General features: G+C 43.2%; 1 protein-coding gene across 1 annotated transcript; it reads right to left on the reverse strand.

Moving 5' to 3' along the window:
- Window positions 1-989: 989 nt before the first annotated feature.
- Window positions 990-39,653, reverse strand: LOC117528783 (pheromone-processing carboxypeptidase KEX1). The gene is made up of 6 exons (XM_034191408.1): window positions 38,818-39,653; window positions 27,479-27,627; window positions 16,602-16,670; window positions 16,054-16,105; window positions 1,411-1,447; window positions 990-1,317 (listed from the first exon to the last, which is right to left on the reverse strand). Exons 1-6 carry the CDS (start codon window positions 39,227-39,229, stop codon window positions 1,281-1,283), a joined length of 756 nt encoding a protein of 251 aa, XP_034047299.1. The 5' UTR covers window positions 39,230-39,653; the 3' UTR covers window positions 990-1,280.
- Between the last annotated feature and the right edge of the window lie 32,436 nt (window positions 39,654-72,089).

Genomic DNA, 72,089 nt, shown 5'->3' on the forward strand with positions numbered 1-72,089 from the left:
ACCCATCCCTTGAGCCTGCCGTGCTTATCACACAAATGGCCCCTGAGAGACACTACAGAACTCTTGTCAATGGCTTACAAGACCTCCAAGTGACCCTTGATCCATGCCATGATGAAAAGACATTCTGTTAGATGAAAGGGGCCTTTTGAGCATCACAGCCCTGTCATTCTTGTAGACAGAAGGACAAATCATTCAGTCCAGACCTTGTTTTTTTTTACATCCTGTTCCTGTGTAATTAACGCTGTGTTTATGTTTGAACAGATGCATTCTTTAACACTGTATGTATAACTGCCCCCTGCCCTGATGGGGATAAAAGCTGGGTAAAGCCACACTTTACACTGTTACAGTCAGAACACTCTGGTTGAAATAGCATCCAAAGCTTTGTATTAAAAGGCTGCTGTTTGACAAACACTCAAAGTCCTGACTCGTCCTTCCACAGACAAGCCTGAAAATCCTTCAGCCTCCACACGTAATGATCTGATCACACATGATTACATGCACTACAGTGATGCAATAGTCAGTGGACCCTGTTCATAGGTTGGATGTCATTCAAAATCCAGCAAGGAAACACGGCAGGTATTTAAAAGACAGCCAACCACAGTGCCCGCTCTGCAACACAATTGTCAATTTCTGGAGGCCCAGGTTGTCAGGAATTCTGCATGTCACAGGGATAGTATTAGGGGAGCAAATGTGGTTGAAGCTAAACGGTACGCTGTGGAACTTTTCTGGCTGCTGACACACCGCCTCATGACAGATTTTCAGCTGAACACAGACTGGACTGTCATCACAATTCCCAAATCTCAATTAAATCAGTGTTGCGTTTTTTGTTTTTTTTTCTGATTGACAGAAATGTTGTTCATTACAGTGATATATAAAAATGTTCTGTGAGGCTCTTTTTTATCATCTTTCTGTGCATAATGAGCTCAGTGTAGATATGCTTCTTTATACTCCATATGCTGAGTGTAGTGAGATTTTGAAAATTAAAAACCAATGGAAACATCCCCTCATTTTTTATTATGTTCATAATGTTATAGAACACAACACAAATGCCCTCAAATACACAAATTTCATTAAAAACACGTCTTGTACCTTAATAATACACAAGTATATTAAATTATTCTTCTAGCATTTGTATTCACTCATTGGTGAACAAACATGTTTGATGGTTTGAACAACAACAAAAAGACAACAATACTGAAAATAATCTGTGACTTTTCATCAGCAGACAGTACTGAAGGTGAAACATTTGTGTGGCCACATGGCAGCGATATTTTTTGGGCTTAGTCCTCATCATCATCAAAGACATCGGCTACAGTCCTGCAGATGGAAACGGAGGTTAAACACCATTAACAAAGGAGAAAGTTCCATTAACAAAGGTGAAGGTTCCAGGTCAACAAAAACACAACTTACTTATAGACTGAACCAGTGAATTCATCCAGAAAACCACCTGCAGAGGGAAACACACACGCACGCACGCACACACACACATACACACACTGTGAGCCTAGGTCAACAACAACAAAAACAACAAACAGCAAAACAATAACTACAACAAAACAACAAAGCAACAGCAACTACAAACAACTACAACAAAACAACAACACAGCAAAACAGCAACTATAAGAAAACAACAACAAAATAAAACCATCAACCATAATAAAACAACATCACAATAACCATAACAAAACAACACAACAAAACAGCAAATATAAGAAAAACAACAAAACAGCAATTATAACAAAAACTACAACTACATAATTATAAAGAAACTACAATAACAACAACAATGACAACAAAAACAACAACAGCAACTACAAACAACAACAAAACAATAACTATAACAAAACAACAACTATAACAAAAACTACAACAACAGCAGCCACTATTACGCAGACTCAGAGTTTTTGGTGTGGACCAGAGAATTATACCAAGCTGTCTTGGAGAGCTTGGTATCTCAATGTGGTTTGGTAACCTCACTGTGCAGTTAAAAACCAAACTCAGTCATCTGACCTTCATTGCCATGAAGGTGATGGGACGGAAGCAGAACCAGGGCCTGCAGTCTTTGTATGACCAGTCTGTTCTCAGGCACGCTCAGAGGATATTGACTGACTCCTCACATATCCTCTATTAAGAATGTGAACTCTTGCCTTCCGATAGGTGGTATAGAGTTCTGAAATTTAAGATGAACATTTTTTAAAAGTCATTTGTGCCGACGTCTGTCAGTCTTCTGAATAAGATTGCATAAGGTGGCAGAACTGTGTGATGGCTCCATGGTATTTTTTGCTAAAATATGGGGGGGGGGGTCATATTGGGTAATATGTTGGGTCATATTTATATTCATATTTATGGGTGTTTATATTGGATGGGATATTGTTTTTATTTTTTTTATTGATTTTATTGTTTTTATTGTGTTTTTTATTGTTTTTATCGGGCATTGTATGCAATATATGAGTCCAAGATGAATTTACCTTTTTGGGATAATAAAGTATATCATATCCTATCGCATTGTATTATGAACCAGATATTCACACTCACCAGACAAAAGCAACACTTATTGAGTGTTGTTAGAAGGAAGGCTGATGTAACACAGTGGTAAACATACCACTGTCCCAGCTTTTTTGAAACATGCTGCAGGCATCCATTTCAAAATGAGCAAATATTTGCACAAAAACAATAAAGATTATCAGTTTGAACATTAAATGTCTTGTCTTTGTGGTGTATTCAATTGAATATAGGTTGAAGAGGATTTGCAAATCATTGTATTCTGTTTTTATTTACATTTTACACAACGTCCCAACTTCATTGGAATTGCGGTTGTAAACACCGTATATAACGGATTTTGTATAACAGAGTTTTGCTCACATCGTACAAAACGTCCCGCCCCATTGCAGTGTATTTCCATTAAAAAAACCCTTGCATGTACCAGATAGAGCAGTTTGGACGTGCCCAGTAACAGAGGTATGAAATTAAGTTCAGTACTGACACTCACCGATTTGAGGAAATTAGGCACCATATTTCCGTGATTAAAAGCCCCATCATTTCACACATATCCCTGGGTGTGACTAACCAAAGACAAATGCTTTAGATCAGAGCCCTCTGCATGTCTGTGAGCCCTGCATGGCTGCTGGAGACCACAAGACTGTGATTTGTCAATTTTCCACCTTTACTCCTTCCTCTCCTGTCATATTTTAATAGTTTTTACAGCACTGATTACATTTCCATCATGAGTTAAATATGTTTGGCAGAAAAGTCTGCAAATATGACCAACTTTACTGCACAGAGTCAGGAAAAGACACTCAAATGACACGCAATTCAGGGAGGGACATTGTACCGTTGGTTTGGAGGCTGATGATTGTATAAAGTGGAGCTTGTTGAGAGACAAATTAATCAATAAAAAGTAGCTGTTACTGTGGTAAATTGCAATAAGACACCCACAACGTGACAAAGAACTTTAAAAAGGTCATGCACACGTTGACGTCATTGCATGGCCACAGAGTTGCAGAGATGTAGAAGCATAAATCAAGCTTTAGGATTTTAAAGTACCACTCTGCAAGAGACTTAGAAAAAAGAGTGATTCAACCAAATGTAATCTTTTAAATCACATAATGTCTGACACTTATATAAGGCAGGCATTTATTTTTCAGATGAACTTTTGACCTGATCATTAAATGAGGCAGGTCCATATTCAAGGTCAGAGGTTTAATCAAGGAAATATGTAAGCCTAATTAGTGACGGGGATTCCCCGTAGAACTCCTGACTGTAACTCATCTGCTGCCTACACATAATGGATTTTGTCCATTTTATACATATAGCGGATTTTGATTATAACCAACATTTGCTGGTCTGCCTACGCTGGTCATGGTATGTTACTATCCTTTTTACCCTTTTAAATTCATTTTATTAGAAAACAGAGCGGCCTCAACTTATCTAAAGTCTGGGTCTTTTAGTGAAGCTTAGGGCTAGTGGCCAGTGATCACCTCATTATTTCTGTTTTTCTTCTTCCTTAATGCTGACAAATTATTCTGTATTTGTTGTCTTTCTGATGCCTGATTCTGTTTTTTCTCTCTGTTTGAGGTGTGGCTCCATCCAGAGATGGGAGTGGTGTCTACTTCTGCAACCCTCCTGTCCTGTGCACTGGCAAAATTTCCTGTATATTTGTTTTGAAAATTGTTTTGTTATGTGTGTCGGTAGCACACTCACTCAGTGCAGTGTCTTTTTTTGGACTGTGTTTAAAAAATGTGATATCTTTTATGGATGCTGTGAATTGAAAACCCACACTTTAAAGGGACCAAGTGTGGGAGGGCTGGAGGTTTGGACCAAACCCATGCCTAAATGTGCACTGATGTCACATTACATGGCACTAAATAGATCATCTGTGGCTTGACATGACTCATATGTGGCGACATGAGCCACTCAAGGCTGGATGGGGCTCAAATGGCAGGTCGGTCGTGGCTCACTAGAGGCTGATCCCGGGCACATGTGAGTTACAGAGAGGCACGTGGAGGTGCCTTAGTAGCGGATACATGACAGCTTAAAATGTGGATCATTCTTCAAATAATCACTGACACACCCATGCCTGGCTCATTATTCATGGCTTATTATTCGGTGGGACTGAGGCTTAAGTTACATTAAATTGTGTGTATGTTGTCATCATTAAGTTTCATAGAGAAATTTGTGACATTCATGAGATTCAAGTTAATGATGATGAAAGGTGATATCATGCACAGCAAGGTACAATTTAATTGAAAAACGCAGGCATGCACCAGCCCGTTTGGATTGTAATTAAAGTGCAGCTTAGCCAGCTGCGACTACGTAGTAAGTAAAGTGTGATTCTGCTACCTGAACTGAGTACCACGTGAACTGCGACAATAAGGGCTCCAGTGAGCGGGTCGTGATCGAATATATAAGACTGACTGTGTGTGTGAGTTCACGCACATGCGCTTTCAGAAAAAGGGCCCCAGTGACCTCCTCCTTGATGCCCCCCAGTCACCATAGCAACTTTGGTGTTGACTGCTTAATCACTGTGGCTGTGCCTAGCAAACGCACACATGGTCAGCTTTATATTTATATTTTTGGTAAAACTACCAATTTTTGCACAGACACTGCTTGATATATACGAGTATAATAGACATCATGAGGACAACTGGACACCACACTGTTCCAGAATACCTTCAAAATGCTCTGTCTTCATTGCTATATATCATAAAGACACAACTGAAGTCATGTTTTCTATGTTTTCTTACAATCAGAATCCATTTCAACCACAATTATACCCCCCCCCCCCCCCCCAGAGATTTAAAAATGGGATTTAACCCATTCACAATGCATATGAAAGAGTTTTGGTGTAGGTGACACAATTAATGCTTTCCTGGTACATGGTTACTAAACAGATAAATATTCTGATGTTGAACTGCGCACCACTAAAAACCAGGACATTGGAGAAGGAGGAGTAAGTGACATCAGCGGGGGAACCATTATCTTAACAGCCCCGTTTGTTTGGTTAGTGATAAGTTGTATTTCTGTGTACAAGTGCTTCACTTCTGGAGTTATGCCGGCTCAATGTGTTTGCTGCAGGCTTTTAATAAAACACTGTTGCAGGCTGAGTCACCTGGTTTCAGTTTCCTAAGGATGCATCGGAATGAGTGGATTAAACAGATAAGTAGGTCACCCAGCAACTTGTCTGTCCTGGCCACCGCACATTTTGAAGACAGCTGTTTTGACACTGTCCCACTGAGGAAGCTGGAACCAGACGTTTGACAGCTGTGGACCAGCAGGTGGTACTTTTTTCACACGCTTTGAACACTGCGGTTTAAACAGTGATGCAGCTCATTTATGGATTTTTACAGCCAACTGACAGCCCCATTTCCACCGAGTGGCTCGGGTCGGTGCTGCACGGTTTTATATGTGTGGGAACGGTTAAGTCTGGCAGGCAGAACCCTTTTGATTGACAGGTGGAACACTTATACTGATGAGTGTGTGCACTGTGTCACGTGGTGTCTCCACTCCACACAGAGGCAAAACTGAGTATTTTCACAGATTTTATTTTATTTATTTATTTATTGTGGATCATGGGATAATTTCATCGCGTGCAGACAGAATCCACTGATGCTTGTGGTAACTGAGGCGTTAATGAATGAGGTGCTGCGAGTCTTTCAACTTGTGGTGCAAAGTGGCCCGGTGGAGGAAGCGGAGTCTCTGCTCACAGCATAGCCTCGAACCAGCAGCCACAGACACCAAATCAACAGATTACACCTGTAGGAGAGAGAGCGTGCCGGAGCTCCAACCTGATGGAGCAAACTGTGGCACAAAGTGCCAGTGTCACAGGGGGACTTTTCTTCAGCCAGGACAAGGAATTAAATTATTTTCAGATGTTGTTTTCCAAAATCAGGCTTTAAGTGGATACATTATCATCAGACTGTCAAATCAAATCAATTTTATTTATATAGCGCTAAATCACAACAAACAGTTGCCCCAAGGCGCTTTATATTGTAAGGCAAAGCCATACAATAATTACGGAAAAACCCCAATGGTCAAAACGACCCCCTGTGAGCAAGCACTTGGCAACAGTGGGAAGGAAAAACTCCCTTTTAACAGGAAGAAACCTCCAGCAGAACCAGGCTCAGGGAGGGGCAGTCTTCTGCTGGGACTGGTTGGGGCTGAGGGAGAGAACCGGGAAAAAGACATGCTGTGGAGGGGAGCAGAGATCAATCACTAATGATTAAATGCAGAGTGGTGCATACAGAGCAAAAAGAGAAAGAAACACTCAATGCATTATGGGAACCCCCCAGCAGTCTAAGTCTATAGCAGCATAACTAAGGGATGGTTCAGGGTCACCTGATCCAGCCCTAACTATAAGCTTTAGCAAAAAGGAAAGTTTTAAGCCTAATCTTAAAAGTAGAGAGGGTGTCTGTCTCCCTGATCTGAATTGGGAGCTGGTTCCACAGGAGAGGAGCCTGAAAGCTGAAGGCTCTGCCTCCCATTCTACTCTTACAAACCCTAGGAACTACAAGTAAGCCTGCAGTCTGAGAGCGAAGCGCTCTATTGGGGTGATATGGTACTATGAGGTCCCTAAGATAAGAAGGGACTATTCAAAACCTTATAAATAAGAAGAAGAATTTTAAATTCTATTCTAGAATTAACAGGAAGCCAATGAAGAGAGGCCAATATGGGTGAGATATGCTCTCTCCTTCTAGTCCCCGTCAGTACTCTAGCTGCAGCATTTTGAATTAACTGAAGGCTTTTCAGGGAACTTTTAGGACAACTTGATAATAATGAATTACAATAGTCCAGCCTAGAGGAAATAAATGCATGAATTAGTTTTGTCAGCATCACTCTGAGACAAGACCTTTCTAATTTTAGAGATATTGCGTAAATGCAAAAAAAACAGTCTTACATATTTGTTTAATATGCGCTTTGAATGACATATCCTGATCAAAAATGACTCCAAGATTTCTCACAGTATTACTAGAGGTCAGGGTAATGCCATCCAGAGTAAGGATCTGGTCAGACACCATGTTTCTAAGATTTGTGGGGCCAAGTACAATAACTTCAGTTTTATCTGAGTTTAAAAGCAGGAAATTAGAGGTCATCCATGTCCTTATGTCTGTAAGACAATCCTGCAGTTTAGCTAATTGGTGTGTGTCCTCTGGCTTCATGGATAGATAAAGCTGGGTATCATCTGCGTAACAATGAAAATTTAAGCAATGCCGTCTAATAATACTGCCTAAGGGAAGCATGTATAAAGTGAATAAAATTGGTCCTAGCACAGAACCTTGTGGAACTCCATAATTAACCTTAGTCTGTGAAGAAGATTCCCCATTTACATGAACAAATTGTAATCTATTAGATAAATATGATTCAAACCACCGCAGCGCAGTGCCTTTAATACCTATGGCATACTCTAATCTCTGTAATAAAATTTTATGGTCAACAGTATCAAAAGCAGCACTGAGGTCTAACAGAACAAGCACAGAGATGAGTCCACTGTCTGAGGCCATAAGAAGATCATTTGTAACCTTCACTAATGCTGTTTCTGTACTATGATGAATTCTAAAACCTGACTGAAACTCTTCGAATAGACCATTCCTCTGCAGATGCTCAGTTAGCTGTTTAACAACTACCCTTTCAAGAATTTTTGAGAGAAAAGGAAGGTTGGAGATTGGCCTATAATTAGCTAAGATAGCTGGGTCAAGTGATGGCTTTTTAAGTAATGGTTTAATTACTGCCACCTTAAAAGCCTGTGGTACATAGCCAACTAATAAAGACAGATTGATCATATTTAAAATCGAAGCATTAAATAATGGTAGGGCTTCCTTGCGCAGCCTGGTAGGAATGGGGTCTAATAGATATGTTGATGGTTTGGATGAAGTAACTAATGAAAATAACTCAGACAGAACAATCTGAGAGAAAGAGTCTAACCAAATACCGGCATCACTGAAAGCAGCCAAAGATAACGATACGTCTTTGGGATGGTTATGAGTAATTTTTTTCTCTAATAGTTAAAATTTTATTAGCAAAGAAAGTCATGAAGTCATTGCTAGTTAAAGTTAAAGGAATACTCGGCTCAATAGAGCTCTGACTCTTTGTCAGCCTGGCTACAGTGCTGAAAAGAAACCTGGGGTTGTTCTTATTTTCTTCAATTAGTGATGAGTAGTAAGATGTCCTAGCTTTACGGAGGGCTTTTTTATAGAGCAACAGACTCTTTTTCCAGGCTAAGTGAAGATCTTCTAAATTAGTGAGACGCCATTTCCTCTCCAACTTACGGGTTATCTGCTTTAAGCTGCAAGTTTGTGAGTTATACCACGGAGTCAGGCACTTCTGATTTAAAGCTCTCTTTTTCAGAGGAGCTACAGCATCCAAAGTTGTCTTCAATGAGGATGTAAAACTATTGACGAGATACTCTATCTCACTTACAGAGTTTAGGTAGCTACTCTGCACTGTGTTGGTATATGGCATTAGGGAACATAAAGAAGGAAACATATCCTTAAACCTAGTTACAGCGCTTTCTGAAAGACTTCTAGTGTAATGAAACTTATTCCCCACTGCTGGGTAGTCCATCAGAGTAAATGTAAATGTTATTAAGAAATGATCAGACAGAAGGGAGTTTTCAGGGAATACTGTTAAGTCTTCAATTTCCATACCATAAGTCAGAACAAGATCTAAGATATGATTAAAGTGGTGGGTGGACTCATTTACATTTTGAGCAAAGCCAATTGAGTCTAATAATAGATTAAATGCAGTGTTGAGGCTGTCATTCTCAGCATCTGTGTGGATGTTAAAATCGCCCACTATAATTATCTTATCTGAGCTAAGCACTAAGTCAGACAAAAGTTCTGAAAATTCACAGAGAAACTCACAGTAATGACCAGGAGGACGATAGATAACAACAAATAAAACTGGTTTTTGGGACTTCCAGTTTGGATGGACAAGACTAAGAGTCAAGCTTTCAAATGAATTAAAGCTCTGTCTGGGTTTTTGATTAATTAATAAGCTGGAATGGAAGATTGCTGCTAATCCTCCGCCTCGGCCCGTGCTACGAGCGTTCTGGCAGTTAGTGTGACTCGGGGGTGTTGACTCATTTAAACTAACATATTCATCCTGCTGTAACCAGGTTTCTGTAAGGCAGAATAAATCAATATGTTGATCAATTATTATATCATTTACTAACAGGGACTTAGAAGAGAGAGACCTAATATTTAATAGACCACATTTAACTGTTTTAGTCTGTGATGCAGTTGAAGGTGCTATATTATTTTTCTTTTTGAATTTTTATGCTTAAATAGATTTTTGCTGGTTATTGGTGGTCTGGGAGCAGGCACCGTCTCTACGGGGATGGGGTAATGAGGGGATGGCAGGGGGAGAGAAGCTGCAGAGAGGTGTGTAAGACTACAACTCTGCTTCCTGGTCCCAACCCTGGATAGTCACGGTTTGGAGGATTTAAGAAAATTGGCCAGATTTCTAGAAATGAGAGCTGCTCCATCCAAAGTGGGATGGATGCCGTCTCTCCTAACAAGACCAGGTTTTCCCCAGAAGCTTTGCCAATTATCTATGAAGCCCACCTCATTTTTTGGACACCAACACATCTCTGACCGTGCACACGCACAGCTTCTGGTGGTAGAACAGGGAAACTGCAACTAGAAACCAACCTGGTCTCACGGCAAGTCGTGATTCAGCAGCACGAAAATATACATTAATCTATTGGTTCATGATATTGTGACGAAAAGCGCCTCATTTTCACACAGCACAAATTCATTCTAATACATTCTGTGGTGGCTGCAAGAAATTAAAAGTGAAGCAGCCGGTCGCGGTGGTTATGGTTAGGGTTGGGTGTAGGAGTATGGTTAGTAATAGTGAGTTAAAAAAAAACCTGTCACAAAAATTTGAATCATTTCGTGACGGGAGCACAAAAAACAAAAACAAAAAAGCGGGAGACTGGGCTGATTAAGCACTGCTGCCATCACAGCACACAAACTCATCCACATACGGTCTTTATTTCCTCTGATTAACACAACTAGTATGTCAAGTTAGAAACAGACTCATTGGTGTCAAAACCTACAAAAGACACGTGTGAACTAAAGACCAGATTTTGTCCTCAACAACAAGCACCTGGATCTCTGCCTGCTACTACAAGCCTGAACAACACAGCTTCTCTCCTGCAAACTTACACTGATCATGTGCCCACGTTTTTGTCCATACTCAAATTTCATTAGGAGTAAACATAGCAGTGCAGTGATGTCATGGGAGTGCAAAGCATTCTGGGACAACTGTGATGATAAATAATTGTCTACTTTTTCTGTTAATTGGAAAGTTTGATGCTGGTTCTTGGGGTGAGCTTGTTAAAGCTTGTTAGAATTATGTCCACAAATGACTGTCTTGTCTAAATTAAGAAGCAACATGTGACACTATGAATGAACAGTCGTGGCCAATGGTTGGTTTTAAAACTACTGGTAGACTCACTGTCACCACTGCGCATTACCACTCACTGCATTCTCTTATCTTCAGAGGACGATGTGGACAAAGGAAGAAAGAGCTATCATGTCAAGCCTTTCCCAGTCCGGGCCGGGTTTCATTCACTAGAAATTTGCCATTATTCCGGTGAGGAACACAAACAACACATGGGTTTTAAGTGGATGTTTGTTATCGGGACAGTTGAGGGTGTTTCTGAATGCAACATGAACATGCACGCGCGCATGCTTTAGAATGTCCAGTTTCTGATGTGTGTATGACCAGCGTGTGCCTGTTTGATGAATATGGATTTTTTTGTACTTACACACACGCGCGCGCGCGCACACACACACACACACACACACTAAAATTTGTTTGTATTACAGAATCTACAAGTTTTCCTCTGATAAAAAGTGCCCTGGATTTGATTCCTCGATTCAGTCAAGACAAATTTCTGTGCCCACCCAGCTGTAAATGGGCACTGATCTTGGCTGGGAAGTAACCTGTGTCAGACTGGCATCCAGTTCAAGGAGACCTATGGACTCTGTGGTGTACAATCCAGAGATAAGCACGGGCACTGCTGGGTCTCGTGGCCGAGATAAGACTTACTTCTTTGTGAAACTGTTGTGAAGTCATGTGTCAAACTTTCAGTGTGATTCAAGTCCAAATCTGTGCAGTGTGTACCAGTAAATGTGTTTGTCCAGAACGAACGTACAGCAGAAATCTGCAGAATTCACACTGCCATTTGTGTTTGGAAAAACTACAGTGCATCCAAAAAGTATTCATAGTGGTTCACTTTTTGCCATGAAGCTCAAAATTGAGCTCAGGTGCCTCCTGTTTTCACTGATCATCCTTGAGATGTTTCTACAGCTTAATTGAAGTCCACCTGCTTTGAAGGTCCCTATGAGCCTCCATCATCTGTAAATGGAGGAAGATGGGATCTACTAGGACTCTTCCTAGAGCTGGCCACCTGTCTAAACTGAGCAATCAGAGGAGAAGGGCCTTAGTCAGGGAGGTGACCAAGAACCTGATGGTCACTCTGTCACTCTCTGTGGAGAGAGGAGAACCTTCTAGAAGGACAACCATCTAGGCAGCAATACACCAATCCCATCTGTATGGTAGAGTGGCCAGATGGAAGCCACTCCTTAGAAAAAGCCACATGGCAGCCCACTTGGATTTTGCCAAAAGGCACCTGAAGGACTCTCAGACCAGGAGAAACAAAATTCTTTGGTCTGATGAGACAAAGATTGAACTCTTTGGAGTGAATGCCAGGCATCATGTTTGGAGGAAACCATCCCTACAGTGAAGCATGGTGGTGGCACCATCATGCCGCAGAGCTGCCAACCATCCCACATTTGGCATCATTTCCCCCCATGTCCTGTGTCCCGCATAAGTGGGTGTGGGATGTCCATTAGTCCCACAGTTGTGTGGGTCCAGGCATGCCCCCTGACCCCCCCCCACCCCAAGTTATGTTCCGTGCTGCTGCTGCTCACAGCCACGTGTGGGTGTCCCGCATTGTTAACGTCAAATGTGGGCAGGTTCATCTTTCAGCAGGACAATAACCCTAAGCACACAGCCAAGATATCAAAGGAGTGGCTTCAGGACAACTCTGTGAATGTCCTTGAGTGGACCAGCCAAAGCCCAGACCTGAACATCTCTGGAGAGATCTGAAAATGGCTGTGCACTGATGCTCCCCATCCAACCTGATAGAGCTTGAGAGGTGCTGCAAAGAGGAATGGACAAAACTGCCCAAAGAAGTCCAGGCTTGTGGCATCATATTCAAGAGGACTTGAGGCTGGAATTGCTGCCAAAGGAGCATCAGCAAAGTATTGAGCAAAGGTTGTGAATACTTATTTACATGTGATTTCTCACTCAGTCATCTTCAACAGCTTACTCCAATTAAGGCTTGCAGGGGGCTTGAGTCTATCCCAGCAGACATAGAATGTGAGGCGGGGTTCACCCTGAACAGGATGCCAGTCTGTCTCAGTCAAGGTTGGGTAGGATTACTTTGAAATGTAATGGTGCATTTACACATAACCAAGACGCATTACGAATGTCATTTTTCTGTCATTCGTGACACATTCCTGACATTCTTAATGTGACTTAATACATCTGAATATGTTTCTTAATAGTGTGTGTTGGTGCGTGATATTCTTGATATTCGTGGAGCATGTTTTTGCCTGTCAAAAAAATCTTCCACGAATGTCACACACCACCCTCATTTCGTCTCACGTCGTGGAGGTCGCAACTGAGCGTATTGATCCGTCTTGATGAGTATTGATCCTTAATAGAACGTGACAACGTTCGTAGTGGTTCCTGTGATGGTTCTTGGAGCCCAAACTGTCACGCGTTATTACGAAGTGACACGGAAACTGTCAAGTTTTGACACGACTTGTAACGCGGCGTCACATTTCAATGCGCGCCACGACGGATCAGTTTTCTGTCACGTGCGCATAATTAAACTCGGCTCCACAGCGTTGTTTGATGCAGTATGCCGAAGAGGAACACTGACGCGAAGTCAGCCAAGTGTCGTTCCACAGTTCCTGCTGAAGCTCCTCAGGACGCTCCTGCAGGTGTTCCACCTGCTGTTATTGAGCGGGAGGATGAGTCTGAGCCAGAGGAACCAGAGGAGCGAGACTCACATGCAGTCAGACATCTCTGCGCCTCCTCCAGTCCGGCGGAGGAAGAAGCGCGCGCACAATTAAACCCTGCTGCACCACGTTCAGTTTGATTGCTGACACCAAATCAGCTAAAAGTCTCATTTCAGTGGTCTTCATCGCGCTCCTGCAGGTGTTCCACCTGCTGAATGTGCCTGATGTTTGGGAAAATGCGCGACACGAGAGCCGCATGAAACCACACATCTGGCGCTGTCCGTCTCCTCCTCCTCCTCTCTGCACCACTCCATGGCACAGAGCCCAACTACGCATGCAGTCACAAGGTTCTTCTGAAAAACTGGAGCGATCTGAATTCGGATGGATGAATATGGGTGTGTGTGTGGAGACAATTCACCTCGTTCACAACGTGACAGAACTTAACGATGCGCTGTTACGTGCAATAGCGCGCAACAACACGGAACACTATTCTTGACCGTGCGTAATGGTTCCTGATAATTCTCCAGCAACACGTGCCATTAATCGTAACGTGTGGTAACAGGTTGCAGCAGTTCGTGAGGACATCTGACGCCTCTGCCCCGAATCATCACATTCGTGATCAGCGGCCAAGAATGTGGACTTCGTAGCATTCGTGACTTGTCATTATGTGTAAACGCAGCTTAATCCAAAAGTAATTAGATTACAAGTAATCCAATGTACATACATACATGTAAGCCACATGTATTCTTTCAAAGTAATCCTACCCAACCTTGGTCTCAGTGCCACATATCGACAAACAAACACACTCACACCTGCCCCACGCCACTACACGTGACACACAGGTAAGCTGGACTGGATTTGGATGTGGAGAACACGCAAACTCCACACAGAAGCAGGAAGCAGGAACTGAACCCATGACCTTCTCGCTGTAAGACAACAGTGCTAACCACTAATCTAATGTGCTGCCCACATGTGATTTCTTTGTTTTTTGTTTTTGTTTTTTAAATGTGCAACAAAAAAAAAAAAGCAAACAAACACCCCCCCCCCCCCCCCTTTTTTTTCCCATGTTCTCATTATGGGGTGTGAATTTTGATGGAGAAAATGAATTTATAAAAAGTGGAAAAAGTGACGTGCTGTGAAGACTTTCTGGATGCACCGTATGTTGAACCTTCAGAACACTCTTCTGTCAGAATCATAATCAAATTTATTGCCAAGTAAGTTCTCAAATACAAGGAATTTGATCTCATGTCATTGGTGCATAAACAACAATAAAAAGAAAAGGAAAAAATACTGAAAAGTAAAGGAGGCAAACAGACAAATAAGCAGAACTATATTCACTGTCAAACAAATATAACAGTGAAATGGGGCTCAGGTCTTCGAGTTACTATATCAGGAGCCCGTGTTCATGAGAGAGTTTATCTGTAGACCAGCTATGACAACACTACAGACACCTGTAAAAACTAATCCAAAAAGTTTGTTTCTTTTGTAGAATGGTGGCTTAGTGGTTAGCACTGTTGCCTCACAATGAGAAGGTCATGGGATCGATTCCCACCTATGGCCTTTCTGTGGAACTTGCGTGTTCCCCCTGTGTTTGTGTGGGTTCCCTCCAGGTGCTGTGGCTTCCTCCCACATCCAAAGACATGCAGGCTAGGTGGACTAGAAATTTTAAATTGTCCATAGGTGTGTGTGACTGTTTGTCTGTCTATATCTGACCCTGTGACAGACTGGCATCCTGTCCAGGGTGAACCCTGCCTCACGTCCTATAACTGCTGTGATAGACTCCAGCCCCCCATGACCCAATCTTGGATAAGTGGTTGAAAGTGTGTGTGTGTGTGTGTGTGTGTGTGTGTGTGTGTGTGTGTGTGTGTGTGTGTGTGTGTGTGTGTGTGTGTGTGTGTGTGTGTGTGTGTGTGTGTGTTTTGTAGAAGCAGACTAGAACCATCTGATCATCTTTTGAGCCCTCTGCCTTTGTAGAAATATCAGCTGGGTAATGGGTGATATCTAGGTATGTGTGTGTGTGGGGGGGGGGGGCGGGAGTCGTGAAAGATGGTGTTGTTGTAGTTCCTGCTGCTAAGCTACAGACCAGTTAGCAAGCAGACACACATACACAACCACATTCTTTGATTAAAATAATCAATAGAGGGAACTGAGTCACATTTAAATATAAGTTAAATGTGACTCACTAACTTTGAGCTTGACTAATGAATACTTTTATCCAGTTAACAGTAGGAGGTGAGTGTGAAATATTTAGATGTTGTGAGCAGGAAGGAAGGAAGGAAGGAAGGAAGGAAGGAAGGAAGGAAGGAAGGAAGGAAGGAAGGAAGGAAGTGGAACTTTTAATTTGGAAAGTTGGACATTCTGTGTGTATGGTATGTGTGTGCGTGTGTGTGTGTGTATCTGTCTTTGGGAGGATGCTGCGGAGTGTTGCTGGGCAACAGGCCAGTCATTGGCGCATCCACCCACATCTATCTTAATTTTATATATAAGAAGATCATCTAAAGGATCAGGATTTACTCACCTGGCTGGCACACAGTCTTGCAGACAGGGCACACGTGACAGAATTTACACATCTGAAAGAGAGAGAGAGAGGGGGAGAGATGCAGAGAAACAGAATAAAGAAAAAATGACAGCAAGGAAGACAGAAAGAACAACCATGGAGGAGCAAAAGAAAAAGAAAGAGAGAGAAAGAAAGAGCGAAAGAAAAAGAGAGAAAGAGGTTGTTGTCAAATCAGTCAAAAACAGGCTTGAAGTCCTCACTGTGTATGGTGTTTTGTCGGCGACACTTTGTGTGGTGATGAAGAAATAGATTTGTGCATCAGAGCTGATGTTGAGTTGGTAGATTCTGGGTTCTGCACAGGTACTGCTGGCCTCCAAATGTTACCTAAACGTGACGAAGGATAATCAGTCCGACCCTGGGTGGACTTCTGACGTGTGCAGTTATGCTGCTCCTGCTAATATTTATTTCCTCCATTTGGCCCAAGCCTAGATCATTATCTAATCTAAACCAGGCTGATTGCGCTTTCTGCAGTGTTTGAGGTGCAGATGAATGGGGGGTTTGACCCTCACCTTGCAGTCGTCACAGTGCTCAGACTTGTCTCCTTCTTCACACGGGCATTTATCACAGCTGTCACAGTGCTGCAACAAACACAAGACATGGTGAGCATGAGTAGAAAAACGACGATGTGGTGACAAACTCTTTGTCTTACAGTCTCTTTGTCTCCTACTGCTGATTCATGACCCTGAATGGCAACGTTTTTGGCACAAAATATAATCGGACACCCAATCGTGGACTGACGTCAGGGGTAAGTGGTGGGAACAGTAGCAATGAAGAACATTTTGAGTGACTGGGAATTTTTTGAACAATACGAGGTCTGTTAGAAAAGTATCCGACCTTATTATTTTTTTCAAAAACCATATGGATTTGAATCACGTGTGATTACATCAGACATGCTTGAACCCTCGTGGGCATGCGAGACTTTTTTCACGCCTGTCAGTTACGTTATTCGCCTGTGGGCAGTCTTTGAGTGAGGAGTCGCCCACCCTCTCGTCGATTTTGTCATTGTTTAGGAATGGCTCAAAGACTGCTGCTTTGTTTGATCAAAATTTTTTCAAAACTGTAAGACACAACTGAGTGGACAGCATTCGATAAATTCAGCTGGTTTTCAGTAAAAATTTTAACGGCTGATGAGACATTTTGGTCTGGTAGTGTCGCTTTAAGGACGGCCCACGGTGCCTGACGGCGATCTGCGCTTCGAGGCGGCAACGTCTCGCCATTTCAAGTTGAAAACTTCCACATTTCAGGCTCTGTTGACCCAGTAAGTCGTCAGAGAACAGAGAACTTTCAGAAGAAGTCGGCATGAGGAGTTTATTCGGACATTCCATTGTTAACGGACATTTTGTAATGAAAGAACGTGCGGGCAGAGTCGCATGTCGGGCCGTTGGAGGTGTTTTTCCTGTGGTGGCGCACACAGATTTGCCAAGTCATCACGGAAACGACTCGGCGAATTTACGCGCATGTCTTTCATTACAAAATGTCCTTAAACAATGGAATGTCCGCATAAAGTCCTCATGCCGGCCTCTTCTGAATCTTCTCTGTTCTTTCACGACGTCCTGGGTGAATTAAGCCTTAAATTATGATGTTTTCAGGTCGAAACAGGCCGACGACGGCGCTTGGAAGCGCTGTGCGACGTCCCGCTCCGTGGGAAGTCCTTACACTGACAGAAACACCCCATAATCTCTCATCAGCCGTTAAACTTTTCACCGAAAACCAGCTAAATTTCTCGAATAGTGTCCACTCGGATATTCCTCACAGGTCCAGAAAAAATTTTGATAAAGCAACGCGCGCCGTCTCGAGCAGCGTGTGAAACAAAGGAATTCAGCCGAGAGGGCTGAACCACATCTCACTCAAGGCCTGCCCACAGGGAAATGACGTCACTGACATGCATGAAAAAACTCACGCATGCGCACGAGGGTTCAAGCATGATTGGTGTAATCGCACGTCATTCAAATCCATATAGTTAAAAAAAAATAAAAGTGTCGGTTTCTTATCTAATACACCTCGTATTTATCATCAGTGGTGGTTCTGCACTGAATTACTCCCCAGGCGAGAACCCCTCCAAGCGCCCCCCCCCCCCCAAAAAAAATGGCCAAAAGTTTGCACAAACAGCCTGTTTTTCTTATTTTATTATTATTTTTAATATTTTAGAAGTGCCCCTGAAATTGACATTGACATTAAAAGACTGCAGGCTACAATATAACTCTTATAGAAAACATCCAGGAATTGCAAATTTGACTAAACACGCCCTCACACATGATAAATGTCTGTCATTAGACGCTATATTAATCTGTCTTTTAGGGAGGAATGATGAGCTCTTTTATTAAGGTGCATATTTGTCTCAACATTCAGCTAAATATTTAGCTTGATGTTTGTAAAACCACCTAAAACAGTTGTGCGTTTTTAAAGGTTTAATGTGGTCTCACCATTTTCTTACTTATTTCTATCTGTTGCCAGCTGTCAGTCATGTTGACTGTGGTGTAGCACCAGAAGGATCATCTTGTTTGACTGTGTGGATCAAACTTAGATTTCCATCCTCTGTTGGATATTTCTGACGTATGCAGACAGACGCCTGTTGTAGATGTCAGTGATTCTGAAGCGCTGACTTTGACTTTCCTTCTGGTCCTGGTTTCATGGTTACAGTTTGTGATGACAGTCCGTCTATTTCTGAGTCCTTGTTATTTTTGTTCCTGAATCTTGTTTTTTTTTCCTGTTTGTGACCGTTATCTGATCTCACCAGGGGTGTAGCACCAAATTCTGGGCCCTAGATACTAGCCCTATTGAAGACACCCCCCCCACACACACAAACACACACTGTTATGGTCTGTTTTATTAATCCAAACACCAAATTTCTAATGCATAGTCAAATCATGTATACCTTAGATCACACCTGGGAGTCAGAACCCTTTTTAAAGTTGGGGGAGCAATATTGAGTTGGGGACGAAATTGCACCATTTTTCTAGAAAATGGTGCAATTTGGTCCCCCAGACCCCCCAACTCAATATACCTAGCTTTCCAGGTCACCTCTCTTTTCAAAGAATTTGGTTAGTAGCTACTTTCCCTCATTTAGTTTTCTTTCCCTGTCCTTTTTTCTCTTCTTTTTTGAAATCCGGACTTGGATTTTTTAGGAAAGACATATTTTATTTCAGCCTAAACACTAGGGCTGCAAGTAACGATTATTTATTTATCAATTCATCGGTCGATTATTTTTTCGATTAATCTTTTTTTTTTTTTACTTACATCTGAGTTTTGCCATTATTTCTTTAAGTGAGTTATTATTAAAAAGACTTTATCATGCATCAGCGTTTGACCTTGCAACAAAGTTATGTTATATTCTCGTCAAAAACATACCTGGAGTAGTGTTTAGTTTTATTTTGCACATACATACATCACCGACACACCACAGAGATTTCCATCAGGTTTCACCTGATTATGAGCATTTTTAGATGCCTACAGCAACTACGAGGTCTGTCAATAAAGTAACGGTCTTCACAATTTCTCTTATACTCACTCGACTGTTAAGCACTGAAAGCTGAGATAGGCATGTCCCAACTTGTCCTCTAACACTCCGAAACGGAGGTGTTCCTTTGTCTCGCTTCATCAGCGAATCGGTCGTGATGCGCGAAGCCTCTGCGCGGCTTTCTATGACAAAATCTCTTGTTAAAAGTGAAATCTGCCGGAAAATGGCTGATGTCCAGCTCTTGTGATATCCAGAGAAAGAGCACATGACGGTCTCATATCCACAGAGCCATCCGTTTAGAAATGATCCAGTGGGTTTGTGCCTCGTCGTCACAGCTCGGAGCGCGGCGCACCGACCGTCCTTAAAGGGGTCCTTAAAGCTGTAGTTAAAGTCCTTATTCTCTGTGAAGCCTGTAAAATTTTCACCGAAAGCCAGATAACTTTTTCGAATGGTTTCCAGGTGCCAGTCTCTAACAGCTTCTGAAAAAATTATGATGGAAAAAAAGTCCTTTTCATTCCACCATTTCCAGACAATGAAAATCCGACGAGGGGGCAGGACCACTCCTTCCCAAGGCGTGCTCACAGGCGAATGACGTCACCGACAGGCGTGGAAAAACTCACGCATGCGCACGAGGGTTCAAGCATGTCTGACGTAAAAACATATGAATGAAATCCATATAGTTTTTGAAAAAAATAAAACGGGCCGCTACTTTATAGACAGACCTCGTATCTCAACAACTGACAACATATTACAGCAAGAGTCCACAAAAGTACAGTGAGGAAAATAAGTATTTGAACAGCTGGTGATTTTGCAAGTTCTCCCGCTTAGAAATGATGGAGGGGTTTGAAATTTTCATCTTAGGTGCATGTCCACTGTGAGAGACATAATCTAAAAAAAAAAAAAAAATCTGGAAATCACAATGTTATTAAAAAATCATACATTGTGATTTCCGGATTTCCTTGTGTTCAAATACTTATTTTCCTCACTGTATTTTAAAGGCCTGGCTAAAGTGTAATATGTGATCTTTAAAAACATGTTTTCATGAAAAAAGACACAAATGTGCAGTTTACTGCATTTGATTTTTTCTTGTGTAAAAACACAGCTTAGATGTCGTTTGACTAAAACAAATTGTCATTAAACTTAAATAAAACAGGGGTGAAGTGGAGGTTTAAGAGTCATTAGGTGTTCACAGGAAACAGTTATTTATTTCTATATTTATTTATTTAGGTTCATTGTTAGTTAGATTTATCTTTTCTGTTGTGTTTAATCAGGTTCTTTTGTTTCTTTCTCTAAAACTGTATTGTAGCATTACTGGTTATTATTACTGTATTGTTGTTGCTATTATTACTAATATATAAATAAATAAATAAAAAATAAATAAAACAATTTGTAATACATTTGGCTCTTTTACAACAACAAACGCTGAGCCATGAATTATTATACAGAAAACAAATGCACACAAATGCCCTGGCAGCTGCAACAGCTTAATGCTAACTTTAACATTGAAAACGCCATAGACATGCTAACGCATTAGCATCGGTCCCGTTTTTAAGTCATAAAAATACATCTATCAACTGTTTCAGAAGACCATAACAGGTCGGTTTAACATAAAAGGTAAATATTACTCACAGACATATGCTCTTTGGGTTTTAGGGGGAAAATTAAGATAAAACAAAATAAAACAATGACTCAACGAAGCATTAGATCGAACCACTGCTTCGATATGCGAATCACTGCTTCGATTGGTTCAAGGTTTAAAGCAAAGCCACGCTGCAGAAACAGTTGATTTATATGGAAGAAACTAAACATTTGCGGTAAAACAAAGTTATTTAACAACTAATCGATGACTAAATTAGTTGACAACTATTTTAATAATCGATTAAATAGATTAGTTGTTTCAGCTCTACTAAACACCTCCTCTTTCTGTCAGATCCCATTTGGGATGTGTGTGTGTGTGGGGGGGGGCAGAGTGTCACCTGTGCGCCTGGACTAAACCATTATACAACAGTGCAGGGGTGGAAGGGCCCTCAGAGATCTTTCAATATTATTGTTAGAGCAGAATTATGTTTCGCAACATTTATACCAGTAGTCTCCAAACTATTCCAGAAAGGGCCGAGCGGGTGCAGGTTTTCTTTGCAGCCACTGACTCCAGCAGGTGATTTCACTGATTAACATCCCTTGGAGCAGGTGGGATGAGTTTGGAGCAGGTGGGATGAGTTCATCAGTGAAATCACCTGCTGGAGTCAGTGGCTGCAAAGAAAACATGCACCCTCTCGGCCCTTTCTGGAATACTTTGGAGACCACTGATTTATACATTCATTCTAATTATATTCTTTTACAACATGTATTGTATAGACATTAATAACATGCAACACAAAAATGTATTTAATGCCAGTTTTTTGTGGGGCCCCCCATACTCTGGGCCCTGGGTACATAGTACCCTTTACCCCCCCAGTCCGACGCCCCTGGATCTCACATCAGTCACATCACCAGTGATGACACAGAAAGCAGAATGAAATCAGAACTGAATCTGATCTCTGAGCACAAACACAAAGGAAGGTAACAGGACAAACGCATAAATTAAACTGGAGATGTTCAGACGGCTCATAAAACAGCAAGGAGCCCAAATCTCACATCAAATAATTTGATTTGGCACATTCACACTCTGCTATATTTAATGAATCTAGTTTTGTAAACCGGCCCAACATACCTCAGTTCTTTAAATATTAAACAGAATATACTGTAAAATACAATACAATTAATTATTCAAGTCACTTCAGCTCGTAATGTGGATGCAGCTCAATTTCTAAACCCTCAGTGGTGGGCAGTTTGTCCTGTCTGGTGAAATTCGAACTTGTTCTTATCTGTTTGACAATCAGGAGGACTCTTCAGCAGAAGACAGTTTTGAGATGTGCACAAACATGTTTTAGCTGTTTAGAAAAGTGTGGGAATAATGCACAAGTAGTTCATACAGCTTATAAAGCTGTATGAACTACTCGTGTAATGAGACTCAGGTGTATTCAACAATAGCTGGAAATACTCACCAATCATCAGTAATGAGTATGATAGATAGAAATGTAACAGTGGAAAATAATGTTTTTTTCATGATATTTTAATAAACTGGGCTTGATTTCCTCAGCTTTTTAATCAGGATGCAAACTGGTGTCGAAATCTGCAATGGGAGACAATATCTTTTTTTGTGGCCAAAATATTGTATTTATTTATTGTAGTTGCAATTAGTATAAGGCACTTGACAAGTTTCAGTAACATGTAAGGGCTTGTTTTCAGATAAATACATCTTAAAAATCTTAAGAGTCTCAGAAACATCTTGGTTTGAGTCATATATGAGAGAAAACAAACTTTTTGACATTTTTGAGATGCTGTGTGTTATGCTCTGCCCCATGTCACTGGTTGAATTATCTGTTTATTTTACTTTTGCCACACGTGAGCTCTGTTTGAGTTTATTCTTAGCCTTTATTTTCTTGTTGATCTCTTTTCAGGTCTTACATTTGTTTCCTGCTTTAATTCTTTGTTCTTTCATGTTTGGTCTTCTTTATTTTATTTCTTATTTATTAGGCCTTGGATTTTGTTTGTCTTTGGTTTTGTTTTAGGTTCATCAACTTGTCAGTACCTGTTCACTTTGTGTTTGTCTAACTGCACTATCTTGCACCAGCTTCCAAGCCTACACAAATGTAGACTTGGTGTACAGTTGTACACCAAGTCTACAGACCTACAAGCCTACAGGATTTACAAGCCTATAGTTGTACACCAAGCCAAACCAGTGCTGTAATGTAACAAAATAGAAATACTTTGTTACTGTACTTAAGTAGAATTTTGACGTATCTGTACTTTACTCCGTTATTTAAATTTCTGGTGACTTCCACTTTTACTTCACTACATTTCCTCAAGAAAATGTATACTTTTACTCCGATACATTTCACATCTTCGTTACTCGTTACTACAATACAAAAGTACAAGAAATTTGATTGGGCAGTGCCTGCTTGCAGAGGTAAATGCAGCGGTGTGCCGTGCCAGGAAGAGATACAGTCCTCACCAGCTGCACCGGAGGGGTCCTCATTTCACCCCTGCAGCAAGTGCTGTGTTGGACATAAAACAAGTTTAAAAGACAAAAGAAAAAGAAAAAGTTGATACTGCGCCCCCGCTCAGGAAGAGGAGACTGGAGGGTGAAAAGGGGACCATCTGCACTCCGGACTTCATACACACGCACGCCAATGCACACCCACATACATGGATTGGCTCCCGCTGGAGTTAACACACACACTTAACATACATGTAAGTACTGACAAAACTGGCCAGTGCGGCTATTTCATTTAAATTATTTTATTTGAAATTTCTCGGGAGATGCGGTGTGTAAAAGTAGTGCCATGTTTGGATTTGAGAGCGCAAAGAGCACCGTGTTTGGTTGCTTTGCAGTGGTTGGTGGTGATGACGCTTGCATTTTTTTTCTTAAATTTGGCACAACTGTGTAGCTATAAATGACTGTTCTGTTTCACAAGAGCCTGGCTGTTGTGTTTAACAGAAAACTGTGTGTGGGTCTTCCAGGAAAAAGACTGTGTGGTCTTCAGAAAAAGAACGGCACTCATCCCCTCACCAACACCAACTGCTCCGCCAGAGGCGAATCCAGATTTTACTTTTACTCAATACTTTTACTTAAAGTACATTTTATATGAGAAATTTACTTTTGATACTTAACCCTATTCACTTTAGTGAGCACAATATAGAGAAAGCAATTGCCATGGGGTCCAATGGACCCCAAAAGTCCTGAATAGGGTTAAGTACAATACATTTCAGATACTTTAAGACTTTTACTCATGTAATATTTTTAAAGGAGACTTTAACTTTTACCAAAGTAATTTTATGAAACAAATACTTGATTGAAAAATACTTGAGTGAAAATACTTGTACTTTCACTCAAGTATCACTTTGAGGTACTTTATACAAGACTGCTTCAAACCCACGCTTCGCCTTGGATGCAACATTTTTTTTCTTGATGCAGCCATCCCAGCGCACAATGCTCTACACCGGCCTGGTGTGAAAGGGGCTTCAGTAAGTCCTTTCAGCTTCTCCCTTGTTTCACTCAGGGTCTCCACAGAAGATCCAAGGTGAAATTTGCATGCTGATTTGGCAAATGTTTGGCTGAACAAAAGTTTGGAAGGACCTTAACATTTGCCATCCTGTTCTTTTTCATTTTCAGGAGGAATGAAAAGTCTGTAGACATCCAACAGTTACATGGAATCATGAAGAGACATCACAGAACATGCAGACATTCCATGAAATGAAATGACCCACACAAAGACACAGAGAAAAGTTTTGTCTGAAGAACAGCAAAGACAGTGGCTAGTGGCACTGCAAGAACTGGTTCTCAGTACCAGATCAACAGAAGCAAAGGCCTGCCACACCAGACAGGATCCCAATTCAGAAGGTGTAAAGACCAAAGGATAAGCAAGTGACAGGGCTCATCAGTATGACAAAAATTAAATAAATAAATTGAGAGGCCTCACCTCTCTGGGAACCATTACCTTATCATGGTGGAGAGGTTTGTGTGCCACTATGAATCTGAGAGCTGTGTTGTCTGGAGCCTTTGTGTTCCTGGTAGGGTCTCCCATGGCAAATTGGTCTCCGGCGAGGGGTCAGACTAAGAATGGTTCACAAGAAACCATTCTCAAATGAGGAAGAGGAAATATGATCCAGCCCGGTCAATTTTGTAATTGTATCATCTGATCAGAGGCCACATGTTCTGGACACTTGGGTGAAGAGAGGGGCAGAGCTGTCAACTTATCACCATCGGGTGGTGAGTTGGATCAGAGGGTGGGAGAGGACTTTGGACAGATGTGATAAGCCCAAATGGATAGTGTGGGTGAACTGGGGACATCTGGAGGAGCCCACTGTCCAACAGATCATCAACTCACACTTCCGACGTAGCTTTTCTAGCATCCCTGTGGAGGTTGGGTCATTGAACCAGAATGGGCAATGTTCAAACCTTCTATTGCTGAAGCTGCAGCAGGGAGCTGTGGCCTGAAGGTCTTAGGTGCCTCAAGGGGTGGCAACCCTCAAACAGCATGGTGGACACTGGTGGACAGGGATGCCACCCAACTGAAGATGGAGGCCTTCGGGGATATGTTATCTCGGAGGACTCCGGAGGCAGTTGCAAGGTAGTGACAGGCCCGAAGGGTGGCAGCCTCTGCTGTGGGGGAGGCAGAGCAGCTGGTGTGGGAGGAGTTTGGAGCAACCATGGAGAAGGACTTTCGGTTGACACCAAGGTGCTTCTGGCAGACCTTGAGGTACCTCAGGAGGGGAAAACGGGGAACCATCCAAGTTGTCTACATCCTCTGTTGACCTCAACTGAGCATGTAATCTGACGCTGGAAGGAACACTTTAAGGAACTCCTGCATCAGACCAGAGCAGAGCTGGAAGCTGATGGCGGATTATCATCAATTTCCCTGGTGGAAGTCGCTGAGGTAGTCAAACAACTCCACAATGGCAAGGCCCCGGGGGTTGATGAGATCCGTCCAGAAATGCTGAAGGCTCTGGGTGTGGAGGGACTGTCTTCAATGAGACATCTCTTCAACATTGCGTTGAAGACACATCAGCAAAGACACATCCCACCCCAGCAACCACCTGTTTGACCTACTACCCTCCGGCCAACGGTATAGGTCAATCAAAACTAGGACAAACAGACTCTGGGACAGCTTTCTCCCCAGAGCGATCACTGCACTGAACAATAACAAATCACTCTAATCTGCACCTTTCAAGTTTCTTGTGCAATATCTGTAAACCATGTGCAATATTCCCGTGCAATATGATTCCACAGTTGTATATAATTCTCGTTTTACATTTTACTTGGTTCACATTTTATTTTATATTATTTTATTTTACCTTATGTTTATATTAGTTGTACATATACTCGGAATAATTTATCATTAAATTTCACTATCTTTTATTTAACTAAAAATTACTCGCACCACGGAAAGCACCTTTTTGGAGTTGCACTAAATCTCGCTGCAATGCAAATTACTATGACAATAAAGGCAATTCTGATTGTGATTCTGATTCTGATTCTGAAGAAACCTGCTAACCAGAAAGGAAAAAAAAGGGGGAGAGGGAAAAAAATAAATTATTTTCACAGCCATACAGTCTTGTAGACGCAGCAACGCAGTTTTGAGTTATTGTTAAAATTTTAAACTAATTCCAGACAAGTTCATTAACGTCACCTCTGTCATTTTTACAAAGTGAAAATATCAGCTATATGTTTTAGTTTTAAAGTAATGCACTAATTTGGAAGGTTTGAGCATTTACAGATACACATGACAAAAGTCATTATGGGAAAATGAGTTTCCTGTCATCAGTGGTTGGTCGGTTTATATTTATGTAAATACCAACACACAAGTTACTGTAACGTGTGTGTTGGTTTTTACAAATAAATCTGTATTTGGAAATATGTCAGGTTTTTTTCATTTGTAAAAAAAGGCAATTTGAAAAAAAAAAAATTCTGTTTGTTAAGTAATTCAGCACTTTATAGCAAATGTGTGGCAATTGGTATTCACACTCCCATCCAGTAAATGGCAGTGTTCATGGCAGTGTGGCAGTGTCCATCCACTGTGGTCTGTGGATCAGCTGCTCTTTGTCTTCACTAAAACATGACTGAAGACTCGACCTTTCTCAACTGTAGCTCCCAGGCTTTGGAATAAGCGCCCTCTTATGTGAAGTCGGTCCCCACATTGCCTGTTTTTAAACACTCATAAAACTGTGTTTTTATTCCTTGGCTTTTAACACAGCATAATTGTGGTGTGTTCTTGCTCAAAGTGCCTCTTTCTTTGTCTTTGGATTTATTGTTGTTTTTTTGCCTTGTTTATCTGCTTTACAAAGTTACTGTATAAATAAGGTTGGATTGGATTGAACTGGACATACCTCACAGAATTCACAAAATGCGCACAAAGAGCCTTCATGATAGGAGTCATCATCATCATCATCATCGTCGTCATCATCATCGTCATCATCTGCTGCCGTTGAACGTAATACAGTCATCATAAACATTTCTGAAAATGGCCGGGCTGACACTCAGACTCAATCACTCAAGAAGCAGAAGCTCCAGTACAGCCGGACAACACAAACCCACCGAAACACAAAACCAGCTTATCGTTGTTGACAGTGAAATCAAGAATAGGAATAAAGCAACAAGAAAATACATACAATCCTGAAAAGGTTTTGAAAATTCTTTGTACATCCACACATCTGGACAACAGCACACATGCAGTTGGTTTGTTACTAAACAGTTTTTTTAGCATCTTGTGTGTAGTTTTTGTGATTGCTGTTTGTTAAAAACAAAACAAGGCATGACATATAATAGAGTGGGGTGTGGTCATCACATGGCCCCTTACATGTGCCATTAAAGTCTTTTTCAGGTTTTCTTAACTAGGTGGTCTGAAGTTCATGATCATATTTAACATAAATTAAAATATACATTAACATATTTTAACATAATTTTTTACAATATGTAATCGGGAGCATCTGTATCACGTACCAGCATAAAAACATTTTAAAAAATTAGTTTTGTTGCGTAAGAACAGTTTCATTCATTCATTTTTTAAACCTGATTACTCCAAATAAGGGGAGCTGGAGCTGGTCCCAGCGGCCACAGGGTGTGAGGCGGGGACAGGCCGGCAATTGTTTCTTTCACAAAATAAAATAAAATAAAATAAAACAAATCTTACATGTTGATTTTGGTATAAAGAACAGTAAGAATTTAAATTCAATTTTCTTTTGACCTGTTAACATTGTAACGTAGAGGATTTAAGTAAAAGATGAAATACATCATCAAAATTCTACAACTTTTACACAGTACTTGTATCATAAAGAGAATGACAAAAAATATAGAAAAAAATATGATAAATGTATTCAGGATTTTAGAAATAAACTATTTGTGAAGAAGTTAAATTAATATAAATATTAAAAGCTACATACAGCTGAACCTTGTAATCAATCCCAGATAGCAGTTGTGTGATAAAGGTTAGAACTGTAAAATATAACATTAGACAATTAAAAAAACAGTGAGATGAACTCTATTGTGATGTTTAAAGATTGTGAGGATCTTATTTCATTATGTTACAGTCCAAAACAAACACAGAAACTGTACTATGATGGAGAGATCTATTTATGATTATTGTTGATGTTTGGGATCATCACTGATATTTTAGATTGTTTTAGAAGACTGAGATTATTGCTGATTCTTTGAATTATTACTGATGCATGGGTTTATTGGTGATTGGGATTAATGTTTTATTTTGTGATTATTGCTGATGTTTGGGATTATTGTTTGTGTTTGAGATTATTTTTTGACATTTAGGATTATTGCTGAAATTGGGGATTACCACCAATATTTGGGATGATTAGTGATTCTTGGGATTATTGCCTGTGTTTGTTTGCTGATTTTGGCATTATTTCTGATGTCTGGAATTACTGCTGATGTGTAGGATTATTGTTTATGTTAGGATTATTGCTGTTGTTTGGGATCATTGTAGGTATTTCTGATTTTTGCTGTTGAGAGGTATTATTGATGATTATTGTTGATGTTTGTATTGCTGTTGCTGTTTATAATTATTGCTGATATTGGATGATAGAGATTATTGTTGATGTTTCATATTATTCCTGATCTTTGGGGTTATTGCTGTTGTTTAGGATTAGTGCTGATGTTTAGGATTGTTGCTGATGTTAAGGACTATTGCTGATATTAGAGATTATTGCTGCTGTTTGGGTTTTTTGATGATCTTAAGGATTATTGATTGCTTTTGTTTATTGATTGCTGATGTAGGCAATTATTACTGGTGTTTCTGATTTTTGCTTATGATTGGTATTATTGCTGGTGCATGAAATTATTGTTTATGTTTGGATTATTGCTCATGTTTGCTGATATTGCTAGTGTTGGGCATTATTACTGGTGTTTCTGATTTTTGCTTATGATTGGTATTATTGCTGATGCATGAAATAGTTGTTTATGTTTGGATTATTGCTAATGTTTGCTGATATTGCTAGTGTTGGGGATTATTACTGGTGTTTCTGATTTTTGCTTATGATTGGTATTATTGCTGATGCATGAAATTATTGTTTATTGTTGTGTGGGCCGCCAGAAGAGGAGGTACTGCTGGCCCACCACCAGAGGGCGCCCTGCCTGAAGTGCGGGCTTCAGGCACGAGAGGGCGCTGCCGCCATGGACACAGCCGGGGGTGACAGCTGTCGCTCATTACCTCTTGACAGCTGTCACCCATCTACTCAACATCATCTCACTCCATAAAGACCAGACGTCATCTCCACCTCGTTGCCGAGATATCATACTTCATAGGAGGTAATACTCTCAGCCTTTTTGTGAGATTTGTAACTCTGTTATTGTGAGAATTTGCAGGAGAACCGGTCGTTTGTGAGGAGGCTGTGCAAGACGGCGCTCCTTTTCAGCTGAGACCGCTGCAACATATTGAATGAGAGGTGGAGGTGGCATTCCCACCGTTGTTGTTACTGGGTGTACACACACCCACACTTGACTGTCTTTGTTCTTCGCCAGCAGTACCAGATCCGACAGTCGGGGACGGTGATCACCTGGGAATTCGGGACTTGGCGGCTCCAGTATTCACCAGGTTCTGTGGCGGTGGAAATCGTGTGGTTCCGGCTCTTCTCAGGACAGATGTCTTCTATCCTCGAGCCTGCCCACATGTCACCTCTGTGTATTGACTGTTATGATATTCTGTGATTGTCTGTATGTTCGTTGTGCACATTCACAACATTAAATTGTTACTTTTTGGCTCATCTATTGACCGTTCATTTGCGCCCCCTGTTGTGGGTCCGTGTCACTACACTTTCCCAACAGGATATCTCGGCCAGCGTCATGGACTCCGAGGGGCGTCACCCAGCTGTTGAACGACCAATGGGAGAGCAGGGAGCGCAGGCTTCTGCAGGAGACGTGATTGGTGAGCTGCAGCACATTCTCACCGCCTTTATGGCTCGGTTGGATCAAATGACTGAGCAAAACATCCTCCTGAACCGCAGGGTGGAGGCTCTCTCCGCACAGATGGCGGCGAGCGCTCAGGGCGCTGCTGCGGCTCGTCCTCCTGCCGACCCTGTGCAGGATATAAACGTTCCAGTGGTGGTTCAACAACCCCTCCCACCATCCCCTGAAGCATACATAAGCCCTCCTCAGCCGTACGGAGGTTGTGTGGAGACGTGCGCGGACTTTCTTATGCAGCGTTCGCTCGTCTTCGCACAACGTCCCGTCATGTACGCGTCAGATGCTAGTAAAATAGCTTATGTGATTGCTCTGCTTCGGGGTAAAGCACGCGCCTGGGCTACGGCGCTCTGGGAACAGAACTCACGGTTGTTATCAGCATACACTGGATTTGTGGGGGAGTTCAGAACAGTGTTTGATCACCCTAACAGAGGAGAGACCGCTTCAACTGTGCTGCTGTCAATGAGACAGGGACGCGAGAGTGCAGCCGCTTATGCAGTCAACTTCCGCATCGCGGCTGCGAGGTCCGGCTGGAATAACGTTGCGCTCCGCGCCGCCTTCGTAAACGGACTGTCGTTGGTTCTGAAGGAGCAGCTGGTAGCTAAGGAGGAACCGCGGGATTTAGATGGGCTTATCGATCTCGTTATACGGTTAGACAATCGGTTGGAGGAACGCCGTCGGGAGCGAGGCGAAGGACGTGACCGGATACGCGCCGCCCCTCTCCCTTCCGGGTTCGATAAGGCGCCGCCCTCCCCACGCTCCACAGCCGCAGCGCTTTGTGGGGCAACAGCTCCCCCTGCTGACATTGTTAGGGAAACGCACAGGGCCAAAATGGGGAGGCTGATCCGTGGAGAGTGTTTTCTCTGCAGCTCAACTGAGCACACACAGAGAAACTGCCCCAAACGGCCAAAACGACAACAACCGCCCTTAGAGACTGGGCTAAGGAGGGGTCAAACCATTCACGTGAGACACACACAAATTGCCACACGACTCCCAGTCACAATCCTGAGCGGGGATTTAACCCTTCAAGCCCGAGCACTGGTGGACACGGGGTCAGAAGGGAATCTGCTAGACAGCAGATGGGCAAGGGAGGTAGGGCTCCCTCTGGTGGCGCTTCCTTCGCCATTGCAGGTGCGGGCACTAGATGGCACCCTCCTCCCTTTACTCACACACAAGACACAACCAGTAACTCTGGTAGTGTCTGGAAACCATCGGGAGGAGATTGAGTTTTTTGTGACTCCTTCTACCTCCCGCGTGATTTTGGGCATCCCATGGATGTTGAAGCACAATCCCCGGATTGATTGGCCGTCTGGGGTGGTGGTTCAGTGGAGCGAAACCTGCCATCGGGGGTGTTTAGGATCCTCGGTTCCTCCCGGTTCACAGACTAAGGAGGAGGTCAAAGTCCCTCCCAATCTGACGGCAGTGCCGGTTGAGTACCACGATCTTGCTGACGTCTTCAGCAAGGATCTGGCACTCACCCTTCCCCCGCACCGTCCGTACGATTGTGCCATTGATTTGGTTCCAGGCGCTGAGTTCCCGTCCAGCAGGCTGCACAACCTCTCACGACCTGAGCGCGAATCAATGGAGACCTACATCCGGGACTCATTAGCTGCCGGGCTGATCCGGAACTCCACCTCCCCGATGGGGGCAGGTTTCTTTTTTGTGGGCAAGAAAGATGGCGGACTTCGTCCATGTATTGATTACAGGGGGCTGAATGAGATTACGGTTCGCAACCGATACCCGTTGCCATTGTTAGATTCCGTGTTCACCCCCCTGCATGGAGCCAAAATCTTTACTAAGCTGGATCTTAGGAATGCGTATCACCTGGTTCGGATCCGGAAGGGAGACGAATGGAAGACGGCATTTAACACCCCGTTAGGTCACTTTGAGTACCTGGTCATGCCGTTCGGCCTCACCAACGCCCCCGCGACGTTCCAAGCCTTGGTTAACGACGTCTTGCGGGACTTCCTGCACCGATTCGTCTTCGTATATCTGGACGATATTCTCATCTTTTCTCCGGATCCTGAGACCCATGTCCAGCATGTACGTCAGGTCCTGCAGCGGTTGTTAGAGAACCGACTGTTTGTGAAGGGCGAGAAGTGCGAGTTTCACCGCGCGTCTTTGTCCTTCCTGGGGTTTATAATCTCCTCCAACTCCGTCGCCCCTGATCCGGCCAAGGTTGCGGCGGTGAGAGATTGGCCCCAACCAACAAGCCGTAGGAAGCTGCAACAGTTCCTCGGCTTTGCTAATTTCTATAGGAGGTTCATTAAGGGCTACAGTCAGGTAGTTAGCCCCCTGACGGCCCTGACCTCTCCAAAAGTCCCCTTCACCTGGTCGGATCGGTGCGAAGCCGCGTTCAAGGAGTTGAAACGACGGTTCTCTACTGCGCCAGTTTTGGTGCAGCCCGACCCTAGCCGCCAGTTCATGGTTGAAGTGGACGCCTCTGACTCAGGGATATGAGCCGTGCTGTCCCAGAGCGGAGAGACCGATAAGGTTCTTCACCCGTGTGCCTACTTTTCCCGCAGGTTGACCCCGGCTGAACAGAACTATGACGTCGGCAATCGAGAACTCCTTGCGGTGAAAGAGGCTCTTGAGGAGTGGAGACACCTGTTGGAGGGAGCGTCTGTGCCGTTCACGGTTTTCACTGACCATCGGAACCTGGAGTATATCAGGACCGCCAAGCGGCTGAACCCCAGGCAAGCCCGCTGGTCACTGTTCTTCGGGCGTTTCGACTTCCGGATCACCTATCGCCCCGGGACCAAGAACCAGAGATCGGATGCCTTGTCCCGGGTACATGAAGACGAAGTCAAAACAGAGCTGTCGGATCCACCAGAGCCCATCATTCCGGAGTCCACTATCGTGGCCACCCTCACCTGGGACGTGGAGAAGACCGTCCGGGAGGCCCTGGCACGGAGCCCGGACCCTGGAACCGGTCCGAAGAACCGTCAGTACGTCCCACCAGAGGCCAGAGCTGCAGTCTTGGACTTCTGTCACAGTTCCAAGCTCTCCTGTCATCCAGGGGTGCGAAGGACCGTGGCAGTTGTCCGGCAGCGCTTCTGGTGGGCGTCTATGGAGGCCGACGTCCAGGAATATATCCAGGCCTGCACCACCTGTGCCAGGGGCAAGGCAGTACATAAGAAGGCCCAAGGACTCCTCCAGCCGCTGCCGGTGCCTCATCGCCCCTGGTCCCACATCGGCCTGGATTTCGTCACGGGCCTCCCGCCGTCCCGGGGCAACACCACCATCTTCACGATAGTGGACCGATTCTCCAAGGCGGCCCACTTCATGGCCCTCCCGAAGCTCCCAACAGCCCAGGAGACAGCAGACCTCCTGGTCCACCACGTCGTCCGTCTGCATGGGATACCCTCCGACATCGTCTCTGATCGTGGTCCCCAGTTCTCCTCACACGTCTGGAGGAGCTTCTGCAGGGAACTGGGGGCCACCGTGAGCCTCTCGTCCGGGTACCATCCTCAGACGAACGGACAGGCAGAGCGGGCCAACCAGGACTTGGAACAGACCCTCCGCTGCGTCACATCCGCGCACCCGACGGCCTGGAGTAACCATCTGGCCTGGATCGCGTATGCGCATAACAGCCAGGTGTCTTCTGCCACCGGCCTCTCCCCATTTGAGGTGTGTTTGGGGTATCAGCCCCCGTTGTTTCCCGTGGTGGAGGGAGAGGTCGGTGTGCCCTCGGTCCAGGCCCACCTGCGGAAGTGCCGTCGGGTGTGGCGCTCCGCCCGTTCTGCCTTGTTGAAGGCCCGGACGAGGGCGAAGACCCATGCAGACCGCCGGCGATCCCCGGCCCCTGCTTACCAGCCCGGGCAGGAGGTGTGGCTTTCCACGACGGACATCCCCCTCCAGGTGGACTCCCCAAAACTTCAGGACAGGTACATTGGCCCCTTCAGGATCCTCAAAGTCCTCAGTCCTGCCGCAGTGAAGCTCCAACTCCCGGCTTCACTGCGGATCCATCCGGTTTTCCACGTGTCCCGCATCAAACCTCACCACACCTCACCCCTCTGTGCTCCCGGACCGGCGCCGCCTCCTGCTCGGATCATCGACGGGGAGCCGGCTTGGACGGTGCGCCGGCTCCTGGACGTCCGTCGGATGGGTCGGGGGGTTCCAGTACTTGGTGGACTGGGAGGGGTATGGACCCGAAGAACGCTCCTGGGTGAAGAGGAGCTTCATCCTGGATCCGGCCCTCCTGGCCGACTTCTACCGCCGACACCCCGACAAACCTGGTCGGGCGCCAGGAGGCGCCCGTTGAGGGGGGGGTCCTGTTGTGTGGGCCGCCAGAAGAGGAGGTACTGCTGGCCCACCACCAGAGGGCACCCTGCCTGAAGTGCGGGCTTCAGGCACGAGAGGGCGCTGCCGCCATGGACACAGCCGGGGGTGACAGCTGTCGCTCATTACCTCTTGACAGCTGTCACCCATCTACTCAACATCATCTCACTCCATAAAGACCAGACGTCATCTCCACCTCGTTGCCGAGATATCATACTTCATAGGAGGTAATACTCTCAGCCTTTTTGTGAGATTTGTAACTCTGTTATTGTGAGAATTTGCAGGAGAACCGGTCGTTTGTGAGGAGGCTGTGCAAGACGGCGCTCCTTTTCAGCTGAGACCGCTGCAACATATTGAATGAGAGGTGGAGGTGGCATTCCCACCGTTGTTGTTACTGGGTGTACACACACCCACACTTGACTGTCTTTGTTCTTCGCCAGCAGTACCAGATCCGACAGTCGGGGACGGTGATCACCTGGGAATTCGGGACTTGGCGGCTCCAGTATTCACCAGGTTCTGGGGCGGCGGAAATCGTGTGGTTCCGGCTCTTCTCAGGACAGACGTCTTCTATCCTCGAGCCTGCCCACACGTCACCTCTGTGTATTGACTGTTATGATATTCTGTGATTGTCTGTATGTTCGTTGTGCACATTCACAACATTAAATTACTTTTTGGCTCATCTATTGACCGTTCATTTGCGCCCCCTGTTGTGGGTCCGTGTCACTACACTTTCCCAACAGTTTATGTTTGGATTATTGCTAATGTTTGCTGATATTGCTAGTGTTGGGGATTATTACTGGTGTTTCTGATTTTTGCTTATGAGTGGTATTATTGCTGATGCATGAAATTATTGTTTATGTTTGGATTATTGCTCATGTTTGCTGATATTGCTAGTGTTGGGGATTATTACTGGTGTTTCTGATTTTTGCTGATGAGTGGTATTATTGCTGATGCATGAAATTATTGTTTATGTTTGGATTATTGCTAATGTTTGCTGATATTGCTAGTGTTGGGGATTATTACTGGTGTTTCTGATTTTTGCTGATGAGTGGTATTATTGCTGATGCATGAAATTATTGTTTATGTTTGGATTATTGCTAATGTTTGCTGATATTGCTAGTGTTGGGGATTATTACTGGCGTTTCTGATTTTTGCTGATGAGTGGTATTATTGCTGATGCATGAAATTATTATTTATGTTTGGATTATTGCTGATGTTTAGGATTACTGTTGATGTTTGGGGTTATTGCTGATGTTTAGTATTGTTGTTAGGGCCAGCACAGTGGTGGCTTAGTGGTTAGCAGTGTTGCCTCACAGCAAGAAGGCCAGGGGATCAATTCCCACCTGTGGCCTTTCTGTGTGGAGTTTGCGTGTTCGTCCCGTGTTTGCGTGGGTTCTCTCTGGGTGCTCCGGCTTCCTCCCACATCCAAAGACATGCAGGTTAGGTGGATTGGAAACCTTAAATGGTCCACAGGTGTGTGTGCAGGTGTGAATGTGTTTGTTTGTCTATATGTGGCCCTGTGACAGACTGGCATCCTGTCCAGGGTGTAAGCCTGCCTCACACCCTATGACTGCTGGGATAGCCTCCAGCCCCCCATGACCCTTAATTGGGGTAAGTGATTGAAGATGAGTGACTGAGTGTTGATGTTAGGGATTATTGCTGATGTTATGGATTATTGATGTTGTTATGATTATTGTTGATGTTATGGATTACTGTTGTTGTTTGGATTCTTTTTATGTTTAGAATTATTGCTGATGTTAGATGTTATTGCTGAAAATAGAGATTACTGCTGTGGCTCAGGATTATTGTTGATGTTTTGGATTACCGTCTATGTTTACAATAATTTTTGATGTTTACTATTGTTTCTTATGTGTAGGAGGTTTAGGATTGCTCTTGATGATTTGGATTATTACTGATGTTTAGGGTTATTGTTGATGTTTAGGATTGCAATTGATGATTTGGATTATTGCTGATGTTTAGGATTATTGTTAATTTTTGGGATTATTGTTGATGTTTAGGACTGCTGTTGATGCTTTGGAGTACTGCTGATGTTTTGGATTATTGCTGATGTTTAGGATTATTGTTAATTTTTGGGATTATTGTTGATGTTTAGGACTGCTGTTGATGCTTTGGAGTATTGCTGATGTTTTGGATTATTGTTGATGTTTGTTAATATTGCTGATGTTTAGGAATATTGTTGATCTTTTGGATTGGTGTTGATGCTTTGGATTATTTCTGATGTTTGGGATTATTGCTGACGAATGATAGTTGCAGAGACATGAAAGTTGTTCAAGTCTGGGAATGATGACAGTTTAATCTGGAGCAAACACTCAATCTCAGTGAACCAGGCAGAAGAAACGGTCTGATGTTCTTCCACATGGTGTGACAGGTCAGATCCAAAACCACCAGCTCCTGCCTTTTGGCCAGGGTGGAATCATTTGATTTGTTTGGTGAAACACGTGGACAGTGGTCGGTGTGATGTTTTCCACGTGTGAGTGTTGACAGAAGAGAAAAAGCAGACAACCATTTCATCTCTTGACAATGTGTTATTTGACAAAGTATACAAAGAGATGTTTCTCTCTTTTCCCAAACACTCTCTCTCTGGGAAATGCAGTGTTGTCACACTTAATCACAAATGAGGAGTTGTACATCATTTTTGTCTTGAAATCAATAAATGACAGTTAATAAATTATTCAAATAATTTAATTCTTCCAGTCCCAAATAGGTCATTAAAGCAAAAAGGAGAAAATTGAACAAAACTTCCCACTACTGTAAGTAACATGTAAAATTCTCCTTCATATCTTAAACTAATGTTTCAGAACATGATGTTTGAAAAAAAAAGTTGAGGTTCGAGCATTGTATTGTTCCTAACGACATTCAGAGATACTTTTAGAAACACAGCCGACTTGGAAAATCAATTCTGTTCATTTCTTGAGCAGCAGGTGGCAGCAACACTCCACAGAGAAAGAAAGAGATTAAGAGATATGGAGAAAGAGAGAAACTTGTGATCTGAACTGATTTAATGTTGGCCCTCCTGCACCACCCCCAGTGCCCGCTTGCTTCTCCGGAGATGCTCTCAATATCACTGCCTCTCTTTCTTTCTCTGTTTCACATAAAGACACAAATACAGGTCAGTCTGATCCAAAACAAATGTCAACGTCAGAATTCATTCAAACGAAACACAAATCAACAGGTTTGTTTGTTTGTTGGTGTTTTTTTTTTTTTGTTTTGTTTTTTTTGGTTCATTCTCTCTCTCAAATCAGTGCTCCTGCAGTACTCAAGTTCACAGCTAGAGCACTGTACGAAGGACTTCGGACAGTTGGACTTCAGATGGGCCAGTTCAATTTCCCCAGAGTGCTCATAACTCTAGTTAAGCAGGGAAAAGAACACAAAGTCAGAGACAGCAAAACATCAAGGACAGCTGGAAAGGGGTGGAGGAGGGAGTCTAATGTCCTATGAGCTCTGATCACAATAGGAAAATAAAAACTGCCGAAGAGATGATGAGGTTGTATTGTCCACAAGAGGGGAGTGGCTAATGTTTGCTTAGCTCCTCCCCTTCACAGCCTTTACCATAGCCATTATGCATACACATTTGCACCTGCGTTATATTGTAACATTCTATAATGTTAACATATCCCAACCTGGGACAAAAAACTGGACACAGTTTTTAACCCTTAGAGGTGTCAAGAACATACCCTGAGGGCATTTTCTCAACTTTACAACACATTAACAAATTCCCCAAATAATAAAACAAATAATATCCATGTGTTGCGTATCAAAATGTTCAGAACAATCACAGCTTTCTGAATGTGATGTGTATTTGTCTAGAGCACTGTAGATATATGTTGAAAAGTTGATCAGGAAGCATCATTCAGGCTCCAACGGTTAAATATCAACCAGATGCTCTCGATGGTTAATGCAGATTGCAAATGTGTAACTCATTCATGCCAACAGGTGCATTATTAAAGTGACTGACCTTCATGATCATCTTCATCATCGTCATCGTCGTCATCGTCATCATCGTCGTCATCGTCATCATCATCATCATCGTCGTCATCATCGTCATCATCATCATCGTCGTCATCATCGTCATCATCGTCATCATCGTCGTCATCATCATCGTCATCGTCGTCATCATCATCATCGTCATCATCGTCGTCGTCATCATCGTCATCATCGTCGTCATCATCGTCATCATCGTCGTCATCGTCATCATCATCGTCATCGTCATCATCATCGTCATCATCATCGTCATCATGATCAGCCATCAGTCCTTGCTCAGAGGTGAATGGCAGATCTTGTGCCTTTGTAGTGGGAGCCATTGGAGTATGAAAGGAGCAAAGCAGCGCCAGGAGCAGCGCAAAAATCAAACTCCTCAATGATGCCATGTTCACAGACAAGACGAGACCAACTCAAGAGGAATAAAATCACTGCAGAACTCCAGCACTGCAGCTTTTGCCTGTTTGTCCTCTAAACACTCACAAACGTAAGCACAGTGACACATACACAAACTCAGAAAGATTTCAGCACTAGGAATGGACACCGAGAATGGCATCCAACAGGCAAGGTCGAGTGCACAGGTGGTATTCCAAGCAGGAATCCAAACACTTGTTCCCAACTCCTGGCAAAATGATCTGTAGAAAACCCGATGTCCTTTTAAAACTGGGGCCAAGACAAGGTTGACTTTCAGTCCAGTAGAGTAAAATGTGAAACGAGGTAAGACTGCAATAAAATGCTCAGTGGAGAGGCGTCAGTTGCTGGTCAAGACTGGAGACAGAGCAGGGACTAATGTGAGACCCACAGAAAAAGGGTGAGACCAACCTGTGGGGTAAGAGGAGATGAGGGGGTGGCAGTCCAGCTGACTGACAGGGGCACATGGTGGGCCGGACTGCCCTGTCCATAAGTTACTCAGTTAAGAAGCGAGTGATTGAGTTGGCTGGCTGGGGGTGGGGGGTGTAAGGAACAAGACACGCATACTTACTTTTCCATCATCATCAAATGTTCAAATTTAACTTGAGCAATGACCATGGCATAAGTGGGCTTGGGCGAGGATGACCATATATCGTGATCATCCACAGCAGAACGGTCATGCATGTATTCACACGTTAAGACAGAGAGAAGTGACCTGCTACGACACGCATCCAGAAGCTCTTCACACCCGTTTCCGGTCACCACCTACACTGGTTTGAATGGTTTTGGTTTCAAATCCAAAGGTTTACAAAGAACAACACAACAATCAAAGAAACACATCTTGAAAACTAAAGGATAAAGTTCCACAAGTCCACCCCCCCAATCAAGCCATGTGCCCCCATTACATGTGTACAACATGTTCAGTCAAAAGTAATAAATGTTAAATGTCTCAGGGCAGGTTGCCATCAGACTTGCTGAGCATATGTGCAGTTGGCAGGAGGCGGCTGGAAAGATGACACAGCCCATCTGGTTTTCAGTCTATAACGGATTTTTGCTTTGTGACATTCTCACATACAGAAATGACAGCAGACAATTACAACACAGAATTTGTTGGGTATTTGACAATGTATTTTTTTCTGCAGTGTCGCTTCAATATTAACAGTGTTGATGATACAGCCAGAACTTATGGACGGCTGTGAACTTCGACCTGGACCAGACACTGATCTGGAGCCTACCCCTCCCCCGACACACTGACCCAAAATAGTTCACACAGGGAGGAGTTGACAGCCACCCGGCTTAAAACCCTGCACTCTTTGAGTCAGTGTAATGTGACCCTCACGGCTCTGTGTGTGTGTGTGTGTGTGTGTGTGTGTGTGTGTGTGTGTGTGTGTGTGTGTGTGTGTGTGTGTGTGTGTGTGTGTGTGTGTGTGTGTGTGTGTGTGTGTGTGTGTGAGTGTGTGAGAGAGAGAGAGAGAAAGAGACAGAGACCAGTATAGTAGCCAACATCCACTGTCTGTCCCCACCACCATGTGGAACCAGGTCAGCAATTGGAAGCCAAAGATACCTCCCAAACTCAAACCAAAGACATGCAGGTTGGGCAAATTGGAAACTTTATAACTGTTCAGTTCTCCCTTGTAAAAGAGAAGGTTTAAATTAAAAATAAAAAAACCCTCAAATCCAGCTATGTAACACCACCTTAAATGCAGGCATGTAACATTACTTTAAATGCAGGCATGCAACACCACCTTAAATGCAGCTGTGTGTGTGTGTGTGTGTGTGTGTGTGTGTGTGTGTGTGTGTGTGTGTGTGTGTGTGTGTGTGTGTGTGTGTGTGTGTGTGTGTGTGTGTGTGTGTGAGAGAGAGAGAGAGAGAGACAGAGACCAGTATAGTAGCCAACATCCACTGTCTGTCCCCACCACCGTGTGGAACCTGGTCAGCAATTGGAACCCAAAGGTACCTCCCAAACTCAAACCAAAGACATGCAGGTTGGGCAAATTGGAAACTTTATAACTGTTCAGTTCTCCATTGTAAAAGAGAAGGTTTAAAGAAAAAAAGAAAAAATAACTCAAATCCAGCTATGTAACACCACCTTAAATGCAGGCATGTAACACCACCTTAAACGCAGCTATGTAACACCAACTTAAATGCAGGTATATAACATCACCTTAAATGCAGGCATGTAACACCACTTTAAATGCAGGCATGTAACATTACCTTAAATACAGCCATGTAACACCACCTTAAATGCAGCTATGTAACACCACCTGAAATGCAGCCCTATAACACCACCTTAAATGCAGGCATGTAACATTACCTTAAATGCAGCTATGTAACACCACCTTGAATGCAGCTATGTGTGTCTGTGTGTGTGAGAGAGAGCAAACAAGACAGAGACCAGTATGGTAGCCAACATCCACTGTCTGTCCCCACCACCATGTGGAACCAGGTCAGCAATTGGAACCCCAAGGTACCTCCCAAACTCAAACCAAAGACATGCAGGTTTGGCAAATTGGAAACTTTATAACTGTTCAGTTCTCCCTTGTAAAAGAGAAGGTTTAAATTAAAAACAAAAACCCTCAATCCAGCTATGTAACTCCACCTTAAATGCAGGCATGTAACACCACCTTAAATGCAGCTATGTAACACCACCTTAAATGCAGCTATGTAACATCACCTGAAATGCAGCTATGTAACACCACCTTAAATGCAGGTATGTAACATCACCTTAAATGCAGGCATGTAACACCACCTTAAATGAAGCTATGTAGCATCACCTGAAATGCAGCTATGTAACATCACGTTAAATGCAGGCATGTAACACCACCTTAAATGCAGGCATTTAACATTACCTTAAATGTAGCTATGCAACACCACCATAAATGCAGCAATGTAACATTACCTGAAATCCAGCTATGTAACACCACCTGAAATGCAGGCATGTAACATTACCATAATTGCAGGCATGTAATATTACCTTAAATGCAGCTATGTAACATCACCTTAAATGCAGCAATGTAACATTACCTTAAATGCAGCTATGTAACACCACCTTAAATGCAGCTATGTGTGTGTGTGTGTGTGTGTGTGTGTGTATGTAACATATGTAACACCACCTGAAATGCAGCCATATAACACCACCTTAAATGCAGGCACGTAACATCACCTTAAATGCAGCTATGTAACACCACTGTAAAACCAGCTATGTAACATCACCTGAAATGCAGCTAATGTAAAACCACCTTAAATGCAGCCATATAACACCACCTTGAGTGCATCTATGTATCACCACCTTAAATGCAGGCATGTAACATCACCTGAAATGCAGCTATGTAACACCACCTTAAATGCAGCTATGTAACATCACCTGAAATGCAGCTATGTAACACCACCTTAAATGCAGCTATGTAACATCCCCTGAAATGCAGCTATGTAACACCACCTTTAATGCAGCTATGTGTGTGTGTGTGTGTGTGTGTGTGTGTGTGTGTGTGTGTGTGTGTGTGTGTGTGTGTGTGTGTGTGTGTGAGAGAGAGAATGAGACAGAGACCAGTATAGTAGCCAACATCCACTGTATGTCCCCACCACCATGTGGAACCAGGTCAGCAATTGGAACCCCAAGGTACCTCCTAAACTCAAACCAAAGACATGCAGGTTTGGCATATTGCAAACTTTATAACTGTTCAGATCTCCCTTGTAAAAGAGAATGTTTAAATTAAAAATAAAAAACCTCAAATCCAGCTATGTAACACCACCGTAAATGCAGGCATGTAACACCAACTTAAATGCAGCTATGTAACACCACCTTAAATGCAGGCATGTAACATCACCTGAAATGCTGGCATGTAACACCACCTTAAATGCAGCTATGTAACACCACCTGAAATGCAGGCATGTAACATTACCATAATTGCAGGCATGTAATATTACCTTAAATGCAGCTATGTAACATCACCTTAAATGCAGCAATGTAACATTACCTTAAATGCAGCTATGTAACACCACCTTAAATGCAGCTATGTGTGTGTGTGTGTGTGTGTGTGTGTATGTAACATATGTAACACCACCTGAAATGCAGCCATATAACACCACCTTAAATGCAGGCACGTAACATCACCTTAAATGCAGCTATGTAACACCACTGTAAAACCAGCTATGTAACATCACCTGAAATGCAGCTAATGTAAAACCACCTTAAATGCAGCCATATAACACCACCTTGAGTGCATCTATGTATCACCACCTTAAATGCAGGCATGTAACATCACCTGAAATGCAGCTATGTAACACCACCTTAAATGCAGCTATGTAACATCACCTGAAATGCAGCTATGTAACACCACCTTAAATGCAGCTATGTAACATCCCCTGAAATGCAGCTATGTAACACCACCTTTAATGCAGCTATGTGTGTGTGTGTGTGTGTGTGTGTGTGTGTGTGTGTGTGTGTGTGTGTGTGTGTGTGTGTGTGTGTGTGTGTGTGTGTGTGTGTGTGTGTGTGTGTGAGAGAGAGAATGAGACAGAGACCAGTATAGTAGCCAACATCCACTGTATGTCCCCACCACCATGTGGAACCAGGTCAGCAATTGGAACCCCAAGGTACCTCCTAAACTCAAACCAAAGACATGCAGGTTTGGCATATTGCAAACTTTATAACTGTTCAGATCTCCCTTGTAAAAGAGAATGTTTAAATTAAAAATAAAAAACCTCAAATCCAGCTATGTAACACCACCGTAAATGCAGGCATGTAACACCAACTTAAATGCAGCTATGTAACACCACCTTAAATGCAGGCATGTAACATCACCTGAAATGCTGGCATGTAACACCACCTTAAATGCAGCTATGTAACACCACCTGAAATGCAGCCATATAACACCACCTTAAATGCAGCTATGTAACACCACCTGAAATGCAGCCATATAACACCACCTTGAATGCAGCCACGTAACATTACCTTAAATGCAGCTATGTAACACCACCATAAAAGCAGCTATGTAACACCACCTTAAATGCAGCTATGTGTGTCTGTGTGTGTGAGAGAGAGAACGAGACAGAGACCATTATAGTAGCCAACATCCACTGTCTGTCCACAACCACAATGTGGAACCAGGTCAGCAATTGGAACCCCAAGGTACCTCCTAAACTCAAACCAAAAACATGCAGGTTTGGCATATTGCATTCAGATCTCCCTTGTAAAAGAGCAGGTTTAAATTAAAAATAAAAAACCTCAAATCCAGCTATGTAACACCAACTTAAATGTAGCTATGTAACACCACCTTAAAGGCAGGCATGTAACATCACCTGAAATGCAGCCATATAACACCATCGTAAATGCAGCTATGTAACACCACCTGAAATGCAGCCATATAACACCACCTTAAATGCAGGCACGTAACATTACCTTAAATGCAGCTAAGTAACACCACCGTAAAAGCAGCTATGTAACATCACCTGAAATGCAGCTATGTAACACCACCTTAAATGCAGGCATGTAACACCACCTTAAATGCAGGCACATAACATTACCTTAAATGCAGCGATGTAACACCAAAGTAAAAGCAGATATATGTGTGTGTGTGTGTGTGTGTGTGTGTGTGTGTGTGTGTGTGTGTGTGTGTGTGTGTGTGTGTGTGTGTGTGTGTGTGTGTGTGTGTGAGAGAGAGAGAGAGAGAGAGAGAGAACGAGACAGAGACCAGTATAGTAGCCAGCATCCACTGTCTATCCCCACCACCGTGTGGAACCAGGTCAGCAATTGGACCCCCAAGGTACCTCCCAAACTGACACCAAAGACATGCATTTGTCAAATTGGAAACTTTATAACTGTTCAGTTCTCTCTTGTAAAAGAGAAGGTTTAAATTACATATAAAAAAAACTCAAATCCAGCTATGTAACACCACCTGAAATGCAGGCATGTAACACCACCTTAAATGCAGCTATGTAACATCACCTGAAATGCAGTTATGTAACACCACCTTAAATGCAAGCATGTAACTTCACCTTAAATGCAGCTATGTAACACCACCTTAAATGCAGCTATGTAAAACCACCTTAAATGCAGCTATGTAAAACCACCTTAAATGCAGCTATGTAACATCACTTGAAATGCAACTATGTAACACAACCTTAAATGCAGCTATGTGTGTGTGTGTGTGTGTGTGAGAGAGAGAATGAGACAGAGACCAGTATAGTAGCCAACATCCACTGTCTGTCCCCACCACCATGTGGAACCAGGTCAGCAATTGTAACCCAAAGGTACCTCCCAAACTCACACCAAAGACATGCAGGTTTGGCAAATTGGAAACTTTACAATTGTTCAGTTCTCCCTTGTAAAAGAGAAGGTTTAAATAAAATAAAAAAAAACTCAAATCCAGCTGTGAAACACCACCTTAAATGCAACTACGTAACACGACCTTAAATGCAGCTATTTGTGTGTGTGTGTGTGTGTGTGTGTGTGTGTGTGTGTGTGTGTGTGTGTGTGTGTGTGTGTGTGTGTGTGTGTGTGTGTGTGTGTGAGAGAGAGAGAGAGAGAGAGAGAGAGAGAGAGAGAGAGAGAATGAGACAGAGACCAGTATAGTAGCCAGCATCCACTGTCTATCCCCACCACACATGTGGAACCAGGTCAGCAATTGGAACCCCAAGGTACCTCCCAAACTGACACCAAATACATGCATTTGGCAAATTGGAAACTTTATAACTGTTCAGTTCTCTCTTGTAAAAGAGAAGGTTTAAATTAAAAACAAAAACATCAAATCCAGCTATGTAACACCACCTTAAATGCAGGTATATAACATTACCTGAAATGCAGCTATGTAACATTATCTGAAATGTAGCCATGTTACATCACCTCAAAATGCTGCTATGTAACACCACCTTAAATGCAGCCATATAACACCACCTTAAATGCAGGCACATAACATTACCTTAAATGCAGCGATGTAACACCAAAGTAAAAGCAGCTATGTAACATCACCTGAAATGCAGCTATGTAACACCACCTTAAATGCAGCTATGTGTGTCTGTGTTTGACAGAGAGAAAACGAGACAGAGACCAGTATAGGAGCTAACATCCACTGTGTGTCCCCACCACCATGTGGAACCAGGTCAGCAATTGGAACCCAAAGGTACCTCCCAAACTCAAACCAAAGACATGCAGATTTGGCAAATTGGAAACTTTATAACTGTTCAGTTCTCCCTTGTAAAAAAGAAGGTTTAAATTAAAAATAAAAAACCTCAAATCCAGCTATGTAACACCACCTTAAATGCAGGCATGTAACACCACCTTAAATGCAGCTATGTAACACCAACTTACATGCAGTCATGTAACATCACCTGAAATGCAGGCATGTAACACCACCTTAAATGCAGCTATGTAACACCACCTTAAATGCAGCTATGTAACATCACCTGAAATGCAGCTATGTAACACCACCTTAAATGCAGCTATGTAACACCACCTGAAATGCAGCCATATAACACCACCTTAAATGCAGGCACGTAACATTACCTTAAATGCAGCTATGTAACACCACCTTAAATGCAGGCATGTAACATCACCTGAAATTTTGGCATGTAACACCACCTTAAATGCGGCTATGCAACACCACCTTAAATGCAGCTATGTAACACCACCTGAAATGCAGCCATATAACACGACCTTAAATGCAGCTGTGTAACACCACCTGAAATGCAGCCATATAACACCACCTTAAATGCAGGCATGTAACATTACCTTAAATGCAGCTATGTAACACAACCTTAAATGAAGGCATGTAACACCACCTTAAATGCAGGCATGTAACATCACCTGAAATGCAGCTATGTAACACCACCTTAAATGAAGGCATGTTACACCACCTTAAATGCAGGCATGTAACATCACCTGAAATGCAGGCATGTAACACCACCTTAAATGCAGCTATATAACACCACCTTAAATCCAGCTATGTAACATCACCTGAAATGCAGCTATGTAACACCACCTTAAATGGAAGCATGTAACACCACCTTAAATGCAGCTATGTAACACCACATTAAATGAAGCTATGTAACATCACCTTAAGGATTCAAGGATTCAAAAGAATTTTATTGTCATATGCACAAAGGAACATGTTCCCTGCACAATGAATTGTGTCTACTGCATTTAACCCATCCTAATTGCCAGTTAGGAGCAGAAGTCGCCATAAGGTGCCCGGGGACCAGCTCTAGATGTACATCCCTGCTTTAGGTCACAGCAGAGCTGAGCAAACCATGACCGACCCAAGACAAACAATACACACGTAACAGACATAAGCTGGCCTGGTACATAAACACATATAAAAAAGCACACACAAGGTAAGGAAGAGAAAAAAAAACCTCAAGGTCGTTGCATTCGAGAAGCCACAACAATGAGGAAAAAACTCTTAACAGCACAAAGAACAGTAAACACAGAGACAAACAAGAACACAGGACGACAGCCGAGATTTGAAAGTCCAGTTTAGCAGAACACTCTGGTAGCAGCCCTTTTTGGAGCTAAACAACGGCCATGACTGAATCCTGGAAGGGAGGGGAGTTCAGCTCTGAGCAGTCCACTGTTCACAGTCAACGTCAGAGCTGGAGAAGCTGCGGGAGGGGGAAACCAGGGAAGCGAGGCTTGAGTGTTTAATCTTCTTGGAGGTTTTTTATCGCAGTGGCCTTGAAGTGCAGCTGTCTTGGGGAAGCCAAATGAATGTCTGATTAGTAGACGCCTGAAAGATTCCACAGTTCTGAGAACAAAGTGGCTCTCAATGCATGTGAGGGTAGAAAGGAAATGTGGTCATTTACTGACGGTCAAGGCGGTTTTTTCAGCGCTGCAATCCTCACAGAGATGGTTTCCAATGTGTGGTTAACACCCGCCGACTGAGCAGTCACTGTCCTTCCAATCGAATCAATCAAGTGGGGCAATCTGGACGGCCCAATCAAAACAGCCTCCACTTTTTAAATTTTCCAGTAAACCAGCGCTATGCCCGCGCCACACAGCAGAAAGCCGGTCACTCCCAAGCCAAATAGATACACATCTTCGACGTCCTCCACAGACAGCGTGTAAAGGCACATGACCTGCCATCTCCTCCACGAGTCCATCACGTAGCCAATCACATGCGTCCCGGCAGGACAGGTCGGGTCCTCCGCCCCCGAATGTCTTGTAGAAAAAATAGTGTCAATTCCGTTCAGAGACCACTTTAACAAATCCATTTTTGTCACTTTTCAGAAGAGCAAAAACTGGAGCCTCACAGACAACACGCCACAGAAGCAGGAAAGATAAGGAGGGACAGAGAGAAGAGAAAATGCATCCGTCTCGGCCGAGTGCAAGCTGGCAAAAAAAACATGCAGCTATGTAACACCACCGTAAATGCGGATATGTAACATCACCTGAAATGCAGCTATGTAAAACCACCTTAAATGCAGCTATGTGTGTGTGTGTGTGTGTGTGTGTGTGTGTGTGTGTGTGTGTGTGTGTGTGTGTGTGTGTGTGTGTGTGTGTGTGTGTGTGTGTGAGAGAGAGAGAGAACGAGAAAGAGACCAGTATAGTAGCCAACATCCACTGTCTGTCCCCACCACCATGTGGAACCAGGTCAACAATTGGAACCACAAGGTACCTCCCAAACTCAAAACAAAGACATGCAGGATTGGCAAATTGCAAACTTTATAACTGTTCAGTTCTCCCTTGTAAAAGAGAAGGTTTAAATTACATATAAAAAAACCTCAAATCCAGCTATGTAACAACATCTTAAATGCAGGCATGTAACACCACCTTAATGCAGCTATGTAACACCACCTTAAATGCAGCTATGTAACATCACCTGAAATGCAGCTATGTAACACCACCTTAAATGCAGGCATGTAACACCACCTTAAATGCAGGCATGTAACAACACCTGAAATGCAGCTATGTATCACCACCTTACATGCAGGCATGTAACACACCACCTTAAATGCAGGCATGTAATACACCACCTTAAATGCGGCTATGTAACACCTCCTTATATGCACCTATGTAACATCACCTGAAATGCAGCTATGTAACACTGCGTTAAATGCAGCCATATTGTTGTGTGGGCCGCTGAAGAGGAGGTACTGCTGGCCCACCACCACCAGATGGCGCCCTGCTTGAAGTGCGGGCTTCAAGCATGAGAGGGCGTCATAGCAACCGGGAGTGACAGCTGTTACTCGTCATCAGCTGTCACTCATCCACATCATCACCACCACCTTAAAGGCCGGACTGCAACTCCACCTCCCCGCCGAGAAATCAACTACCAATCAGGTAATTCCCTGCTAAACCTTAAATTCGAGTATTAGTCTGATCTCTTTTTGCAGCCGTTTTCCAGGGACGAATACCCTGTCTGCGGAGTTGGCGTTTGGTGTGGACTGCGACGGCTTCGCCTCACACCCCACCCAGATAAGTGGTTATCTCAGGAGCTGCACGAGTGTGTGATTGGAGGTGGAGGTTCTCCCTCCTTACTGAATACAGACTGTGGGATTACTGAGTGTGCGACCTCACACTCATCAGGACTGTCTCTGTTCTCTGCCAGCAGTACCGGGTCTGACTGCTGAAGACAGCGGCCACCTGGGGCGCAGGGCTTGGCGGCTCCGGTGTTCTTCAGCTCCGTTGGCAGTGGAAGCTGTGTGGGATCTGGCTCTTCTCTCGCCAGGCGTCTTCTATCGTCGAGCCTGCCCACACGTCACCTGGTGTATGATTGACAGTCACTATATTGTTATTGTCTGTACGTCGTTGTGCGATTCACAACATTAAATTGTTACTTTTGGCTTATCCATTGTCCGTTCATTTACGCCCCCTGTTGTGGGTCCGTGTCACGACACTTTCACAACACATATAACATCACCTTAAATGCAGGCATGTAACATCACCTTAAATGCAGGCATGTAACACCACCTTAAATGCAGCTATGTAACACCACCTTAAATGCAGGCATATAACATCACCTTAAATGCAGGCATGTAATACCAACTTAAATGCAGGCATGTAACATCACCTGAAATGCAGGCATGTAACACCACCTTAAATGCAGCTATGTAAAACTACCTTAAATGCAGCTATGTAACATCACCTTAAATGCAGGTATGTAACACCACCTGAAATGCAGCCATGTAACATTACCTTAAATGCAGCTATGTAACACAACTGTAAAAGCAGCTATGTAACATCACCTGAAATGCAGCTATGTAATACCACCTTAAATGCAGCTATGTGTGTCTGTGTGTGTGAGAGAGAGAACGAGAAAGAGACCAGTATAGTAGCCAACATCCACTGTCTGTACCCACCACCGTGTGGAACCTGGTCAGCAATTGGAACCCAAGGTACCTCCCAAACTCAAACCAAAGACATGCAGGTTTGGCAAATTGGAAACTTTATAACTGTTCAGTTCTCCCTTGTAAAAGAGAAGGTTTAAATAAAAAATAAAAAATATGAAATCCAGCTATGTAACACCACCTTAAATGCAGGCATGTAACACCACCTTAAACGCAGCTATGTAACACCAACTTAAATGCAGGCATGTAACACCACCTTAAATGCAGCTATGTGTGTGTGTGTGTGTGTGTGTGTGTGTGAGAGAGAGAATGAGACAGAGACCAGTATAGTAGCCAACATCCACTGTCTGTCCCCACCACCATGTGGAACCAGGTCAGCAATTGGAACCCCAAGGTACCTCCCAAACTCAAACCAAAGACATGCAGGTTTGGCATATTGCAAACTTTATAACTGTTCAGGACTCCCTTGTAAAAGAGAAGGTTTAAATTAAAAATAAAAAACCTCAAATCCAGCTATTTAACACCACCTTAAATGCAGCTATGCAACACCACCTTAAAAGCAGATATGTAACACCACCTGAAATGCAGCCATATAACACCACCTTAAATGCAGCTATGTAACATCACCTTAAATGCAGCTATTTAACATCACCTGAAATGCAGTCATGTAACACCACCTTAAATGCAGCTACGTAACACAAGCTTAAATGCAGCTATGTAACACCACCTTAAATGCAGGCATGTAACACCACCTTAAATCCAGCTGTGTAACACCACCTTAAATGCAGGCATGTAACACCACCTTAAATGCAGTTATGTAACACCACCTCAAATGCAGCTATGTAGCATCACCTGAAATGCAGCTATGTATGTGTATGTATGTATGTGAGAGAGAGAGAGAGAGAGAGAGAGAACGAGACAGAGACCACCAACTTAATATATTACATCACCTGAAATGCAGCTATGTAACACCTCCTTAAATGCAGCTATGTAGCATCACCTGAAATGCAGCTATGTATGTGTATGTATGTATGTGAGAGAGAGAGAGAGAGAGAGAGAGAACGAGACAGAGACCACCAACTTAATATATTACATCACCTGAAATGCAGCTATGTAACACCTCCTTAAATGCAGCTATGTAGCATCACCTGAAATGCAGCTATGTATGTGTATGTATGTATGTGAGAGAGAGAGAGAGAGAGAGAGAACGAGACAGAGACCAGTATAGTAGACAACATCCACTGTCTGTCCCCACCACCATGTGGAACCAGGTCAGCAATTAGAACCCCAAGGTACCTCCCAAAATCAAACCAAAGACATGCAGGTTTGGCATATTGCAAACTTTTCAGATCTCCCTTGTAAAAGAGAAGGTTTAAATTAAAAATAAAAAACCTCAAATCCAGCTATGTAACCACACCTTAAATGCAGGCATATAACATCACCTTAAATGCAGGCATGTAACACCAACTTAAATGCAGGCATGTAACACCACCTTAAATGCAGCTATGTAACACCACCTTAAATGCAGCTATGTAACACCACCTTAAATGCAGGCATATAACATCACCTTAAATGCAGGCATGTAACACCAACTTAAATGCAGGCATGTAACATCACCTGAAATGCAGGCATGTAACACCACCTTAAATGCAGCTATGTAAAACTACCTTAAATGCAGCTATGTAACATCACCTTAAATGCAGGTATGTAACACCACCTGAAATGCAGCCATATTACACCACCTTAAATGCAGGCATGTAACATTACCTTAAATGCAGCTATGTAACACCACCGTAAAAGCAGCTATGTAACATCACCTGAAATGCAGCTATGTAACACCACCTTAAATGTAGCTATGTGTGTCTGTGTGTGTGAGAGAGAGAACGAGAAAGAGACCAGTATAGTAGCCAACATCCACTGTCTGTACCCACCACCGTGTGGAACCTGGTCAGCAATTGGAACCCAAAGGTACCTCCCAAACTCAAACCAAAGACATGCAGGTTGGCAAATTGGAAACTTTATAACTGTTCAGTTCTCCCTTGTAAAAGAGAAGGTTTAAATAAAAAATAAAAATCTCAAATCCAGCTATGTAACACCACCTTAAATGCAGGCATGTAACACCAACTTAAATGCAGGCATGTAACATCACCTGAAATGCATGCATGTAACACCACCTTAAATTCAGCTATGTAACACCACCTGAAATGCAACTATGTAACATCACCTTAAATGCAGCTATGCAGAATCATCTGAAATGCATCTATGTAACACCACCTTAAATGCAGCTGTGTGTGTGTGTGTGTGTGTGTGTGTGTGTGTGTGTGTGTGTGTGTGTGTGTGAGAGAGAGAGAGAGAGAGAGAGAGAGAGAGAGAGAGAGAGAGAGAGGAGAGAGGAGAGAGAGAGAGGAGAGAGAGAGAGAGAGAGAGAGAGAGAGAGAGAGAGACCAGTATAGTAGCCAACATCCACTGTCTGTCCCCACCACCATGTGGGACCAGGTAATCAATTGGAACCCCAAGGTACCTCCCAAACTCAACCAAAGACATGCAGGTTTGGCATATTGCAAACTTTATAACTGTTCAGTTCTCCCTTGTAAAAGAGAAGGTTTAAATAAAAAATATAAAACCTCAAATCCAGCTATGTAACACCACCTTAAATGCAGCTATGTAACACCGACTTAAATGCAGGCATGTAACACCACCTTAAATGCAGCTATGCAACACCACCTTAAATGCAGCTATGTAACACCACCTTAAATGCAGCTGTGTGTGTGTGTGTGTGTGTGTGTGTGTGTGTGTGTGTGTGTGTGTGTGTGTGTGTGTGTGTGTGTGTGTGTGTGTGTGTGTGTGTGTGTGTGTGTGTGTGTGTGTGAGAGAGAGAGAGAGAGAGAGACAGAGAGAATGAGACAGAGACCAGTATAGTAGCCAACATCCACTGTCTGTCCCTGCCACCATGTGGAACGAGGTCAGCTATTGGAACCCCAAGGTAACTCCCAAACTCAAACCAAAGACATGCAGGTTTGGCATATTGAAAACTTTATAACTGTTCATTCTCCCTTGTAAAAGAGAAGGTTTAAATTAAAAATAAAAAACCTCAAATCCAGCTATGTAACACCACCTTAAATGCAGGCATGTAACACCACCTTAAATGCAGCTATGTAACACCACCTTAAATGCAGGCATGTAACATCACCTGAAATGCTGGCATGTAACACCACCTTAAATGCAGATATGTAACAACACCTGAAATGCAGCCATAAAACACCACCTGAAATGCAGCTATGTAACATCACCTTAAATGCAGCTATGTAACAACACCTGAAATGCAGTCATTTAACATCACCTGAAATGCAGCTATGTAACACCACCTTAAATGCAGCCATGTAACACCACCTTAAATGCAGCTATGTAACACCACCTTAAATGCAGGCATGTAACACCACCTTAAATGCAGCTATGTAACACCACCTTAAATGCAGCTATGTTACATCACCTGAAATGCAGCTATGTAACACCTCCTTAAATGGAGCTATGTAACATCACCTGAAATGCAGCTATGTAACACCACTTTAAATGCAGCTGTGTGTGTGTGTGTGTGTGTGTGTGTGTGTGTGTGTGTGTGTGTGTGTGTGTGTGTGTGTGTGTGTGTGTGTGTGTGTGTGTGTGTGTGTGTGTGTGTGTGTGTGTGTGTGAGAGAGAGAGAGAGAGAGAGAGAGAACGAGACAGAGACCAGTATAGTAGCCAACATCCACTGTCTGTCCCCACCACCATGTGGAACCAGGTCAGCAATTAGAACCCCAAGGTACCTCCCAAAATCAAACTAAAGACATGCAGGTTTGACATATTGCAAACTTTATAACTGTTCAGATCTCCCTTGTAAAAGAGATGGTTTAAATTAAAAATAAAAAACCTCAAATCCAGCTATGTAACAACACCTTAAATGCAGGCATGTAACACCACCTTAAATGCAGCTATGTAACACCACCTTAAATGCAGCTATGTAACATCACCTGAAATGCAGGCATGTAACACCACCTTAAATGCAGCTATTTAACATCACCTTAAATGCAGCTATGCAGCATCACCTGAAATGCACCTATGTAACACCACCTTAAATGCAGCTATGTGTGTGTGTGTGAGAGAGAGAGAATGAGACAGAGACCAGTATAGTAGCCAACATCCACTGTCTGTCCCCACCACCATGTGGAACCAGGTCAGCAATTGGAACCCCAAGGTACCTCCCAAACTCAAACCAAAGACATGCAGGTTTGGCATATTGCAAACTTTATAACTGTTCAGGACTCCCTTGTAAAAGAGAAGGTTTAAATTAAAAATAAAAAACCTCAAATCCAGCTATTTAACACCACCTTAAATGCAGCTATGCAACACCACCTTAAAAGCAGATATGTAACACCACCTGAAATGCAGCCATATAACACCACCTTAAATGCAGCTATGTAACATCACCTTAAATGCAGCTATTTAACATCACCTGAAATGCAGTCATGTAACACCACCTTAAATGCAGCTACGTAACACAAGCTTAAATGCAGCTATGTAACACCACCTTAAATGCAGGCATGTAACACCACCTTAAATGCAGCTGTGTAACACCACCTTAAATGCAGGCATGTACACCACCTTAAATGCAGTTATGTAACACCACCTCAAATGCAGCTATGTTACATCACCTGAAATGCAGCTATGTAACACCTCCTTAAATGCCGCTATGTAGCATCACCTGAAATGCAGCTATGTATGTGTATGTATGTATGTGAGAGAGAGAGAGAGAGAGAGAGAGAGAGAGAGAGAGAGAACGAGACAGAGACCACCACCTTAATATATTACATCACCTGAAATGCAGCTATGTAACACCTCCTTAAATGCAGCTATGTAGCATCACCTGAAATGCAGCTATGTATGTGTATGTATGTATGTGAGAGAGAGAGACAGAGAGAATGAGACAGAGACCAGTATAGTAGCCAACATCCACTGTCTGTCCCCACCACCATGTGGAACCAGGTCAGCAATTAGAACCCCAAGGTACCTCCCAAAATCAAACCAAAGACATGCAGGTTTGGCATATTGCAAACTTTTCAGATCTCCCTTGTAAAAGAGAAGGTTTAAATTAAAAATAAAAAACCTCAAATCCAGCTATGTAACAACACCTTAAATGCAGGCATATAACATCACCTTAAATGCAGGCATGTAACACCACCTTAAATGCAGGCATGTAACACCACCTTAATGCAGCTATGTAACACCACCTTAAATGCAGCTATGTAACACCACCTTAAATGCAGGCATATAACATCACCTTAAATGCAGGCATGTAACACCAACTTAAATGCAGGCATGTAACATCACCTGAAATGCAGGCATGTAACACCACCTTAAATGCAGCTATGTAAAACTACCTTAAATGCAGCTATGTAACATCACCTTAATGCAGGTATGTAACACCACCTGAAATGCAGCCATATTACACCACCTTAAATGCAGGCATGTAACATTACCTTAAATGCAGCTATGTAACACCACCGTAAAAGCAGCTATGTAACATCACCTGAAATGCAGCTATGTAACACCACCTTAAATGTAGCTATGTGTGTCTGTGTGTGTGAGAGAGAGAACGAGAAAGAGACCAGTATAGTAGCCAACATCCACTGTCTGTACCCACCACCGTGTGGAACCTGGTCCGCAATTGGAACCCAAAGGTACCTCCCAAACTCAACCAAAGACATGCAGGTTTGGCAAATTGGAAACTTTATAACTGTTCAGTTCTCCCATGTAAAAGAAGGTTTAAATAAAAAATAAAAAATCTCAAATCCAGCTATGTAACACCACCTTAAATGCAGGCATGTAACACCAACTTAAATGCAGGCATGTACATCACCTGAAATGCATGCATGTAACACCACCTTAAATTCAGCTATGTAACACCACCTGAAATGCAACTATGTAACATCACCTTAATGCAGCTAGTGCAGAATCATCTGAAATGCATTCTATGTAACACCACCTTAAATGCAGCTGTGTGTGTGTGTGTGTGTGGTGTGTGTGTGTGTGTGTGTGGTGTGTGTGTGTTTGTGTGTGTGTGTTGTGTGTGTGTGTGTGTGTGGAGAGAGAGAGGAGAGAGAGAGAGAGAGAGAGAGAGAGAGAGAGAGAGAGAGAGAGAGAGAGAGAGAGAGGAGAGAGAGAGAGAGAGAGAGAGAGAGAGAGAGAGAGAGAGAGAGAGAGAGAGAATGAGACAGAGACCAGTATAGTAGCCAACATCCACTGTCTGTCCCCACCACCATGTGGAACCAGGTAAGGCAATTGGAACCCCAAGGTACCTCCCAAACTCAACCAAAGACATGCAGGTTTGGCATATTGCAAACTTTATAACTGTTTCAGTTCTCCCTTGTAAAAGAGAAGGTTTAAATAAAAAATAAAAAAACCTCAAATCCACCTTAAATGCAGCTATGTAACACCGACTTAAATGCAGGCATGTAACACCACCTTAAATGTAGCTATGCAACACCACCTTAAATGCAGCTATGTAACACAACCTGAAATGCAGCCATATAACACCACCTTAAATGCAGCTTTGTAACACCACCTGAAATCAGCGATATAACACCACCTTAAATGCAGGCACGTAACATTACCTTAAATGCAGCTATGTAACACCAATGTAAAAGCAGCTATGTAACATCACCTGAAATGCAGCAATGTAACACCACCTTAAATGCAGGCATGTAACATCACCTGAAATGCAGCTATGTAACACCACCTTAAATGCAGCTGTGTGTGTGTGTGGTGGTGTGTGTGTGTTGTTGTGTGTGTGTGTGTGTGTGTGTGTGGTGTGTGTGTGTGTGTGTGTGTGTGAGAGAGAGAGAGAGAGAGAGAGAGAGACAGAGAGAATGAGACAGAGACCAGTATAGTAGCCAACATCCACTGTCTGTCCCTGCCACCATGTGGAACGAGGTCAGCTATTGGAACCCCAAGGTAACTCCCAAACTCAAACCAAAGACATGCAGCTTTGGCATATTGAAAACTTTATAACTGTTCATTTCTCCCTTGTAAAAGAGAAGGTTTAAATTAAAAATAAAAAACCCTCAATCCAGCTATGTAACACCACCTGAAATTGCAGCCATATAACACCACCTTAAATGCAGGCACGTAACATTACCTTAAATGCAGCTATGTAACACCAACTTACATGCAGTCATGTAACATCACCTGAAATGCAGGCATGTAACACCACCTTAAATGCAGCTATGTAACACCACCTTAAATGCAGCTATGTAACATCACCTGAATGCAGCTATGTAACACCACCTTAAATGCAGCTATGTAACACCACCTGAAATGCAGCCATATAACACCACCTTAAATGCAGGCACGTAACATTACCTTAAATGCAGCTATGTAACACCACCTTAAATGCAGGCATGTAACATCACCTGAAATTTTGGCATGTAACACCACCTTAAATGCGCTATGCAACACCACCTTAATGCAGCTATGTAACACCACCTTAAATGCAGCCATATAACACCACCTTAAATGCAGCTGTGTAACACCACCTGAAATGCAGCCATATAACACCACCTTAAATGCAGGCACGTAACATACCTTAAATGCAGCTATGTAACACAACCTTAAATGAGGCATGTAACACCACCTTAAATGCAGGCATGTAACATCACCTGAAATGCAGCTATGTAACACCACCTTAAATGAAGGCATGTTACAACCACCTTAAATGCAGGCATGTAACATCACCTGAAATGCTGGCATGTAACACCACCTTAAATGCAGCTATATAACACCACCTTAAATCCAGCTATGGTAACATCACCTGAAATGCAGCTATGTAACACCACCTTAAATGAAGCATGTAACACCACCTTAAATGCAGCTATGTAACACCACATTAAATGAAGCTAATGTAACATCACCTTAAGGATTCAAGGATTCAAAAGAATTTTATTGTCCATATGCACAAAGGAACATGTTCCCTGCACAATGATTGTGTCTACTGCATTTAACCCATCCTAATTGCCAGTTAGGAGCAGAAGTTCGCCATAAGGTTGCCCGGGGACCAGCTCTAGATGTACATCCCTGCTTTAGGTCACAGCAGAGCTGAGCAAACCATGACCGACCCAAGACAAACAATACACACGTAACAGACATAAGCTGGCCTGGTACATAAACACATATAAAAAAGCACACACAAGGTAAGGAGAGAAAAAAAAACCCTCAAGGGTCGTTGCATTCGAGAGCCACAACAATGAGGGAAAAAATCTTAACAGCACAGAGAACAGTAAACACAGAGACAAACAGAACCAGGACGGACAGCCGAGATTTGAAAGTCCAGTGTTAGCAGAACACTCTGGTAGCAGACCCCTTTTGGAGCTAAAACAACGGCCATGACTGAATCCTGGAAGGTGAGGGGAGTTCAGCTCTGAGCAGTCCACTGTTCACAGTCACGTCATAGCTGGAGAAGCTGCGGAGGGGGAAACCATGGAAGCGAGGCTTGATTGTGTAATCTTCTTGGAGGTTTTTTAATCACAGTGGGCCTTGAAGTGCAGCTGTCTTGGGGAAGCCAATGAATGTCTGATTAGTAGACGCCTGAAAGATTCCACAGTTCTGAGAACAAAGTGGCTCTCAATGCATGTGAGGGTAGAAAGGAAATGTGGTCATTTACTGACGGTCAAGGCGGTGTTTCAGCGCTGCAATCCTCACAGAGATGGTTTCCAATGTGTGGTTAACACCCGCCGACTGAGCAGTCACTGTCCTTCCAATCGAATCAATCAAGTGGGGCAATCTGGACAGCCCAATCAAAACAGCCTCCACTTTTTAAATTTTCCAGTAAACCAGCGCTATGCCCGCGCCACACAGCAGAAAGCCGGTCACTCCCAAGCCAAATAGATACACATCTTCGACGTCCTCCACAGACAGCGTGTAAAGGCACATGACCTGCCATCTCCTCCACGAGTCCATCACGTAGCCAATCACATGCGTCCCGGCAGGACAGGTCGGGTCCTCCGCCCCCGAATGTCTTGTAGAAAAAATAGTGTCAATTCCGTTCAGAGACCACTTTAACAAATCCATTTTTGTCACTTTTCAGAAGAGCAAAAACTGGAGCCTCACAGACAACACGCCACAGAAGCAGGAAAGATAAGGAGGGACAGAGAGAAGAGAAAATGCATCCGTCTCGGCCGAGTGCAAGCTGGCAAAAAAACATGCAGCTATGTAACACCACCGTAAATGCGGATGTAACATCACCTGAAATGCAGCTATGTAAAACCACCTTAAATGCAGCTATGTGTGTGTGTGTGTGTGTGTGGTGTGTGTGTGGTTGTGTGTGTGTGTGTTGTGTGTGTGTGTGTGTGTGTGTGTGTGTGTGTGTGAGAGAGAGAGAGAGAACGAGAAAGAGACCAGTATAGTAGCCAACATCCACTGTCTGTCCCCACCACCATGTGGAACCAGGTCAACAATTGGAACCACAAGGTACCTCCCAAACTCAAAACAAAGACATGCAGGTTTGGCAAATTGCAAACTTTATAACTGTTCAGTTCTCCCTTGTAAAAGAGAAGGTTTAAATTACATATAAAAAAACCTCAAATCCAGCTCTGTAACAACATCTTAAATGCAGGCATGTAACACCACCTTAAATGCAGCTATGTAACACCACCTTAAATGCAGCTATGTAACATCACCTGAAATGCAGCTATGTAACACCACCTTAAATGCAGGCATGTAACACCACCTTAAATGCAGGCATGTAACAACACCTGAAATGCAGCTATGTATCACCACCTTACATGCAGGCATGTAACACACCACCTTAAATGCAGGCATGTAATACACCACCTTAAATGCGGCTATGTAACACCTCCTTATATGCACCTATGTAACATCACCTGAAATGCAGCTATGTAACACTGCGTTAAATGCAGCCATATTGTTGTGTGGGCCGCTCAAGAGGAGGTACTGCTGGCCCACCACCACCAGATGGCGCCCTGCTTGAAGTGCGGGCTTCAAGCATGAGAGGGCGTCATAGCAACCGGGAGTGACAGCTGTTACTCGTCATCAGCTGTCACTCATCCACATCATCACCACCACCTTAAAGGCCGGACTGCAACTCCACCTCCCCGCCGAGAAATCAACTACCAATCAGTAATTCCCTGCTAAACCTTAAATTCGAGTATTAGTCTGATCTCTTTTTGCAGCCGTTTTCCTGGGACGAATACCCTGTCTGCGGAGTTGGCGTTTGGTGTGGACTGCGACGGCTTCGCCTCACACCCCACCCAGATAAGTGGTTATCTCAGGAGCTGCACGAGTGTGTGATTGGAGGTGGAGGTTCTCCCTCCTTACTGAATACAGACTGTGGGATTACTGAGTGTGCGACCTCACACTCATCAGGACTGTCTCTGTTCTCTGCCAGCAGTACCGGGTCTGACTGCTGAAGACAGCGGCCACCTGGGGCGCAGGGCTTGGCAGCTCCGGTGTTCTTCAGCTCCGTTGGCAGTGGAAGCTGTGTGGGATCTGGCTCTTCTCTCTCCGCCAGTCTTCTATCGTCGAGCCTGCCCACACGTCACCTGGTGTATGATTGACAGTCACTATATTGTTATTGTCTGTACGTCGTTGTGCGATTCACAACATTAAATTGTTACTTTTGGCTTATCCATTGTCCGTTCATTTACGCCCCTGTTGTGGGTCCGTGTCACGACACTTTCACAACACATATAACATCACCTTAAATGCAGGCATGTAACATCACCTTAAATGCAGGCATGTAACACCACCTTAAATGCAGCTATGTAACACCACCTTAAATGCAGGCATATAACATCACCTTAAATGCAGGCATGTAATACCAACTTAAATGCAGGCATGTAACATCACCTGAAATGCAGGCATGTAACACCACCTTAAATGCAGCTATGTAAAACTACCTTAAATGCAGCTATGTAACATCACCTTAAATGCAGGTATGTAACACCACCTGAAATGCAGCCATGTAACATTACCTTAAATGCAGCTATGTAACACAACTGTAAAAGCAGCTATGTAACATCACCTGAAATGCAGCTATGTAATACCACCTTAAATGCAGCTATGGGTGTCTGTGTGTGAGAGAGAGACGAGAAAGAGACCAGTATAGTAGCCAACATCCACTGTCTGTACCCACACCGTGTGGAACCTGGTCAGCAATTGGAACCCAAAGGTACCTCCCAAACTCAAACCAAAGACATGCAGGTTTGGCAAATTGGAAACTTTATAACTGTTCAGTTCTCCCTTGTAAAAGAGAAGGTTTAAATAAAAAATAAAAATATGAAATCCAGCTATGTAACACCACCTTAAATGCAGGCATGTAACACCACCTTAAACGCAGCTATGTAACACCAACTTAAATGCAGGCATGTAACACACCTTAAATTCAGCAATGTGACACCACCTTAAATGCAGTTGTGTAAATCACCTAAAATGCAGCTATGTAACATCACTTTAAATGCAGCTATGCAACATCACCTGAAATACACCTATGTACCACCACCTTAAATGCAGCTATGTGTGTGTGTGTGTGTGAGAGAGAATGAGACAGAGACCAGTATAGTAGCCAACATCCCTGTCTGTCCCCACCACCATGTGGAACCAGGTCAGCAATTGGAACCCCAAGGTACCTCCCAAACTCAAACCAAAGACATGCAGGTTTGGCATATTGCAAACTTTATAACTGTTCAGGACTCCCTTGTAAAAGAGAAGGTTTAAATTAAAAATAAAAACCTCAAATCCAGCTATTTAACACCACCTTAAATGCAGCTATGCAACACCACCTTAAAAGCAGATATGTAACACCACCTGAAATGCAGCCATATAACACCACCTTAAATGCAGCTATGTAACATCACCTTAAATGCAGCTATTTAACATCACCTGAAATGCAGTCATGTAACACCACCTTAAATGCAGCTACGTAACACAAGCTTAAATGCAGCTATGTAACACCACCTTAAATGCAGGCATGTAACACCACCTTAAATCCAGCTGTGTAACACCACCTTAAATGCAGGCATGTAACACCACCTTAAATGCAGTTATGTAACACCACCTCAAATGCAGCTATGTTACATCACCTGAAATGCAGCTATGTAACACCTCCTTAAATGCCGCTATGTAGCATCACCTGAAATGCAGCTATGTATGTGTATGTATGTATGTGAGAGAGAGAGAGAGAGAGAGAACGAGACAGAGACCACCAACTTAATATATTACATCACCTGAAATGCAGCTATGTAACACCTCCTTAAATGCAGCTATGTAGCATCACCTGAAATGCAGCTATGTATGTGTATGTATGTATGTGAGAGAGAGAGAGAGAGAACGAGACAGAGACCAGTATAGTAGACAACATCCACTGTCTGTCCCCACCACCATGTGGAACCAGGTCAGCAATTAGAACCCCAAGGTACCTCCCAAAATCAAACCAAAGACATGCAGGTTTGGCATATTGCAAACTTTTCAGATCTCCCTTGTAAAAGAGAAGGTTTAAATAAAAATAAAAAACCTCAAATCCAGCTATGTAACCACACCTTAAATGCAGGCATATAACATCACCTTAAATGCAGGCATGTAACACCAACTTAAATGCAGGCATGTAACACCACCTTAAATGCAGCTATGTAACACCACCTTAAATGCAGCTATGTAACACCACCTTAAATGCAGGCATATAACATCACCTTAAATGCAGGCATGTAACACCAACTTAAATGCAGGCATGTAACATCACCTGAAATGCAGGCATGTAACACCACCTTAAATGCAGCTATGTAAACTACCTTAAATGCAGCTATGTAACATCACCTTAAATGCAGGTATGTAACACCACCTGAAATGCAGCCATATTACACCACCTTAAATGCAGGCATGTAACATTACCTTAAATGCAGCTATGTAACACCACCGTAAAAGCAGCTATGTAACATCACCTGAAATGCAGCTATGTAACACCACCTTAAATGTAGCTATGTGTGTCTGTGTGTGTGAGAGAGAGAACGAGAAAGAGACCAGTATGTAGCCAACATCCACTGTCTGTCCCCACCACCGTGTGGAACCTGGTCAGCAATTGGAACCCAAAGGTACCTCCCAAACTCAAACCAAAGACATGCAGGTTTGGCAAATTGGAAACTTTATAACTGTTCAGTTCTCCCTTGTAAAAGAGAAGGTTTAAATAAAAATAAAAAATCTCAAATCCAGCTATGTAACCCACCTTAAATGCAGGCATGTAACACCAACTTAAATGCAGGCATGTACATCACCTGAAATGCATGCATGTAACACCACCTTAAATGCAGGCATGTAACACCAACTTAAATGCAGGCATGTAACATCACCTGAAATGCAGGCATGTAACACCACCTTAAATTCAGCTATGTAACACCACCTGAAATGCAACTATGTAACATCACCTTAAATGCAGCTATGCAGAATCATCTGAAATGCATCTATGTAACACCACCTTAAATGCAGCTGTGTGTGTGTGTGTGAGAGAGAGAGAGAGAGAGAGAAGAAGGAGAGAGAGAGAGAGAGAGAGAGAGAGAGAGAGAGAGAGAGAGAGAGAGAGAGAGAGAGAATGAGACAGAGACCAGTATAGTAGCCAACATCCACTGTCTGTCCCCACCACCATGTGGGACCAGGTAAGCAATTGGAACCCCAAGGTACCTCCCAAACTCAACCAAAGACGTGCAGGTTGGCATATTGCAAACTTTATAACTGTTCAGTTCTCCCTTGTAAAAGAGAGGTTTAAATAAAATATAAAACCTCAAATCCAGCTATGTAACACCACCTTAAATGCAGCTATGTAACACCGACTTAAATGCAGGCATGTAACACCACCTTAAATGCAGCTATGCAACACCACCTTAAATGCAGCTATGTAACATCACCTTAAATGCAGCTATGTAACATCACCTGAAATGCAGCTATGTAACACCACCTTAAATGCAGCGTGTGTGTGTGTGTGTGTGTGTGTGTGTGTGTGTGTGGTGTGTGTGTGTGTGTTGTGTGTGTGGTGTGTGTGTGTGTGTGTGTGTGTGTGTGTGTGTGTGTGTGTGTGTGTGTGTGTGAGAGAGAGAGAGAGAGCAGAGAGAATGAGACAGAGACCAGTATAGTAGCCAACATCCACTGTCTGTCCCTGCCACTATGTGGAACGAGGTCAGCTATTGGAACCCCAAGGTAACTCCCCAAATGAATGTCTGATTAGTAGACGCCTGAAAGATTCCACAGTTCTGAGAACAAAGTGGCTCTCAATGCATGTGAGGGTAGAAAGGAAATGTGGTCATTTACTGACGGTCAAGGCGGTTTTTCAGCGCTGCAATCCTCACAGAGATGGTTTCCAATGTGTGGTTAACACCCGCCGACTGAGCAGTCACTGTCCTTCCAATCGAATCAATCAAGTGGGGCAATCTGGACGGCCCAATCAAAACAGCCTCCACTTTTTAAATTTTCCAGTAAACCAGCGCTATGCCCGCGCCACACAGCAGAAAGCCGGTCACTCCCAAGCCAAATAGATACACATCTTCGACGTCCTCCACAGACAGCGTGTAAAGGCACATGACCTGCCATCTCCTCCACGAGTCCATCACGTAGCCAATCACATGCGTCCCGGCAGGACAGGTCGGGTCCTCCGCCCCCGAATGTCTTGTAGAAAAAATAGTGTCAATTCCGTTCAGAGACCACTTTAACAAATCCTTTTTGTCACTTTTCAGAAGAGCAAAAACTGGAGCCTCACAGACAACACGCCACAGAAGCAGGAAAGATAAGGAGGGACAGAGAGAAGAGAAAATGCATCCGTCTCGGCCGAGTGCAAGCTGGCAAAAAAAACATGCAGCTATGTAACACCACCGTAAATGCGGATATGTAACATCACCTGAAATGCAGCTATGTAAAACCACCTTAAATGCAGCTATGTGTGTGTGTGTGTGTGTGTGTGTGTGTGTGTGTGTGTGTGTGTGTGTGTGTGTGTGTGTGTGTGTGTGTGTGTGTGTGTGTGTGTGTGTGTGAGAGAGAGAGAGAACGAGAAAGAGACCAGTATAGTAGCCAACATCCACTGTCTGTCCCCACCACCATGTGGAACCAGGTCAACAATTGGAACCACAAGGTACCTCCCAAACTCAAAACAAAGACATGCAGGATTGGCAAATTGCAAACTTTATAACTGTTCAGTTCTCCCTTGTAAAAGAGAAGGTTTAAATTACATATAAAAAAACCTCAAATCCAGCTATGTAACAACATCTTAAATGCAGGCATGTAACACCACCTTAAATGCAGCTATGTAACACCACCTTAAATGCAGCTATGTAACATCACCTGAAATGCAGCTATGTAACACCACCTTAAATGCAGGCATGTAACCACCTTAAATGCAGGCATGTAACAACACCTGAAATGCAGCTATGTATCACCACCTTACATGCAGGCATGTAACACACCACCTTAAATGCAGGCATGTAATACACCACCTTAAATGCGGCTATGTAACACCTCCTTATATGCACCTATGTAACATCACCTGAAATGCAGCTATGTAACACTGCGTTAAATGCAGCCATATTGTTGTGTGGGCCGCTGAAGAGGAGGTACTGCTGGCCCACCACCCAGATGGCGCCCTGCTTGAAGTGCGGGCTTCAAGCATGAGAGGGCGTCATAGCAAGGGAGTGACAGCTGTTACTCGTCATCAGCTGTCACTCATCCACATCATCACCACCACCTTAAAGGCCGGACTGCAACTCCACCTCCCCGCCGAGAAATCAACTACCAATCAGGTAATTCCCTGCTAAACCTTAAATTCGAGTATTAGTCTGATCTCTTTTTGCAGCCGTTTTCCGGGACGAATACCCTGTCTGCGGAGTTGGCGTTTGGTGTGGACTGCGACGGCTTCGCCTCACACCCCACCCAGATAAGTGGTTATCTCAGGAGCTGCACGAGTGTGTGATTGGAGGTGGAGGTTCTCCCTCCTTACTGAATACAGACTGTGGGATTACTGAGTGTGCGACCTCACACTCATCAGGACTGTCTCTGTTCTCTGCCAGCAGTACCGGGTCTGACTGCTGAAGACAGCGGCCACCTGGGGCGCAGGGCTTGGCGGCTCCGGTGTTCTTCAGCTCCGTTGGCAGTGGAAGCTGTGTGGGATCTGGCTCTTCTCTCGCCAGGCGTCTTCTATCGTCGAGCCTGCCCACACGTCACCTGGTGTATGATTGACAGTCACTATATTGTTATTGTCTGTACGTCGTTGTGCGATTCACAACATTAAATTGTTACTTTTGGCTTATCCATTGTCCGTTCATTTACGCCCCTGTTGTGGGTCCGTGTCACGACACTTTCACAAACATATAACATCACCTTAAATGCAGGCATGTAACACCACCTTAAATGCAGGCATGTAACACCACCTTAAATGCAGCTATGTAACACCACCTTAAATGCAGGCATATAACATCACCTTAAATGCAGGCATGTAATACCAACTTAAATGCAGGCATGTAACATCACCTGAAATGCAGGCATGTAACACCACCTTAAATGCAGCTATGTAAAACTACCTTAAATGCAGCTATGTAACATCACCTTAAATGCAGGTATGTAACACCACCTGAAATGCAGCCATGTAACATTACCTTAAATGCAGCTATGTAACACAACTGTAAAGCAGCTATGTAACATCACCTGAAATGCAGCTATGTAATACCACCTTAAATGCAGCTATGTGTGTCTGTGTGTGAGAGAGAGAGAACGAGAAAGAGACCAGTATAGTAGCCAACATCCAGTCTGTACCCACCACCGTGTGGAACCTGGTCAGCAATTGGAACCCAAAGGTACCTCCCAAACTCAAACCAAAGACATGCAGGTTTGGCAAATTGGAAACTTTATAACTGTTCAGTTCTCCCTTGTAAAAGAGAAGGTTTAAATAAAAAATAAAAAATATGAAATCAGCTATGTAACACCACCTTAAATGCAGGCATGTAACACCACCTTAAACGCAGCTATGTAACACCAATTAAATGCAGGCATGTAACACCACCTTAAATGCAGCTATGTGTGTGTGTGTGTGTGTGTGTGTGTGTGAGAGAGAGAATGAGACAGAGACCAGTATAGTAGCCAACATCCACTGTCTGTCCCCACCACCATGTGGAACCAGGTCAGCAATTGGAACCCCAAGGTACCTCCCAAACTCAAACCAAAGACATGCAGGTTTGGCATATTGCAACTTTATAACTGTTCAGGACTCCCTTGTAAAAGAGAAGGTTTAAATTAAAATAAAAAACCTCAAATCCAGCTATTTAACACCACCTTAAATGCAGCTATGCAACACCACCTTAAAAGCAGATATGTAACACCACCTGAAATGCAGCCATATAACACCACCTTAAATGCAGCTATGTAACATCACCTTAAATGCAGCTATTTAACATCACCTGAAATGCAGTCATGTAACACCACCTTAAATGCAGCTACGTAACACAAGCTTAAATGCAGCTATGTAACACCACCTTAAATGCAGGCATGTAACACCACCTTAAATCCAGCTGTGTAACACCACCTTAAATGCAGGCATGTAACACCACCTTAAATGCAGTTATGTAAACCACCTCAAATGCAGCCATCATGAATGCAGCTATGTAGCATCACCTGAAATGCAGCTATGTATGTGTATGTATGTATGTGAGAGAGAGAGAGAGAGAGAGAGAACGAGACAGAGACCACCACTTAATATATACATCACCTGAAATGCAGCTATGTAACACCTCCTTAAATGCAGCTATGTAGCATCACCTGAAATGCAGCTATGTATGTGTATGTATGTATGTGAGAGAGAGAGAGAGAGAGAGAGAGAACGAGACAGAGACCACCAACTTAATATATTACATCACCTGAAATGCAGCTATGTAACACCTCCTTAATGCAGCTATGTAGCATCACCTGAAATGCAGCTATGTATGTGTATGTATGTATGTGAGAGGAGAGAGAGAGACACAGAGAGAACGAGACAGAGAACCAGTATAGTAGACAACATCCACGTTCTGTCCCCACCACCATGTGGAACCAGGTCAGCAATTAGAACCCCAAGGTACCTCCCAAAATCAAACCAAAGACATGCAGGTTTGGCAATATTGCAAACTTTTCAGATCTCCCTTAGTAAAAGAGAAGGTTTAAATTAAAAATAAAAAACCTCAATCCAGCTAGTAACCCACCTTAAATGCAGGCATATACATCACCTTAAATGCAGGCATGTAACACCAACTTAATGCAGGCATGTAACACCCCCTTAATGCAGCTATGTAACACCACCTTAATGCAGCTATGTAACACACCTTAAATGCAGCATATAACAGTCACCTTAAATGCAGGCATGTAACACCAACTTAAATGCGGCATGTAACATCACCTGAAATGCAGGCATGTACACACCACCTTAAATGCAGCTATGTAACAACTACCTTAAATGCAGCTATGTAACATCACCTTAAATGCAGGTATTAACACCACCTGAAATGCAGCCATATTACACACCTTAAAGCAGGCATGTAACATTACCTTAATGCAGCTATGTAAACACCACCGTAAAAGCAGCTATGTAACAATCACCTGAAATGCGCATGAACACCACTTAATGTAGCTATGTGTGTCTGTGTGTGTAGAGAGAGACGAGAAAGAGACCAGTATAGTAGCCAACATCACTGTCCTGTACCCACCACCGTTGGAACCTGGTCAGGCAATTGGAACCCAAAGGTACCTCCCAAACTCAACCAAAGACATGCAGGTTTGGCAATTGGAAACTTTATAACTGTTCAGTTCTCCCTTGTAAAAGAGAAGGGTTTAAATAAAAAATAAAAAATCTCAAATCCAGCTATGTAACACCACCTTAAATGCAGGCATGTAACACCAACTTAAATGCAGCATGTAACATCACCTGAAATGCATGCATGTAACACCACCTTAAATTCAGCTATGTAACACCACCTGAAATGCAACTATGTAACATCACCTTAAATGCAGCTATGCAGAATCATCTGAAATGCATCTATGTAACACCACCTAAATGCAGCTGTGGTGTGTGTGTGTGTGTGTGTGTGTGTGTGTGTGTGTGTGTGTGTGTGTGTGTGTCGGGTGTTGAGAGAGAGAGAGAGAGAGAGAGAGAGAGAGAGAGAGAGAGAGAGGATAGAGAGAGAGAGCGAGAGAGAGAGAGAGAGAGAGAGAGAGAGAGAGAGAGAGAGAGACCAGTATAGTAGCCAAACATCACTGTCTGTCCCCACCACCATGTGGGAACCAGGTAATCAATTGGAACCCCAAGGTACCATCCCAAACTCAACCAAAGACATGCAGGTTTGGCATATTGCAAACTTTATAACTGTTCAGTTCTCCCTTGTAAAAGAGAAGGTTTAAATAAAAAATATAAAACCTCAAATCCAGCTATGTAACACCACCTTAAATGCAGCTATGTAACACCGACTTAAATGCAGGCATGTAACACCACCTTAAATGCAGCTATGCAACACCACCTTAAATGCAGCTATGTAACACCACCTTAAATGCAGCTGTGTGTGTGTGTGTGTGTGTGTGTGTGTGTGTGTGTGTGTGTGTGTGTGTGTGTGTGTTTGTGTGTGTGTGTGTGTGTGTGTGTGTGTGTGTGTGTGTGAGAGAGAGAGAGAGAGAGAGACAGAGAGAATGAGACAGAGACCAGTATAGTAGCCAACATCCACTGTCTGTCCCTGCCACCATGTGGAACCTGGTCAGCAATTGGAACCCCAGGTAACTCCCAAACTCAAACCAAAGACATGCAGGTTTGGCATATTGAAAACTTTATAACTGTTCATTCTCCCTTGTAAAAGAGAAGGTTTAAATTAAAAATAAAAACCTCAAATCCAGCTATGTAACACCACCTTAAATGCAGGCATGTAACACCACCTTAAATGCAGCTATGTAACACCACCTTAAATGCAGGCATGTAACATCACCTGAAATGCTGGCATGTAACACCACCTTAAATGCAGATATGTAACAACACCTGAAATGCAGCCATAAAACACCACCTGAAATGCAGCTATGTAACATCACCTTAAATGCAGCTATGTAACAACACCTGAAATGCAGTCATTTAACATCACCTGAAATGCAGCTATGTAACACCACCTTAAATGCAGCCATGTAACACCACCTTAAATGCAGCTATGTAACACCACCTTAAATGCAGGCATGTAACACCACCTTAAATGCAGCTATGTAACACCACCTTAAATGCAGCTATGTTACATCACCTGAAATGCAGCTATGTAACACCTCCTTAAATGGAGCTATGTAACATCACCTGAAATGCAGCTATGTAACACCACTTTAAATGCAGCTGTGTGTGTGTGTGTGTGTGTGTGTGTGTGTGTGTGGTGTGTGTGTGTGTGTTGTGTGTGTGTGTGTGTGTGTGTGTGTGTGTGTGTGTGTGTGTGTGTGTTGTGTGTGGGTGTGAGAGAGAGAGAGAGAGAGAGAACGAGACAGAGACCAGTATAGTAGCCAACATCCACTGTCTGTCCCCACCACCATGTGGAACCAGGTCAGCAATTAGAACCCCAAGGTACCTCCCAAAATCAAACTAAAGACATGCAGGTTTGGCATATTGCAAACTTTATAACTGTTCAGATCTCCCTTGTAAAAGAGATGGTTTAAATTAAAAATAAAAAACCTCAAATCCAGCTATGTAACAACACCTTAATGCAGGCATGTAACACCACCTTAAATGCAGCTATGTAACACCACCTTAAATGCAGCTATGTAACATCACCTGAAATGCAGGCATGTAACACCACCTTAAATGCAGCTATTTAACATCACCTTAAATGCAGCTATGCAGCATCACCTGAAATGCACCTATGTAACACCACCTTAAATGCAGCTATGTGTGTGTGTGTGAGAGAGAGAGAATGAGACAGAGACCAGTATAGTAGCCAACATCCACTGTCTGTCCCCACCACCATGTGGAACCAGGTCAGCAATTGGAACCCCAAGGTACCTCCCAAACTCAAACCAAAGACATGCAGGTTTGGCATATTGCAAACTTTATAACTGTTCAGGACTCCCTTGTAAAAGAGAAGGTTTAAATTAAAAATAAAAAACCTCAAATCCAGCTATTTAACACCACCTTAAATGCAGCTATGCAACACCACCTTAAAAGCAGATATGTAACACCACCTGAAATGCAGCCATATAACACCACCTTAAATGCAGCTATGTAACATCACCTTAAATGCAGCTATTTAACATCACCTGAAATGCAGTCATGTAACACCACCTTAAATGCAGCTACGTAACACAAGCTTAAATGCAGCTATGTAACACCACCTTAAATGCAGGCATGTAACACCACCTTAAATCCAGCTGTGTAACACCACCTTAAATGCAGGCATGTAACACCACCTTAAATGCAGTTATGTAACACCACCTCAAATGCAGCTATGTTACATCACCTGAAATGCAGCTATGTAACACCTCCTTAAATGCCGCTATGTAGCATCA

This window comes from Thalassophryne amazonica, chromosome 16, assembly GCF_902500255.1.
Source record: "Thalassophryne amazonica chromosome 16, fThaAma1.1, whole genome shotgun sequence".
Classification (NCBI taxonomy): domain Eukaryota; kingdom Metazoa; phylum Chordata; class Actinopteri; order Batrachoidiformes; family Batrachoididae; genus Thalassophryne; species Thalassophryne amazonica.

What these genes read in the sequence shown, in the direction of transcription:
- LOC117528783 (XM_034191408.1), bottom strand. Translation starts at nt 39,229, where the DNA reads ATGGCATCATTGAGGAGTTTGATTTTTGCGCTGCTCCTGGCGCTGCTT. An exon ending in TGATGAAGATGATCATGAAG is followed by an intron (nt 27,628 to 38,817) that starts GTCAGTCACTTT and finishes ATTGAGTCTGAG; the next exon opens with TGTCAGCCCGGCCATTTTCA. An exon ending in CAAGACTGTGTGCCAGCCAG is followed by an intron (nt 1,448 to 16,053) that starts GTGAGTAAATCC and finishes TTCCCTCTGCAG; the next exon opens with GTGGTTTTCTGGATGAATTC.